The sequence below is a fragment of the Crassostrea angulata genome, chromosome 7, assembly GCF_025612915.1.
Source record: "Crassostrea angulata isolate pt1a10 chromosome 7, ASM2561291v2, whole genome shotgun sequence".
Taxonomy (NCBI): domain Eukaryota; kingdom Metazoa; phylum Mollusca; class Bivalvia; order Ostreida; family Ostreidae; genus Magallana; species Magallana angulata.
The window spans coordinates 123559-188016 of record NC_069117.1 but is presented as its reverse complement, the minus strand read 5'-3'; the positions used below and the strand labels follow the sequence as shown (position 1 = coordinate 188016).

The 64458-nt window shown below is 33.9% G+C and overlaps 3 protein-coding genes across 4 annotated transcripts; 2 read left to right on the top strand and 1 right to left on the bottom strand.

Annotated features, from left to right (window-relative positions):
* The first annotated feature begins 8404 nt into the window (after nt 1-8404).
* On the top strand, nt 8405-9718 carry LOC128155382 (uncharacterized). Its single transcript, XM_052817073.1, has one exon. It carries the CDS (start codon nt 8405-8407, stop codon nt 9716-9718), a length of 1314 nt encoding a protein of 437 aa, XP_052673033.1.
* Nucleotides 9719-12494: 2776 nt separating this feature from the next.
* On the bottom strand, nt 12495-21834 carry LOC128155507 (WD repeat-containing protein 19-like). Of its 2 annotated transcripts, none has more exons than XM_052817249.1 (15): nt 21707-21834; nt 21429-21523; nt 19984-20049; nt 19640-19765; nt 19362-19460; nt 18913-19126; nt 18465-18577; nt 18040-18121; nt 17578-17669; nt 17047-17287; nt 16488-16602; nt 15107-15213; nt 14828-14953; nt 14237-14404; nt 12495-13324 (listed from the first exon to the last, which is right to left on the bottom strand). In XM_052817249.1, exons 1-15 carry the CDS (start codon nt 21710-21712, stop codon nt 13250-13252), a joined length of 1725 nt encoding a protein of 574 aa, XP_052673209.1. In that variant the 5' UTR covers nt 21713-21834; the 3' UTR covers nt 12495-13249. The 2 variants fall into 2 exon arrangements, with proteins under 2 accessions (XP_052673209.1, XP_052673210.1); XM_052817250.1 differs by having other exon boundaries at nt 12497-13324; nt 14339-14404; nt 21707-21833.
* A 39-nt stretch (nt 21835-21873) lies between these two features.
* LOC128155506 (medium-chain acyl-CoA ligase ACSF2, mitochondrial-like) lies at nt 21874-46994 on the top strand. Its single transcript, XM_052817248.1, has 15 exons — nt 21874-22045; nt 23799-23985; nt 24708-24836; nt 31656-31709; nt 32633-32751; nt 36935-36982; nt 38946-39063; nt 39536-39631; nt 41163-41311; nt 41821-41989; nt 42661-42768; nt 42959-43107; nt 43667-43808; nt 43936-44046; nt 44786-46994. The coding sequence occupies exons 1-15, from the start codon at nt 21942-21944 to the stop codon at nt 44921-44923; spliced, it is 1821 nt and encodes a 606-aa protein (XP_052673208.1). The 5' UTR covers nt 21874-21941; the 3' UTR covers nt 44924-46994.
* The last annotated feature ends 17464 nt before the right edge of the window (nt 46995-64458 follow it).

The following is a 64458-nucleotide window of genomic DNA, read 5'->3' as shown; positions in this document are numbered from 1 at the left end:
TTCCATATATTTCTTAACTTGTTAGTTTAGAGCAAATATCATAATTAGCTAATACTGATGCTTTGTTGACCAAAGAAAAAGGAATGGCAGTTCTCATATAAATTAGTGTCTTTTTCACAAAAAATGTTCATATTTCGCGATCTCTCTGTTTTGTATATAAACAGGTGGATATAAAATTGCGAATGTGGAACTTTTATCATTATCTCTTATAGTTCTCAACTCACAGAAAAATAAAAGCGAAATTTTAAAATCATGGAGGAGTGTTTCATGAGATTTTTGTCGATATTAATTCCTAGCGTTTGATTAGGAATCTACAGTTATTGTAAACAAATGCCAAATTACGAAGAAAATGGCTACTGTGATTATTTTGACATGGTAATTTTGAATTTAAGGAAAAGTGAATGGAATTAAAAATTACCTGATTACAATTATATCATACTTAATCAGTTGGAATATGGTTAATAACAATTAACAGACAGAAAAACGGCGATCATTTATTCAATGACATGTGAACATAAACATCATCATGGATTCTTATTTAGTTGATTACTTGAGAAACAGAAAGCATAATCCAGTGTTTATTTCATAGCACCGTGTAGATTATATACAAGGTAAACCCAAACCGGAATAGATGTTGTGACATCAAAATAGTAAATTTCTTTAGCTCACCTGAGCTCAAAGCTTAAGTGAGCTTTTCTGATCACTTTTGTCCATTGTCCGTCCTTAAACATTTTCAACGAGACCGATTTCAACCAAACTTGGCACAAAACACTCTTAGGTAGAGGGGATTTAAGTTAGTTTGTTAAAATTAAGGGCCACGCTCCCTTCAAGGGGAGATAATTGAAAACCAGAAAAGCTGTAAGTTTTGTTGAAGCATCCTCACGTAGCATAGATTCAAGTTTATTCAAATCATGATCCTCGGGGATAGGGTGGGGCCACAATGGGGGGGGGGGGGGTTGTCAAATTTTTGATTATGAAGATATTGAGTAAATTTTTAAAAATCATCTTTTCTGAAACTGATCAGACAGAAAAGCTGTAACTTGTGTAGAAGCATCTTCAGGTAATGTAGATTCAAGTTTGTTCAAATCATGATGCCCGGGGGTAGGGTGAGGCCTAACTCACAATTTTTGGTAAAACTGAAATTGTCAACACATTAGGTGTAAGTAAATTTATATACGTGGCATCAATCTTACCAGTACCAAATGAAAATGTAATTTAAAAATTGTATGGCCATATGTTTAACTTCATATAGAATAATAATTAATAAAGATTGAATTAAACGAAAAACAATAATTGGAAAAACAGAAGAGAGTGGGGCAGGTTTTTGTTGATGTACTTTTAAAATTTCAAGCATTAAAAGCAGTCTGGATTCCACGATTTTCGAGCAATAAAGATAAAAGTATTTTGGGTAAACACCTGGGTCATCTATTCATCGAAGTACTGATAGGCGGTGGCGTTATATGTGAGATTTATATTGCAGACTCAGGAGGGACATTTTCATATTATGACTACTCTCTATCAAAATAAACAATAAAATCAAGCATATTTTTATACATTTTTTTAATCAAAACATAGGTAGGGTATAGACACACGTTACATTAACTTATAAATTTGATTCTTTGCAGCTAAAGGTGAAATGTAATTCCGTGTACCTTTCAATTACGAAGTCTACGCGTACATCTAGATGGCTGACTTCAATTTGAAAAGCCATATGGTTTTATTAAAATGATTATATCGACTACATCAATCGACAATCTCCATAACAGAGTGGTTAAGCTATTGGACTTAATTTGCTTTTTGCTATTAAAGCAAAGACATAACAGTTAAACGAATTTATCCTTCTTTTTGAATAATCAATGTAGCTTTAACCAGAGTTTTATTATCTGAAATTAGTCTTAGACTGGTATGGGACATTTCCCTATTTTGACATACTACCAATCGAAATAAACATGAAATTAAGGAAAATATCACATACTTTGTTCTTGTTTTCATACATCTACGTAATATCAACTGTTATAGCCAATTTAACATTATATACATTTTTCCGGATTGAGTTTGAATTTTAGAATATTCCGGATTTCCGGATTTGGTTTTGTTATTAGGATTTTTCGCGGGGAACGAGCAGTTTGGATTTTTTCCTAGTCCCTGTGCTGAACACCATTTACATTTACCATGTTTACTATGTTTGTTTCTACGAGAGAAAACTTCTAAGTTGGTAAGTTAACATGAAATCTGCTTGTGTATTGTTTTGTGCAGAAAGTTATGTATAAACGATAGATATAAATGTGTAAACAAAAGTGTTCAACTGTGAAGATGTATTTTCAGTAACATGTTAGAATGTTGGCACAAGGGATATATCTAGAATGTTATATAAATTTAAAGCTATAAGTATCATCGTAGCATGTTTCTATTGTATGATATATCGGAATTTAAGGTTTTATTGTTTGGATGCGATGTTTTGTGTACTCTACCATAGGCGTACATATATATTCATTTTGAATTGTGTAATTTGCTAGTAGTACGAGTTTCGTTATATTTGCTAATTTACTAGAGCATATATATAAGTGAAAGTATTGTTTACAAGAACAGGGGCATATATATTTACTAGAGTGATATTTGTCATATGCTGAGTGTGTTTTGTTTGTTTATTCATAGCATCAAAACTTATGTATGTTTTCTTTGTTTTTCCAGTTAATCACATCTAGTCACATCACGTGTCATTACATCAAGTCACGTCATCATGTCGTAAATCATCATTCTAGTTATACAATGACTGAATAAAGATGTACATTAGCAACAAGTTGACTCTTCCTTGATGGTAGTTAGTACAACATTAACAACTTAGAAGATCTTGTCCCTAAAGAAGCTGTACTTCGTCATGGCGGATGGTGCTACGGGAGAGACAAGACCTAGAACTCATACCGAGAAAGGTTTAAAATATCATCTCGATCGTAAGTCTAAGTATCGTCGGGGATGTGAAAATAAACTGGTGTCTTTGAGTGAGGATATCGAAGAATTATTGACAACATCAACAGATGTGAATGAAGTCAAAGAACTGTACAAGAATTGGCTGAAAGTTTACGATGAACTTTTATTTACACATGAAAGTCTTCAGGGCTTATTGAAACTTTCTACCGGAAGTGGAGAAAGTGATGACAAAGAATTTCAGGACAGGAATTCCCGATTTCATAAAGTGAAAGATTCTGTAGAACAGTGGTTCGCGAAACATTCAATGCAACCGACTCCAAAGAAAATACCATCTGATGTGAAATCGAGACTGTCGAGTGCATCGAAAACTTCAAGTCAAATTTCACTCGAGAAATTAAAAGAAAGTCAACGAAAAGCAGAACTGTTGGCCAAAGCATCAGCTTTAGATGAACAACGAAAATTAGAAGCGGCTAAACTGGAGCTGAAAATGAAAGAAGAAGAATTGAAGATTAAAACTGAACTTCAGATAAGTGATGCACGATCCAAATTATTGGAAGAATTAGAGAAAAGTGAACTCCGTGACCAAGAACTAGAAAACTCCCTCATCAATGAAAATATAGACAGAATTGTAACTTTTGATCTTGATCGTGAGAATGAGTTCACATGTGACAATTCTACTCCGCGCATTCCTCATCGATCTGTGCAACGTTTAGTTAGACCAGAATTGTCAACACCCATATATGAACCAAGCAGTGAAATACAGACTGTCGCTCGTGAATTGAACAAACCAAAAGCTGATCTACAGAAGTTTGATGGAAACCCTATGAATTACACAAGATTTCCCAGACAATTCAATGCCAGAATTTGTTCTAATACGGAATCATACGAAGAACGGTTGAACTATCTATTACAGTTTACTGTTGGTGAAACACAAAGAATCGTTTCTGGTTATTCATATCTGGATGCTGAACGTGGCTACAAAGCAGCACTGGAAGAGTTGAAGGATCGTTATGGAGACCCTGACATTATAGCACAAGCATATGTGAAGAAAGCTCTCGATTGGCCTCCAGTAAAACCGGACAGTGCAAAAACTTTAGATCAGTTTGCTATATTTTTGCGTGAGTGTCAATATGCTGTTGAAAACATTGATACTGGTCGTGTACTGGAATATTCAGAAAATTTGAAACTGTTAGTGAAGAAATTACCATTTTACCTTCACGACAAATGGCGAAGCTGTGTATATGAACTGAAAGATAGGAAACAAGTTGTGAAGTTTCACCATCTTGCTGACTTTGTTCGCAAAGAAGCCAAAAAAGCAACAGATCCTATATACGGAAGAGAAATTATGAGCAGTTCAGCCAACAAACGTTTTCAAGACCAGAAGAAATCAGAAGCACATAAAAACTTTGCTGTGAAAACCAACACAAGATCTTTCTATGATAACAGTGCTACACAGATGAAACCAGTTTTCAAACATTGTACATTCTGTAATGGAGCCCATTCATTGGACATGTGTTTGAGCATTACTATTCTACCTCTTAAAGACAGATATGCATTCTTGAAAACGAATGGACTGTGTTTTGCTTGAGATATGGACATGTGAAAACTAATTGTCGACAAAGAATGACATGTGCTCATTGTAAGAAGTATCATCCATCCATTCTTCACGTTGATCCTCGACAGAATGAAGGAACAAATGGAGCTTCAACTTCAAGAGAACATACTGACAGTGAGAACCCTTTGTTCACTATGTCATCTACAGTTCATATGGGGGCTGGAAAACAAGCACTACCTATTGTGCCGGTGTTGTATAGCAGTTTTTCCCCCATAGTAGCTTTTCCCCCCGGAAAACCTACTATATAGTAGCCTTTCCCCCCGGGGGGAAAAGCTACTATATAGTAGCTTTACCCTATAGTAGGGTTTCTCCCGCACGTTTTTGGTTCAGATTTTATAAAAAATATTTATGGAAATCCAGTAAGGATTAAGATCAATGTTTCTACACTCCCATGTTGCATACATGTATATCTGCATTCATCTGTACAGGTTAAGTTTCGTTTTGCCGATTTATTATCTTTATAGACGGTGCTGAAAGTTGAACATGTGTGTAATGGAATTACACATAGAACTTAATTTAGGTAATTTATTGAAAAAAGTTTTACAAGTTAAACACTTATATTCATAATTCTGTGTTCTGAAATTGTATTAAACGAGAATGTTTTAAGAATTTCTTGATAAATCTATCAGACTGTTTGTCTGTTTGTGAAAATTTCATCCAGGCTAATCCTCTGTTTTAGAGAAATTTTGTTTCCGATGTTTCAGAGCCCGATTTTTAAAATCCTATTATAATATTTATAGTGCATATTCTTTAGAGTCCAATGTCTCATAAACTAGAGATGACCATATCACCATATTTTTATAGTGGCAAAGGTTTACCACTTGAAGATGACTCTGAAAATTTCAGCCCTCAGGGTAGGGGCCCTTAATGTTTCAGGGCCCGATGTTTAAAACCCCATTATAATGATCGAATAGTGTTCTATGAGTGGTGACCCGAATCTCAAATTCTAGAGATGACCAATTAACCACATTTTCACAGTGATAGTGGTATACCACTAGTAGATGACACCGAAAATTTAAGCCCCCATGCAGGGTAGGAGCCTTTGTTGTTTTAGAGCCAGATGTTTGAAATCCAATTATAAAAAATATGTATTTTTAGGGCCCCATATCTCAAAAACTATAGATGACCACATGAACATATTTTTACGGTCATTTAAAGGTAAAACCATCATTTAAAAATACACAACCACTCATATATTTCTTTATCAAAATGATTGAAAATTACTTTAATTCTGCTGCTTTTTTTTTTAAATTTACAAACAAAATTTTTTAAAAAGGTACGCGGGTAAAATTCATTATTCTTCAAAACATTTAATCAATTCATAAGATGACTAATGATATAATAGATAATTAGATAAATAAATCAATGAACGTTTATTCATAAAAGGAGAAACCGAAAATCAAAAATAAATAACCAACCTAAGCGCATATACGACTTTTTTACTTATTAGTTGATTAGAAAAACAAGCGTATATTTTAAAAAAAAAGTCAGCTCATCACAATATATGTGTTAGTTGTTTTTTGAGGGTTTTTTTGTTTTGTATTTTTAATTACCCTTGTTTAATTGTTCGAAGAAATAATATGGTACACAAGTAAATCTTTATTGCAAAAATATGAAACAAATAGTATAAATTTAGGTAATGGAATCGTACATCTTGATTTATATGGCATCGTTTTCAAAATTGTATATTTATAAATAACGTTGCAAACTTAAAAGTGGAAAAATTAGCAAATAGTGAGTGACAATATAAACATAAAGTTAGTTCAGGATCCATTTCACATTTTCCAAAGTAACCAGCAAAGATACCGACATTGTTCTGGTTGTGAAGACATTTCATTGTTTTTTTAAATGTTTAAATCATGATATCTCGCGTTTCGTAGAAATGTGCTTAAAAATATGAATATGCGTAACTTTAAAACGAAATGGTAAACATTTACTTCACATATGCTTTTAATACATAATTAAAATACCCCTTACCCATGATTTAGAACCCCATCAATCAAAGTAAAACTAAATCATTTCAGTTTCTCATCATATCATTGCATCCTGTCTCCCGTTTGATATTTAGCAGAAGAAATATATATTTGTTTTTAAGATCGTCAATTCTAACGGTATTAATTTAAAATTGATAACCTTTTGGACGAAGGGAGTAATACATTTCCACTTTTTATTCTCTTCCTCTACAAAATTAAGTCAAGATTGGTCAGTTAGTTCCCTGGGAGAAGCTTATACATTGATGGTAATACATTGGAAAATTAAATTTCCAAACCAGCGTATTTTCACTCAAATGTGTTCTCGCGTGTTCATAACGTCGAAGTCAAAACTGTGGATAAGCATCGATTAGATGAAAAAGATTCGAGGTATTCCGAAATCCGTGTAAAAGGTGTTCCAAAAAGGGGTGAGAACAGGTGAAATAAACGATGATGACACATGCATGTTATGAAGGCGCATGCCTTAGTTCATATTTGGGGTTGAAAAACCATGTATTTTATTCTATGTATTAATAAATGCCATAATTATCCTTTTTTGTGAGAAATTAATATCATATCAGTTATTGCAAATTATTGTCACGAGTGGTCCGCAATAAACATGGCCGGAAAGTAAAAATGGGGGAAAATCCACTATATAGTAGGTTTTCCGTGGGGGTAATCTGGCTATAAAAAGGGGGAAAGCCCACTATATAGTCAGCTTTCCGTGGGGGGAAAACTGCTATATAGCCATTTTTCCGGGGGGAAGAACTGCTATATAGCCATTTTTCCGGGGGGAAAGATGGCTAAGGGGAAAAGGCACTATATAACACCGGTCAGAGTCAAGTCAAAGTTCAGTGACAAATACCTGGAAACATATGCTTTCCTTGACTCAGGAAGCAATGCAACATTCTGTTTGGAGGACATTGCAAGATTGTTAAAACTGGAGGGAAGGAAGATGAACCTCAACCTTACGACAATGGGCCAACAGCATACTCAGACTTCTCATGTGATTTCCGGGTTAGAAATATCCGACATCAATGGTGTGAATGTGTTGGAACTTCCTCCGGTCTACACACAACCTACTTTACCTGCATCGAGGACAGATGTGATTTCTCCAGAGGATATTGAGAACTATCCATATCTCAGTGATATTGAACTTCCCAGGATTGACAGTGATGTTGGAATTCTGATTGGAGTCGATGTGCCTAGGGCAATGGAGCCTTGGGATGTTATACCCAGTGTTGATAATGGACCATTCGCTGTAAAAACTTTGCTAGGCTGGGTGATAAATGGACCACTCGAAATTCATGCGACTTCGAATGATACATATGTGTCCGTTAATCGTGTAGATGCAAAACTAATGAACAACTTGGAGGAACAGATTCGCAATCAGTTTAATCATGACTTTAATGAAAGAACTATTGATGACAAGTGTGAACCCTCAAAGGAAGACAGAAGATTCATAGAATGTGTGTCAAATTCTATTCATTTTGAAGACGGACATTACGTTATAAGCCTTCCGTTTAAGTCAGAAAACGTGTGTTTACCTAACAACAGGAAACAAGTTGAACAAAGACTGTCTTCACTTCAGAAACGATTCAGTCGCGATGAAAACTTCCACAAAGAATACTGTGTATTCATGAACAAGATTCTTGAAGAAGGATATGCTGTCAAAGTTCCAGATGAGAAAGTTATTCAAGATGACGGACAAGTGTGGTACCTACCTCATCATGGAGTAAACCATCCTAAGAAAAGGAAGGTGAGAGTTGTGTTCGATTGTGCAGCTCGATATCAGGGAACTTCATTGAACGAACAACTGTTACAAGGACCGAATCTCACAAATACTCTGATTGGTACACTCTTAAGATTCAGACAAGATTAGATAGTGATCATGGGAGACATCGATAGCATGTTTTATCAAGCGAAAGTACCACAGGAGGATGCAAGTTTCCTTAGATTCCTATGGTGGGAGGATGGAAATCCTAGAAAACGCATAATTGAGTACCAAATGGTAGTACATTTATTTGGTGCAACATCATCGCCAAGTTGTGCAAATTATGCTTTGAGGAAAACAGCGCAAGATTACAAAGGACTTTACAACACAGAAGTCATCAACACTGTTCTGAAAAACTTTTATGTGGATGACTGTTTGAAATCAGTGAAAACCGTAACTGAAGCATCTTCTCTGTTGTGTGATTTGCAAGATCTTCTTATGAGAGGAGGATTTCATATTACTAAATGGATTAGTAATAGCCGGGAAGTTATGACCTATATTCCAGTCTCAAGGAGAGCAAAGGAAGTCAAAGACTTGGATTTGGAAAATGATATCCTTCCCATCGATAGAGCCCTGGGGGTTCAGTGGTGTGTTGAAATTGATGTTTTTTGTTTCAAGATGGACATTAAAGATCAACCCTTAACGAGAAGAGGTATCTTATCCATGGTGAGCAGTGTGTTTGACCCACTGGGATTTTTGGCCCCGTTCACTTTAAAAGCAAAGTGTTTACTACAAGAACTTTGTAAACTTCAGCTAGGATGGGATGAGAAGATACCAGGACATCTCGCACAACAGTGGAATGAATGGCTACAAGATCTAGAGAGACTTTCTGACATTAAAGTGTCAAGATGTTATAAACCTGTTGGATTCGGAGAAATAAAGTCCGCACAGCTACATCACTTCGCAGATGCCAGTGAACGTGGATATGGAACTGTATCCTATTTAAGACAGGAGAACTTTGATGGTGCAGTTCATTGCTCATTCGTTATAGGCAAGTCACGTGTCGCTTCATTAAAACAGACGACAATTCCTCGACTAGAATTGACAGCGGCTACAGTAGCAGTTCGCACAGATAAGATGTTGAAGTCCGAGTTAGATGTACTTATAGATGAAACTGTGTTTTGGACAGACAGCATGGCAGTTATTCGGTATATAAGAAATACCTCATCTAGATTTCACACTTTCGTCGCAAATAGACTTGCAGTGATTCACGAAGGTTCCTTACCTGATGAATGGCGATACATCAATACCAAACAAAACCCTGCTGATCTTGCATCAAGAGGCATGTCCGCTAATGACATTCTTCAAGGAAAACATTGGATAACAGCACCTGAAGTCTTGTTAGCAAAAAATGATAGTTGGACTGAAAAACCAATGGAACTTTCTGATGAGATACCTGTTGACGATCCAGAGGTAAAAAAGTCACAGTGAGGGCAGTTATTCATACACGTGAATCCTGTGATAATCATGTTGATAGTGTTGAAAGACTCTTGAACTATCATTACTCATGGTACAAGTTAAAGAAAAGTGTGGCATGGATTCTCAAAATAAAGAAAAAACTGTTTCTCAGAACTCGACGCAATACACAATTAGAAAATCAAGCAGCTGAGACATGTTTATCAGCTGAGGACTTGCAGGAAGCTGAAGTTGCTATTTTGAAATTCATTCAAAGAAAATCATTTGCATCAGAAATCGAGAGCTGAAGAAAGGACATCCTGTGAAACTTAGTAGCAATGTCAGAAAATTAGACCCTATTCTTGATGATGGACTCATTCGTGTTGGTGGTCGATTGCACAGAGCAAGTATGCCGTTAGAAACCAAGCATCCAATCATCTTACCTAAGGATCACCACGTGTCAAATCTGATATTGAGACAGATCCATTGTGAACTGAAACATAGTGGTAGAAATCATATGCTTTCTATATTAAGACAAAAATACTGGTTAATACATGCGCCTTCTTCTATCAGGAAGTTGATTTCAAAGTGTATAGTATGTCGCCGCCAAAAAGCTAGAGTTGGAGAACAGAAAATGGCTCAATTACCAGAGGATCGTTTAATACCTGATGAACCACCATTCACTAGAGTTGGCGTGGACTATTTTGGTCCTTTTGATGTGAAATTGAAGAGAAGTCACGTCAAACGTTATGGTGTTATCTTTACTTGTCTTGCCAGTCGTGCTGTGCATTTAGAAGTTGCGTCTTCTTTGACTACAGATTCCTACATCAACGCTTTACGTCGTTTCATTGCACGCAGAGGTCAGGTGAAGAAAATTCGCTCGGACAATGGGACAAACTTTGTTGGGGCTGATCGTGAACTTAGAAACTCGATAAACGACTGGAATGTGTCACAGATTCATTAAACAATGCTACAGAAAAACATAGATTGGCAGTTCAACCCCCCAGCAGGATCCCATCATGGAGGTGTCTGGGAGAGAATCATCAGGACCATAAGAAAAGTGATGAACAGTGTTCTTCGAGAACAGATCCTAGATGATGAAGGACTCAATACACTTATGTGTGAAATAGAGGCCATTCTCAATGACAGACCAATAACCAAGAATTCCGATCATCACAACGACCTAGAGGCTTTGACACCAAATCATCTCTTGTTAATGAGACAACAGCCAAATTTACCGTCAGGTGTGTTTACGAAATCCGACAACTACTGCAGACGTCGTTGGAGGCAGGTTCAATATATGGCCAACCTCCTCTGGAACCGATGGGTGAAAGAATACCTACCATTACTGCAAGAGCGTCAAAAGTGGCACGAAGTGAAGATGAACCTGAAAATCGGTGATGTGGTTTTAGTGGTGGATTCGAACTCTCCTCGTAATTCCTGGCCCATGGGTGTGGTTTTAGAGACTGTTCCCAATCGTTTTAGACTGGTGCGACAAGTTAAAGTAAAGACAGCAACGAACACTTTGATGCGTCCAATAGATAAACTGTGTCTTATTTTGGAAATGGACGAACCTTCTGTGTGATGTGTTATCAAACTTTCATTGTGCTTTTTCATATTTATTGCTTATCTAAGGCAACCTATGACATTTTATTGACACGGGTACTTTTTCAATGTGTATAATTTGATTATATATCAAGTATTATGATTTGTATACTTGTGTCACATAATGTTCCACAATTAGGGGGCTGGATTGTTATAGCCAATTTAACATTATATACATTTTTCCGGATTGAGTTTGAATTTTAGAATATTCCGGATTTCCGGATTTGGTTTTGTTATTAGGATTTTTCGCGGGGAACGAGCAGTTTGGATTTTTTCCTAGTCCCTGTGCTGAACACCATTTACATTTACCATGTTTACTATGTTTGTTTCTACGAGAGAAAACTTCTAAGTTGGTAAGTTAACATGAAATCTGCTTGTGTATTGTTTTGTGCAGAAAGTTATGTATAAACGATAGATATAAATGTGTAAACAAAAGTGTTCAACTGTGAAGATGTATTTTTAGTAACATGTTAGAATGTTGGCACAAGGGATATATCTAGAATGTTATATAAATTTAAAGCTATAAGTATCATCGTAGCATGTTTCTATTGTATGATATATCGGAATTTAAGGTTTCATTGTTTGGATGCGATGTTTTGTGCACTCTACCATAGGCGTACATATATATTCATTTTGAATTGTGTAATTTGCTAGTAGTACGAGTTTCGTAATATTTGCTAATTTACTAGAGCATATATATAAGTGAAAGTATTGTTTACAAGAACAGGGGCATATATATTTACTAGAGTGATATTTGTCATATGCTGAGTGTGTTTTGTTTGTTTATTCATAGCATCAAAACTTATGTATGTTTTCTTTGTTTTTCCAGTTAATCACATCTAGTCACATCACGTGTCATTACATCAAGTCACGTCATCATGTCGTAAATCATCATTCTAGTTATACAATGACTGAATAAAGATGTACATTAGCAACAAGTTGACTCTTCCTTGATGGTAGTCAGTACATCAACATTCATCAGTGAAATGTTCACCGATTTTAAGGATTTCTTAATAATGAGGCGTAAATAACATAATTATTTTCAATGATACACACAAAGTCAGAATGGCACAAAAAGTTTGTTAAAAATAAAACAATTTCAGCAAAATATAATAAATTATGACATCATGATTGTTTTTGCTTTGAAAATGATGCAGCACAATTTATTGGTTTACCAATAATTAAATAAATATTAGAATGTTGGTGAACTTAAAAATATCAACAGGAAAAGGTACTAAGTATTTAATATTAAACAAAATCTTTCGTTTAACATTAGTAATTGCAAAAATGCTAAAATATTTAAGGTGAAAACATTTATTCACAAAAGTAAATACTGAACACTAATCAGCATAGCAAAGTACAAAAAATATTACTTAATCTATCAAAACAAACTACATGTACATGTATGAACAAAAAAATGATAGTAAAATATGTTATACAAGAAACGTGAACAATAAAAAAAACATGCAAACCAACTTATAATTTATTTTCATTCTCATTCTTCAATGCTTTGTGGATTTAAAAGATTTTGATATGCATGCTAAATAAATCAAACACCAATTCTTAATATATGCACACAGGTCAATCACATAATCATAATTTAATAGATATTATTTATAAAACCTTATTTCACTTTTCCTTCAAACTCCAAGATCGCCGACTTTCGGTATATGCGCAATCTGTTGACATTCGCATTGCTATCTTTTGTCAAATAAAACAAAGAATAATATTCTATTCATATACAATTTCCTAATTCTCCCACATCCACATCGTTTAAGCAGTTCTGCGTACTTAACTGCGTACGCTGTAAGCTTTATTCACATATATTTTTTTAATATTTATAATGATTTAACTATCTGAGAAGATGTAAATTATTTCAGTCTCAAATTGAAATCCACACACTGGTAAAACATTGCCTGTAACACAATCTAATAGAGGAATACCTAACAGAGTTACCGTTCCTTATCCGCTAGGGTCCCCGTGAGACTCTTCCGGCCAGGACCGTAGCAATGGACTGTGGCTATTTAGAGCCACCGTCTAAAAAGTAATAACATAGATTTTGAATATATGTTGAAAATGAACTGTGCTAAGTTTCCTAAATTTGAAATGTTTAAAAACTTACCTTTGTTTTATAAAGATATGTTTATGTATTTCAATCAATGTAAAAATTTTTTTACCGACATATCAAGTATGAATATAAACGATATTTTACAATAGCCTAGTATATTGAATAAAAGGCGTTTTGTATTTGATGGAAAACCTATGTTCTTTAAAAATTGGAATAAAAGTAACATTTCGTATGTTAAAGAACTATTCACTGATAATGGGTTTAGGTCACGTGATGAAATTGGTAAAGTGTACAAAAAGGCAAATCTATTTGTAAATATAAGATAATAAGTTCTGCCTTTACGAATATCAGAAATATTGTAGACGGAGTTCAAGCAAAATTTATTAATATAAAAAAGGAGAATATTTTCATTTTTGAAAACAAGAAATAAATTTTTTCTTTAATATCTATACTACTATATTATAATTATAGACTCGAATTTTTGGGCTTTAATACCGATAAATCGGAAGAGTACTGTCTTTTGTTTTATATATTTTAAAAATCATTCACGATGCCGGACCACGTGATACGCGTATGATCAATTCCACGAAAAAATGGCGATTTGGAGTTGCACCTGGGGGAAATTTTGAACGGTAAGTAACACTTTCCTGTACGTTATTGATCATTTTACCTTCACGAAAGTGTAAAAATATCAGCAATGGATACTTTGTTATTCTCAGAATATCGTAGTTTTGCTCGTACTGCTAGAACATTCGTGCACAATCTCCGGCTCGATCAACATTACACGGGATTGTATCCACGATCATAACTTGATTGACAATTTATTTCCAATTCAATCAAATTCAAGGTGTTTAATAACGTGAAAAGTACACATATCTTACCCTCTTTGGAGTGGAGATGCTCAATATATTTAGAATTTGAATGCATGATTTGAAAAACACGTTCAAAGTTAGTTTTTCTAATATGATCAGTAACCACGATACCACAACATGACGGAACTCATTCACAAAATTCCAGTCTTCCACATAGAAGTATGTAATTCCACCGTTCTGGAAGTAAAACATGACCATTAATAGATGATTCCATTATTAACAACATTAAGAGCTACTAGCATGCACTGTAAACCAATTTTTATTTGCGGCGACTTTATTTCGCGATTAACTGCCGATAAACTGGTTCATGATGACTACTGTTTGCGACCAAGCCTTATATAGACCTGTATTGTTAAAAAAGCTATAGACAAAGGATTGGTTTGCAGTGAGAAAGATTCACGACGACAAGGCTCTTGCTAACCTCACGAAAATTTCTCGCATGCGAATAAAAGTTAGTTTACAGTATTCATTTAGAGCTTCAAGAATATAGTAGAGTTTGGTACAAATTCAAAACAATTCATTAAAAGCTTGTATACATGCTTAGAACTTAAACAACATAGTTTTAAATCTTTAAGTACAAGTGTCTCATTTTTTTTTTACATCAGATCCATAGATAAGGAAGTCATTGGTGAGATCATGACAGGTTATTCGGAAGTCGTCTTGACTGGAGTCAGGAAACAAACGAGTCTCACGCTCATCCGTCGTTCCCGCCGTCTCTCCCTCAATCTATCAATCAAACCAAAGTACTTAGTCATAACAAGGAAAATGTAAAAGAACAGGCAGAAATCATGTTCTTTACACATATATTTACCTGTATAATAGAAACAAAAGAAGACTTATTCAATTTTCTGATTCTCCTGATATACATGTAGATCTCACCATATGAAGCTGAACTTTTCCCTCAAAGCCCACAGCGGCGTAGTCGGCATTCAGACAAATGTGGTTAACCGTCCCTAGGTATTCCCTGTCCTTTAACCTCTCTATCCCTGTCATCATATAAAAAAACAAATTGATATAGTCGCTCTATTCATGTCACCATTTCGAAACATATCAACACTACAGGCTTAAATGGCTGACAATAAATAAAGACCATGCATAATTTTGTTCATTCAAAATAAACAAATTGTGGTATCTAACCCAATCATTTTTAAAAGGTTTGGTTTTTGTCAGAAACAATTTGATTACTGTGTTCTAAGTGCAACTGACATTAACAAAGGCATAGGGAATACAGTGTCATAGAACCATTTTTACAAGAGCTTGGACTTTGGATAGTTGTGTTAGCAGCAATGTGTCGTAGATCTGTCTATTTCATCGCTGGCCACTCAGATATGGCCTTTTGAAATCAACAAGATTTGTCTGGCTTTTGAGCTACGACTTCGCAATCTGTGTAAATTTTGCTTGAACCAGCGTCATTTTTATCTCGTTTTGACGCAAGAAATAGATAATTACGTCCTACTGAAAGTCCAAGGTCATGTTAAAATGGTTCTAGTATTATTTACAGCAACATCAGTGTCGCAATGTTTTAAGTGTGACAGTGTTATTTACAGCAACATCTCTGTGACAGTAACTGTTATATCTACAGCAACATCTGTGTGACAGTTTTATTTAAAGCAACATTAAGGTTACAGGTTTAATTAGAGCAACACCATATGACAGAGTTTAATAGAGCAACATCAGTGAGACTCAGTGTTTTTTTAATTTTCAAAGCAATATTAGTGTGATAAGTGTTACATTGTTATTTACAGCAAAATCACTAACAGTGTTTATAGAGCAACATTAGTGTGACAGTGTTATTTACAGCAACATTAGGGTTAGAGTGTTACTTAAAGCAACATAAAGGTTACAGGGTTAGGGTTACAGTGATATTTACAGCAACATCAGTGTGACTGCTATTTAGAGCAGCATTAGGGTTAGAGTTTTATTTACAGGAACATCAGCATGACAATGTTATTTTAAGCAATATTGGTCTTAGTGATATTTAGAGAAATATCATAGTTACTGTGTTATTTGTGGCAGCATCAGTGTGACAGTGTTATTTAAAGCAAAATTACGGTTACACATTCATTTAAAGCAACACTATGTGACAGAGTTATTTACAGCAAAATCAGTGACAGTGTTTATAGAGCAACATCAGTGTGGTAAGTCTTACTAAGTGTGACAGTGTTATTTACAGCAACATCAGTGTGACAGTGTTATTTACAGCATCATCAGTGTAAAAATGTTATTTATAGCAACATCAGTGTGATAGTGTTATTTTCACCTGCATCTCCCAGCAGATAGAACCAGGCCCTGTTGTTCATTCTACAGGCCAGGTGGAACGGTCCGATTCCTATAAATGTGGGCTCCACATCAATGGGAATGGTCAATGGCTGGTCCTGAAAAAATGATATAGTTACCTCTTACATTGTCTGAAGTATAGATCTAAAGCACATTTTGATTTCTACACCAAACAAGAGGGCACATTTTGATTTCTACACCAAACAAGAAGCAGTCTAATGGCATATAATGTGGATATTCTGACATCTCTTTCTTCCAACACATTCTACAAGTGCTTCCTTTAGCTATAAATGTTAGCAAACATATAGATAGGTCTATACAGGTAGCCTACATATTCTTTCTTTCTTATTCTCATCATGTTTTCCTCTTAGTTTTTTTTATCACAGTATATCGCTCTTATCAATGACCTCTGGTTCTATTAAAATGTTACTACAAAATATTGCTCTTGTCAACAACCTCTGGTTCTATAAATATATGACAACAGTGTATAGCAGCGTCATTGGTGATCCCTGGTTCTTTGTGACAGCTATCATAAGCAGTACCTGCTGAACATTGTCCTCTATGGTGACCTCCAGAAGAGAGGTCAGGTGGGCTATGCGGGTCTGGTGGGCCGAGGCCAGCATGGGGAGGCGCGTCAGGTACACATGGAGGTTCCCCTTCTGTGTGGACACTGCCAGTAGCTGTCCGTCATCAGACCAGTTCAAAACGTCAAGGCCACGCTCATCCTCCATGTTGATAATGGCAAACATCTCTTTCAGGTCAGAAAGGTCATGGATCTTGATGCTGTCATAGAAACACACAATTAAATTCCTTGTAAATCTTAAAATAAACATTTGTAATTCATAAACAGAAAATATATTCATTTTGAAACTTTGTTTTCTAACACATCCCATCTAAATAATCTTCATTATCTCAATGATTGATTTTCAACTCATACTATTGAAAACACTTTTTCCACATGCCTTATTCATAGAACTTTAAATTTAACATGCATAAGTACTGAATACCACATATAACAGTTTAGAGAATTAATAAGCATGGAGCTAACTGTGGATTGTGTGTATCAGTATTACCAGTTGTCTCCACAGGATGCGGCCTTGTTGAGAGACGTAGAGATGGCGATACAGGTCAGATTGTCTTTATGGTTCCGGGCTTGGAACAGTTCCTACAAAGTGTAATTAAAGATTTCTATTCATATCAAAAGAAAGAAACCTGAATCCAAATTATAGTCAGCAGATATGTGCATGAACCTCAGACTACTGCAATAATTTTCATGTCCTCTTTCAATGATTTTCATAAATATTGATCTTTATAAAAAAAATCTGAAATCTCATTCTTTTATTTTAAACACAACTACATATATTATATAAGTAAGTGAACATTCATTTTTTAATTACCATTTTGACATTCACTAACATCTGGCAGTTAAAATTATGCAGGATAAAAATGAAACACTTTTGAAATTAAAATACATTACACCAATAGTACAGTATATACATTAACAACAGGTTACAGCAATAGTTTATATAAGTTACCTGTCCTATTTCTTTCATATGTGTGGATATAACGACAAAGTAACCATGGGAAAATCCGATCATGATGTATCCATCCCCATACCTACAGAAGTAATCAAAGGTTAAGTTAACTCGTTGTTAATCTAACAGAAATGTTGGAAGGTAAAGATAACTCTCATGAACATCTAACAAAATTTTCTAATTTATTTAATAGGAGATCAGAATGATACTAGAAATGTTTAATCTATATCTACCTTCTTTTCAACATTTTAATGAACAAAAGAATAAAATTGTAGCTTAAAAAAAGTAATGTGTTAAAAACTGGCAAACCAAATTCACTTTTTAATGCCCATGATACGGGCTTCAATTCTGAAATTTTCTATGCCAGGATTTTTGAACTACAATATATTTAGATTGAAATTCAGGAAAAATAAAGAGAAGAATACCATTTGTAGGAGATGATGTTGCCGTATCTCTGCTGGAACGCCAGTTCAATGGGATTCTCTGGATCATTCAAGTTGTACAGAAACAGAGTCTTTTTCCCAATGACAACACTAACCTGTCAATCAAGGATCCATCATATTAACCAGTAAGTTTTCAGCTAATGAAAGACCCCTTATATTAACCAATCAACTAGTGAAAGACCCCTTATATCAACCAATCAACTAGTGAATTGGTCAGTTTAATTATCATATTAAAAGAAGATTTAACTTTGACTACATGCAGTAGAATTGTACATATTATGAACATAGGCAGTACTCCACTCGTATATGTATTTCAGAATAGTGGATTTGTATTCTTTTGTGTTTTGAGAAATAAAATGTATACTGTATTCTCTTCTCTTGTATTTCTTGGCACTGGGTTTGTTAATGCTTTATTACGAGAAGTGTTTACCGTATTCTCTCCCATCTGACTGCGCTCGTCGCCCTTCATCTCGGAGAACTGGACATTCTGTGGGTTGGCCCTGACGGAGATCTGTCGAATTGTGTCGCCCTCTACATTACTGATGGAGATGGTGTTGTCATCACTGGCCAGGGCCAGCAGATTCTCATTACTCCACGACCCACTGGTGATCCGCCGCGTGTGCTTCCCCAGGATCGGCACCTTCCTGTCACACACCAAAATAAAACACATCTAAACACCGTGTTTGCAGTATCAATCCGGACAAGTTATACTGTTATATAATCTGACGCAATATAAATCAAAATAGAAATTAAACCTCTAGTTTATTGTAAAACCATTAAGCATAATCAGTAATGAAAATAATGATACACTTATAAAAATACTTATTAAAGTAAAGAGAGGTTCAGGTTTAAATCTACAGATTCTTAGCACATTTTCACCTTGATGTTTGATGATTATAGATCATAAGGTTTCCTTTGAAGGTTCCAATTGCTAGATAAGGACCAGCCTTGGCCCACAAGAGAAAGGTCATCTGATCTCTACAAGAAAACAACACAGAATTAAAAGGCCATGTTTCTCATCTATAAATTATTTCACACTCATCATGCTCATAATGTTAACAAAAATTGGCAACTCAAATTACTACATTAATGAAATGTCTGATTACTACCACAACATCACTGAACATGTTAAAAACCCATTAATTCAGCTTGTGTACCTTAGCCCACTATCCAGTTGGCTGGTTCTCATGGTGTTAGCATCCCAAAGGGTGACAACTCCATTCTTGTCATTGATGACTGCCAGTGTATCTCCATCTCTGTCCCAGCCCATACCAGTGCACATTCTGTAAAGGTCATTATAAGTAAAAGTTTCAAAGTCTAAGACTAAAAAGACAATAATTTCAATGTACAATGATGATATTATGATGAATACTACCGGCACTTCCTGCTGTGGCATTCCAAACTTTTGCAGGAATAAAATATTCTTACAGTTTGTTTCAATAGTTTATCTAAATCGATACAACTGAGCATTATAATGATAATATAACAGAACACAGTTTACCCTGGTAAGCTAATTTCCTCCTTCATCTCCCCATGTCTGTCATAAATTCTGACAATGTGGTCAGCTCTGTAAATGAGAGAAAATCAATATATACTCTTCTCCACTGTTCTTGGTTATATATGCTTATTAACTAACAGGGTGTCTGCCAGTGAACAAATCATTCTGCATTCAATACTTCTTGCATTAGAAATAGAGTTAAACCACGTACTTTACAAATTGCATAAGCATGTGCTTTCTTTAAAGGTAGGGCTTTTTTTTCTACAAGGCAGCAGCCTTGAATGCATGTTTATATTAGCTCATTTTCTCTGGCAGAGTTTCATCAGCCACAATTTGATTAATTTATCAAAAAGTTGTTTGGACATGACCTCTAAATGGGTTACTTAAGATGTTAAAGGGCTGTAGTGTATCAAAACAGCTGATATTAATCAGAGTCAGATTGTGTCAATTATCAAATCATAAAGCGATCAGAGCTATTCACACTTATCATGATGTCACTTTTTTCACTCTCATTTGAAAAGTATCAAACTCATGGTTGATTTCCAAAGTTCAACGTATTAAAAGCAGCCCTTGACATATGTTTAGGGATATCCTAATAATCAATTTCAATTACATGACATAAACATTGAACTAAACCATTTTTCAAATAAAATATTCTGTTAAATGATTGAAAAAATTAATCATATTTTAAACCATGATTTTCATGTACATAAAATTGTAATGGGATTGGAGAAATAATGATGGACCAGACCAGAATTAGAGCCTAGGTCCCCTAGATCCCTTGTAAAGTGCTCTACCTACTGAGCTATCTGGTGCCGGCATTTGAACCAGTCTGACCCAGGCCCTTTCCTCTGGCAGGAGTTAACCTAGCTGCAAGTTCAAGGGGTTGCCACATAGGCACAAGGTGTTACAGGATGGGAGAAATAATGACAGACCAGATGATTTGAACACTGGCGCCAGATAGCTAATTTGGTAGAGCACCTGACAAGAGATTCACTGGAGCTGAGTTTGAATCATAGTTTGGTCATTCATTTTTTCACCAATCCCATTACATTTAGTTCCAAGACAACCCTTGACGTGACAGATTAACTCCTTCAAGAGGAAAGACCCTGGGGTAATCTTCAAGGGGAAGATCATTTAAGAGGGGAGGAATCTGACAATCAAACCAACTAAAATACCAGTACCAGATAGCTCAGTTGGAAGAGCACCTAACAAGAATTTCAGGGGGGCCTGGGTTCGAATCCTGGTCTGGTTCATCATTATTTCTCCAATTTCATTACAATTCTATGTAAACAAGAAAACATTAAATACTTGAACATGTTTAAAAAGGTTTGACACAAAATTATTGTCATACAAGATTCACCTGATTGGTAGTTTATACATACTTGATTCAGAAAAAATTATCATGAACAAACATAATCACACTGTCATAAAACAGAAAAAATTACCCTGTAGTTGCCAAGTAGTTCCCCAAGGCTTTTTGCCAACTGTATGTGATTGTTCCTTGGCTACCAAAGGTCTTGTTACTCAAACTGAATACTCTCTGAAAGACAATTATATTTAAGATTATAAGAAAGGATAATCACTGTATAATTATAAGCCATACTCCTACAGATGACTTGAAAAAAATCTGAGGAAATTCTGAAAGATGTTTTCTTCTCTGAATATATCGACAGGTGTATTTTAATCAATGCATTTAAGAGATCTGCAAAAAGCAAATAAATACTTTCATCCTGGTTCTGTCTGGGTTTTTTCCCGATTGGAGTGTTCTGTAGATTAAATAAACATCAACATTTCTACCAAGATGCCGCAAGAATCGACACTTGGAAACAAGTAAGCTTTGGAATTTCACGCAGGCGCACTTGTTACACTGAAGAGCTAACAAAGGGAGAGTACTCTAGGTCAAAATATAGTCCATACTCCATAGTCCTTATCTGTTTGCTGATTGACAAGTTTGAATCATGAAAAGCTTTCGTTTACTTCGTAAGTGCAAATCTATAACCAGCTGTAAACCACATAAGAGCGCTATAGGAGATGACAGAGCCATTGTCAATGGATTTAGAAGGTAAACACTGGAGAACCTAGTTTTTGACATCAGCTGATTTTAAATCGCAATGACCAGATAACGACAATATTAACTTTTTTAATATGATATATGAGGCCCAACAACGTAAAACTAATTTAAAGCGTTCATATTATTTCCCTTCTGGTATATAATTGATTGAATTTTGACTGCAAGGAATTTCTATTAAGCTTTTTAATTTTAATGATGATTAAAAAAAAATTGAATTTTGTAATTTCAGAACGTTGCATGACCTATCACATAATTGCATTTAATTATTACGACTTTTTCAATTTCCATCATTTAATTGTTTAAACATTCACACTTTGATTCATTTATATTAACACGAGTGGTCATGTGGTTACAATAAAAAGAGGAGGGGGGGGGGGTGGCGACTGAAAGGTTAAGCTTGACTGGTTTTTCTAGTTTCTGTTATTGAGTACACATGTTTTTTTACACACTGTAACTTTTAGCATAAAATTCATTATTTGATTTAATTAATTGCATGATGCCAACTGTGATATAGAACTTCTTAGCATGTCAGCTTGACCAGAGACATAAATAACATGTTATATATATGTCTCTAGATAGAATATTCTATCGTTAAAATGACAGATGTCCTACGGACCCGGTTTTACCTGGTCACGGTAAAATTATTCTTTCTAATATGTCTCTGGCTTGACTGATTATTTGTTAATAAATCTATGCATAACGTTATCTCTGTTATTTTATTTATTCTATATTTTGGTTATTTTACTAATCTTGATTTTATGCAATTTAAATACTTCATAATTAAAATTAGATTTAATGAATGAAGGAATGGAATGTCAGAGTTTTAATGTTAAATCATAGATCAGCATTTGAAACAAATATTTTATTTAAACTTTATGTTGCAAAAATAATATTTATTATAACCATTGTGACATCTGTTTATATTTTTAAAAAGTGGTTATTGAATTTCATATAATTGTGTTCATGAGAATACTTTTAACCAATTTTTAAAATAGTGTCATATAAAAATCAAATCTCTATAAATCATTATACAAAGGATGCCTATCACTTTAATCTTGATTTTAGTCATCTTTACTCATTCACTGTTTATTTATGACGTCATCCGTTCCAGCAATTTTGCAAAAAAAATGCAAAAATTGTCATTTTTTCTATATATTTTGCATTCGAAAGTATAGAGCGCAGGTCTGCTCAAGTACGTTTTTAACATATGCTTTTTTCTATAATTATACACATTACACTAAAAATTGGTACTTGAGCAAGCCTGCGCTTGATGTTTCTTAGTCAGAAAACTATCGAAAAACACCCATTTTTTGCTAAAAAGCATCAATGTACAATGTATCAAAGTTAGACAATTACATGACGTCATTTCTACATTATGATGTCTCTGTGGTGATAACCTTTTACACACAGTCACTTATTTTCAATATGATTTCTACTATCTGCCACTTTAAGCTCTTTAAAATACTTAAATTTTGGGGGCTAAAAATGCATAATACTGCACATAGTTCTTTGCTTTTGATTATTTGGTTGCTGAGACAAGGAAAACAGTTGCTTTCTGTTTATCACTTCTATACAGTATCTGTCTCTCTAGAAACAACTCCATGCAATTTAATAATCCCTGGACCTAATTCAATATGGTTTTCTCTCTGCCAAACTATTACATATAAAACATGTAAAATATCTGATATGAAACTGAATACAGAACCAGAGTGTGCTAGCGTGGCTGACTTATCTATTGATTTAGATACAGCAGTGCCTCCCTTTCCGGTAAGCTACAATGGAGCTATGCACAGGGTCCCGGGAAAACCCCCCTCCTGGGGACCACCATCGGTCATCTTCTACAGCAACAAGCAGAAACTCAACCGGACAAAACTGCAGTAGTGTTCACAGCCTCAGGGGACCGCCTGTCCTTCTCAGAACTCCTGGATAAGGTGAGGACGTCAGTTTAGTTTATGTTCTCCACTGTATCAATACATAGCAGTCCTGCTAAATAAGCAGTGGTTTTATCCACATTTTATCAGTATCATATTTAAAAAATTAAATTTAGAGCAATATGATTTAGAATTTTATTTTGCTGCCAAAACCTGCTAGTATGATAAGTCTGCATATAACCTAAACTTTTATGATAAATAAGATTTGAAAAAATCATTAATTTTTGTCAAAGGAAATATTCCTCTACTAAGGAATATATAATTAATTTTTGTATAGGACGACAATAATTTAATATTGCTCCAAAGAAGGCTTCTTAACGGCCTTTTCCACAAAAATATGGCTAACAGAAATTTTAAAACCTTGATATTTTTATCATTTTAGTCGAAAAGAACATTTTAGTAATAAAAAAAATTCAACATGAAAAATGCAGCTCATATTGCTTTATCATGAAATTGATCATGATTTATTCTTTTTTTTTCAAATCACATTTTGTAGAATTACCAATAGGAATTCTTGTAAAAGTTTTTATTTCTTGTTGATTAGCACTTGAATATCATCTTAATGATTTTGTTCTACATAATTCATTATTATGTTTGTTTTAAAATTATATAACATAGCATACATGTTCTATGGGCATCATAAACATGCATGATTTATTAGGTCTTTGTGTCTAATTTATGTATATATACATAAAACAAGTAAGATCTGCATTAATTCTTAGGCTGATCAGTTGGCTGCCGGATTATTATCACTGGGAGTAAAAAAAGGAGACAGAGTGGGAGTTTGGGGACCCAACACTATAGAATGGGTCATCGCACAGTATGCTACAGCCAGAGCTGGGATCATTCAGGTAGGGACCCAACACTATAGTATGGAACGCCATAGCTGCCTTATGTGCCTATTTCATGTGAAGATGGTGCTTTATTATATTATGCTGTGGTTATATCATGTGAAGATGGTGCTTTATTATATGAAGATGGTGCTTTTTTTTATGAAGGTGGTGCTTTATTATATGAAGATGGTGCTTTATTATATGAAGATGGTGCTTTATTATATGAAGATGGTGCCTTATTATATGAAGATGGTGCTTTATTATATGAAGATGGTGCTTTATTATATGAAGGTGGTGCTTTATTATATGAAGGTGGTGCTTTATTATATGAAGGTGGTGCTTTTTTATATGAAGATGGTGCTTAATTATATGAAGGTGGAGCTTTATTATATGAAGATGGTGCTTTTTTATGTGATGATGCTTTTTTATGTGAAGGTGCTTTTTTATGTGAAGATGGTGCTTTATTATATGATGGTGCTTTTTTATATGATGGTGCTTTTTAATGTGAAGGTGGTCACTCGGAACTCCTCTTATTTTTGAATACTGAGTTAACCATTTATGTATTATCTCGAAATATTGAAAGTAAAACAAAAAATTGATGCGATCAAAATCCATTTGATACACTATTGCTAGTTCCTCTTTTTTCTAGCACAATTAGTATATAAGCTATCGAGGAGATCTAGCTGTGAACGACTTTACCCCAACCGAACCTACATCTATTAAGTGACAACTATATAATGACGGAATATTACAAGAATTAAAGCCTAGTAACGTTATCCTGAAAAGCAGAAAATTGAATTTACTAATTATTTGTGTTTAAGCGAAGGTTATGCCCTAGCAATCTGATTAAAATAAGACCTTTGATCCGCTCTTAATTTGGAGTTGATTTTAATGTACTCTCCTATGCAGTTACTCAGACAAACCGAAAGTGAAACAGTGTTTGGACCTCAGCACAAATCATCGCTGCTGACAAGACTTAGTTCTTGAACATAATTGATAAATTCGATGTAATGTATGCTACAGCATTGTTTTTCAAGGAAACTTATTTATAAATACCTTGAAAATAGTCAGATTTTAAATGGTATGAACAATTTAGATATTTTTTGTAGTCGTATGTATTCCTACGCCAGAGTTCAATATAGTATCGTTCAACTCGACGCTCGGCTGTCTCCGTAAATCTCCGACAAGCAGAGAGTCTCCCTTGCTTGTCGGAGATTTACGGTGTCAGCCGAGCGTTTGGTTGAACGAGACTATGGAGTTCAATATTGCTTGGATCCATACAATTTTCGAGAAATATTTTTATTACTGATACATAGTTTGATTGAATTAATTTTATCTTTAAATATTATTTAAGATGATTCATATGGGGGTTTCTCGAAATTCTTGTCAAAAAGTCCAAAAATTCATATTATAAAAATGTGCGTAATATAAATACAAATTAGAAACTACATGTACTTGTCATGCAAAATAACATATCATTGATTTTAAAATAAATAAACATCGACAAAACCAACTCCCGTCAGTTTTTTCAGTACTTTGATTTTGTTATTGTCATTGCCCAGTCGGTCTTCGTCATTGATGACCGTTCCTCTTTAACCTAAGTGGTGAGTTGGAGGAAGAGCTCACATTCTGAGTGTTTCAAAACAAAACATCATAAAAAAAAAACAAATAAAGGAACGGATTGAGGATCTGATTTTAAACAGACTGATGGCCTAGCTATAGGTGATAGGATTTGACTTGAAGAGAAAGTAAGGGAAAGTCACAGGGAAAGGTCTACTATACTATAATATAGCTCAAAGAAAGCCCTTTTTATAAGTGGTAAAGGCAAAAGTAAAATGTCAAGAAATACTGACAAAATATTGTATTATTCAATTAATCATATTTGTCAATTCAGTTGAGATTAAGTCGTACAGTTCATCTCGTAACATAAATACTTATTATGCTAAAAAGAGAAACTAGCAATTGCGTATTAAATGGATTTTAACTGTATCAATTTTCACAGGGCGAAAAACCATCTTTAAGCAAGTCCTTAAAGGTGGCTTAAAGGTGACTTAAAGGAGCTTAAAGGCTATACAACCTTTAAGCCGCCTTTAAGTCACCTTTAAGCAAGTGCTTATAGGTCCTTAATGTCCAAACTTCTTTAAGCCACCTTTAAGCCACCTTTAAGCCATCTTTAAGCATCTTAAAGTGGCATTTACGCTCTCTTTACACTGCCTTTACACTGTCTTTAAGTGGCCTTTAAGTCAATATTGATCAAGCTGAACAATAAAAACATATATTAAATGCAAAAGCTCTTTTATAGAGATGGGAGGGGGTCATCCGAGTGATAATATAATTTCCAAGGAAGGGGGGGTGTGTTCCAGGCGGTTTTAATCGTCGCTCCATTAAACACAGATCGCTATCATCAGCACCGCTCCGATGGACACAGATTGCCGTTATAAAATTCTTTATAATTTTTGGGGGGTTTCAAAATTATTGTAGGGATGAGCGCAGTCTCTGTATCTTAATATGTGCATAAAACTAATTAAAGTATGTTTGTTTCCTATTATAAATTAATCGGTGAAAAAAATCTCTCTCTCTCTCTCTCTCTCTCTCTCTCTCTCTCTCTCTCTCTCTCTCTCTCTCTCTCTCTCTCTCTCTGTTCCTCCGGTTATTAAACAAAATAAAGATAATGAACCAAAAATGCATGATTTAATTTGATAATCGGTTTAAGGTTTGTATTTTTTTTTTCAATTTTCATTATTTCTAACTCTAGATCTGCTAGATACATGTTAAAGATGAAAAGACTCTCAACTGCCTTTGTTATATCGGGCAGTATATTACTGCTTTGTTTGTCTAGACATAGTTTTCTTCGTTTGTGTATATCTAATTAGAGTTTATTGTTTGTCCAACTTAAGAAAACCCCTGGAACTAACACAGAATATACAAGATATACACAACAGTTGTGTCGTGTGCCCAGGTGCATGTTTGTGTATATCTAATTAAAGTCTATTGTTTGTCCAACTTAAGAAAACCCCTGGAACTAACACAGAATATACAAGATATACACAACAGGTGTGTCGTGTGCCCAGGTGCACGTCAGGGTTTCTAAAGGCGTTGAATCTTAGTATGTACGAGTATACGATAAGTCTAGTGAATAAAAGTTAATTTACATTTGTAATTCATTTTCAAAGTATTATTTCCTAGCTCTGGGTTTCAAAGATGTTAAGTCTACAAATTAACGATACATGTATGTAAGAGTAAAATCTTGAGGCTAATTAATTAATGTACCGGTGATCATAAATAGGGGTTGATTATTTAAATATATGTATAAGGGTAAATATGTCAAATATACCCGGCCTGGCACATCATACAATTGTATATACAAGTCATTTGTAATTGTCACATGCAGTAAATACGTCACCGGTAATTGGTAATTTTGTTTGTTATAGAATTGATAGTTTAAAAATCATGTACATACAATTACATGTAAATATTTAAACATATTGGAACGGCGCCGCGATCATGAAAACCGGGAAATTGCGGGAAATTGAACAAATACCCTAATAGTATCAATGCATTTCATAAAAGAAATGATTTCATTTTCTTTCTTACATTTTTATAGCTATAAATTAGATGAACGTATATCTACTCGGTTTAAATTTATTAACTAAGAAAGCCTACTATAGTGAACCTAACGGTTTCCATTTAGGTATATATATTTTTGTTCACTGAAGACCAAGTTCCGTATTTCATTCTAAATACACGCATGCATGTAATTTATAAATTAGATATAATTGATTGTTACAAACTGAATGGTTTGTCAAAATCTTTTCAAGTAAACACATTCAATACAGTGATTCAATATCCACTGATATATAGGATATAAAAACGCTCATATATATATAAGTTGCCGTGGCGCCGAGGAAGTGTGATGATGCTAGTAAACCAAGGGTCTCGGGTTCAATTCTCGCCGTGGCCGGTTTTTTTTTGTGTTTTTTTAATATTTTTCTTTCTAGAACAAAAACCGTTTTAATACCTTTTCGTTCATAAAGTTAATACATTTTGTTGGAAATTAAGCACAATATTGAAATAAATTTTTTTTAATGGCTTAAAGGTGGCTTAAAGGCAGCTTAAAGGTGGCTTAAAGGTGGCTTAAAGAAGTTTTGACATTAAGGACCTATAAGTTGTCCTTAAAGGTGGCTTAAAGGTGGCTTAAAGATAGTCTTTAAGCTGCCTTTAAGCCATCTTTACGCTTTCTTTAAGCCATCTTTAAGCAACACGTATAGCTTAAAGGTATCTTAAAGGTGGCTTAAAGATCGTCTTTAAGCTACCTTTAAGCATCTTTAAGCTATCTTTAAGGAGAACTTAAAGATGGTCATTCATCCTGTGTTTGTTCTAGTTTCAAAATTTCGAGATAATAAATGTTTAACTCAGTCTTCAAAAATAAAGTTCCGAGTGACCATCTTCACATTAAAAAGCACCATCACATATAATAAGGCACCATCTTCATATAATAAAGCACCATCTTCATATAATAAAGCACCATCTTCATATAATAAAGCACCACCTTCATATAATAAGGCACCATCTTCATATAATAAAGCACCATCTTCATATAATAAAGCACCATCTTCACATGAAATAACCACAGCATAATATAATAAAGCACCATCTACATATAAAATAGCCGCATAAGGCAGCTATGGCGTTCCATACTATAGAGTGGGTCATTGCACAGTATGCTACAGCCAGGGCTGGAATCATTCAGGTAGGGACCCAACACTATAGAGTGGGTCATTGCACAGTCTGCTACAGCCAGGGCTGGAATCATTCAGGTAGGGACCCAACACTATAGAGTGGGTCATTGCACAGTATGCTACAGCCAGGGCTGGAATCATTTAGGTAGGGACCCAACACTATAGAGTGGGTCATCGCACAGTACACTACAGCCAGGGCTGAAATCATTAGGTAGAGACCCAACACTATAGAGTGGGTCATTGAACAGTACACTACTGCCAGGGCTGGAATCATTCATGTAGGGACGAAACACTATAGAGTGGGTCATTGCACAGTACACTACTGCCAGGGCTGGAATCATTCATGTAGGGACCCAACACGATAGAGTGGGTCATCGCACAGTATGCTACAGCCAGAGCTGGAATCATTTAGGTAGGGACCAAACACTATAGAGTGGGTCATTGCACAGTATGCTACAGCCAGGGCTGGAATCATTAGGTAGAGACCCAACACTATAGAGTGGGCCATTGAACAGTACACTACTGCCAGGGCTGGAATCATTCATGTAGGGACGAAACACTATAGAGTGGGTCATTGCACAGTATGCTAGAGCCAGGGCTGGAATTATTCAGGTAGGGACCAAACACTATAGAGTGGGTCATTGCACAGTATGCTACAGCCAGGGCTGGAATCATTCAGGTAGGGACCCAACACTATAGAGTGGGCCATTGCACAGTATGCTACAGCCAGGGCTGGAATCATTCAGGTAGGGACCCAACACTATAGAGTGGGTCATTGCACAGTATGCTACAGCCAGGGCTGGAATCATTCAGGTAGGGACCCAACACTATAGAGTGGGTCATCGCACAGTATGATACAGCAAGGGCAGGAATCATTCAGGTAGGGACCTAACACTAGAGAGTGGGCCATTGCACAGTAAACTACTGCCAGGGCTGGAATTATTCAGGTACGGACCCAACACTATTATATAGACAAACCAATATGTAGGACTAGACAAACACAATATGTAGGACTAGACAAACACAATATGTAGGACTACACAAACACAATATGTAGGACTAGACAAATGCAATATGTAGGACTAGACAAATGCAATATGTAGGACTAGCCAAATGCAATATATGGGACTAGACAAACCAATATGTAGGACTAGACAAACCAATATGTAGGACTAGACAAACACAATATGTAGGACTAGACAAACACAATATGTAGGACTAGACAAACACAATATGTAGGACTAGACAAATGCAATATGAAGGACTAGACAAATGCAATATGTAGGACTAGACAAATGCAATATGTAGGACTAGACAAACCAATATGTAGGACTAGACAAACACAATATGTAGGACTAGACAAACACAATATGTAGGACTAGACAAACACAATATGTAGGATATAGGACTAGACAAACACAGTATGTAGGCTTAGACCTAGACAAACACCATAGATATGTCTAGGTAAACACTGTAGGTAGGCATAGATAAGGTAGAAAGGTAGACCTTTCCGAACACCATAATGTAGGTTTTGATACCATGGGCAGGCCTAGATAAACACCACAGGTGGGTCTCAATTTATACCATAGCTAGGTCTAGATAAACACCATGGGCAGGCCTAGATAAACACCACATGTAAGTCTAGATGTATACCATAGCTAGGCTTAGATAAACACCAGGTAGGTCTAGATAAACGTGCATAGGCTTAGACAAACAGAACAGAGAGTGGTCATCGGACAGTATACTACAGCCAGGATAGGACCCATTCTATTTAGTTCTTACCCTCATAGCTGGTGATTAATATGTATTTAGCTTGTATATTTAGTCTGAATGTAAGCCTTGTAAGTGGTAATTGCAATACTTCCTGAAACTGACAACAAGAAATTACATTCCCATGAAGAAGCAAAAAAAAAGAAACCACATTCTACGAAAATTGGCCCCCACAAATTTAAATAGAGAGAGAGAGAGAGAGAGAGAGAGAGAGAGAGAGAGAGAGAGAGAGAGAGAGAGAGAGAGAATCGCACTCTGACTTTGATGCCTTAAACTGCTACTATCTTGTCATATATGCGCTACATATTTGATCTTTTTTCCAACACAGGCTAACATTAATCCACAGTACAGACCAGAAGAAGTGGAGTTCACACTGAATAAAGTAAGACATTGTTAGCAGTATATATAGACACCAATGCCCTGGAAAAAGTAAGACAGTGTTGGGATTATACATTCAAGGCATTACACTGAATAAAGTAAAAAAAAGTTAGGATTTTATTAGAAGCTCTGAACTTAACACTGAATAAAGTGAGACAAAGTTATGGTAAGATAACATGTTACTTGATGTTGTTTAAACTATGAAATGTGGGTTCAAAATTAGACAGAATATTTATATATATACATATATATATATATAATAATATCTTTATGTATGAATTATTTTCTTTTGCATTATTTTATAAATCAAGGAATCTCAAATCAGCTATTAAGGTGGAATAACAATAATGCATCATCACAAAATGGCTGACCTCTGATCGAAACGACATTTTGTTTTAGAAATAGGATTTTATCGACAATAACATGTCACTTACTCCATAGCTGAGTGGATAAAGTGTCAGACTTGTGATCCGTACATCCCGAGTTTGAATTCCGAAGGGGATTTTGTTGTTACTTACTGAATTGATTTTTTTAGATATTCATTTTTTTATCCCCAAACAGGAAATTTTTGCTTATTTGACGTATGTACAGTTTATTTATGATTAAATGTTTCATAATCAAATAATTTAATTTTAATTTGATTGACTTTTTCCAGGTGGGTTATTCTACCTCAACGAGAAATCATTGTTTATTCATCCCATAGCCATAATGATAGAAGCTAAAAAGGGATATGGTGATATATTGATTTACAATGGTAAAAGCTCACCAAGAGAATGGCCTGCAATTGATTTCTTTGAAAAGCCCTTCAGGCCTAACAGGATTTGATCTCATGACCAACCAAGTTCATATCCCTGTGATTCATTTCTTTTTTATTTTTAATATGCATGGATTTTTACTAAATTGAATAAATGTTTTGTTTGTATATAGGTTGGCTGTAAGGTCTTAATAGCAGCTGAAGAGTTCAAAGGTCAAAACTACTATGAAATGCTGTTCCACTTAGTGCCAGAATTAGCTAACACCAAATCAGCACACATCCAAAGTCATCTGTAAGTTAACAACCTCGTCAAATTAAGTCAGCACAAATCAAAATCACATAAAAGTTAACAACCTTGTAAAATTAATTCAGCACACATCTAAAGTCACCTGCAAGTTAACAACCTTGTAAAATTAAGTCAGCAAATGCAGTAAACTCAGGTGACCTATTGCTATCCGTTTTTGTCCGTCGTGGTGCATCGTGCGTCGTGCGTTAACAATTTACATTTTTAACTTCTTAAAAACTACAAGGCTGATTGTTACCATTTTGGTGTGAGGCATCTTTATGGTAAGAGGAATCTAAATTATAAAATTCATGGCTCTACCACCCCCAGGGCGCCACATGTGGGGCCTAATATGCAAAAAAAAAGCCAAATTTTCAAAAATCTTCTTTGCTACTCCCACACATGTGAGGAAAAAACTGGTTGCATAGTTATGATGTCCATCAAGCCCTCTACCAAAATTATGAAATTCATGGCCCCTGGGTCAGGGGTTCTGGCTCTAGGGTGGGGCCAATAGGCCATATAATAAAAATGTATTAAATCTTAGAAAATCTTCTTTTCTACTACCATATATATTTGTTAAAAACTAAATGCATGATTATGATGACCATGAAGCAGTCTACCAAAATTGTGAAATTCATGACCCCTGGGTCAGGGGATCAGGCTCTAGGTTGGGGCCAATATGACAATATAATAAAAATGTATTTAATCTTAGAAAATCTTCTCTACTCCCAGATATATTTGTTCAAAACTAAATGCATGATTATGATGTCCATGAGGCCCTCTACCAAAATTGTGAAATTCATGACCCCTGGGTCAGGGGTTCAGGTTCTAGGGTGGGCCAATGTGGCCATATAATAAAAATGTATTAAATCTTAGAAGATCTTCTCTACTCCCAGATATATTTGTTCAAAACTAAATGCCTTGTTATGATGTCCATGAGGCCCTCTACCAAAATTGTGAAATTCATGACCCCTGGGTCAGGGGTTCAGGCTCGAGGGGGGGGGGGGGGCAATATAGCCATATAGTTAAAATGTATTAAATCTTAGAAAATCTTCTTCTCTTCTCCCATTTATATTTGTTAAAAACTAAATGCCTGATTAATATAATGTCCATTAAGCACTCAACCAAAATGGTGAAATTCATGACCCATTTGTTAAGGGTTAAGGCTCTAAGGTGGGGCCAATATGGCCGTATCGTAAAAATGTTTTAAATTTTAAGAATCTTCTTCTCTACTCCCACACATGTTGGCAAAAAACTGAATACATGGTTATGATGTCCACTAACTCGTCTACCTAAATTGTGAAATTCATGGCCCCTGGGTCAGGGGTTCATGACATGGGGGGGGGGGGGGGAGGGGGCAATATGGCAATATAGTGTTAATGCATATAATGTTTAAAAATTTTATTCTCTATTCTCACACATCTGTATTAAAAACTGACTTATAATTATGTTTACCAGGAAGTCCTCTACTGAAATTTTAATTTCCTGTCCTCTGGAGTATGGGTTTTGACTCTAGGCCAGGGCCAAAATAGATATATAGGTGTTTCTGCATATAATGTTAAAAAAATTATCTTCTTTACTCCCACACACCTGAAAGGAAAACTGAATTCATGATTTTGTAGACCAGATCTTTAAGTGTTTCGCCAAAATTATAGGTTTCAAAGTTCTTTTTGAAAGATTCCAGGCAGGGAGGTGGTCGTCATTACAAATTTATAATTTTTCTACTCCAGAATGAAACCTAATAATTAAATGCATATATGAGACTCCTCGACAAGTTTGTGTATAGGTTAATATATGCTACTCAGGTGACTGTTAAGGCCAATTGGCCTCTTGTTCTAATACAACTTACAAATGTTTAATGATTCATTGATTATTACTACAATTTGGCACAAACAGGAAGTTGACCATTTATAAGCAATAAAAATGTTTATTCCTTCTTGTTATTCTATCCATTTTATATTGATGTTAAATTTTCCATGCTGTACAGACCTGAAAGGAATTCCATGGTAATAATGTCAAAACTACACAACTTTAACTTTTATGATAGATTTATATATTTTCTAAATCTGCATTAAAGTTTGCATTTTACTCTATTATAAGTATTCATTCTGGATTCCATTATCAATGTGCATGACAACGTTTGTATTTTAATGACATTTTCTTATCATTGTAATTTTTTTTCATAATTTAGCATGCTTTAGACCCTGAGTAATATTTTTTCCTTGTGACAATTGGGGCAAGCACAGCAGAAATTACACATGTTGCATAATTTTAAAAAAATTGAAACAGTATCAAATAACCACTTCATTATTATGGGTGGTGACTTCAATATAGTTATGGATAAAAACTTAGATACTATGATTTATAAAAACTTGAATAATCCCAAAGCCCGGTCTGAATTAATTAATCAAATGGAATCCCTAAATTTGAGTGATATATTTAGATGTACAAATCCACAATTAAAACGATGTACTTAGAGGAAAATAAAATGCAATTTAACAAGCAAGACTAGATTTTTTTCTTATATCATGTGAATTATCTCCCTTTATAAAAACTAAGAGCTACCGTTCAGAACACAGCCAGGTTGTGTTACATATATCGGGTTTTTTTCTGTAATTTTTTTCTGCAATGATCGCTACCTTCATAACTCGCATGAATCATCAAAGAAATGATTTTATTGTTTATACTAATGTCTTTCATTTAGCTAATTGATAATTTGATTATGAAAGTAAAATTCACTAAATTACTGTTAATGTACGTAAGAAGGTTAGCTTAAAGAAACAGCCAAATTCCTGTGAGACTTTGAGTCAGACATCATCATGATTTTTTCGTGCAGTTTGTGATTTTCCTGAGGTCACTGTAGGTTTCAACCAATTGATAAACAGGGCATGTCAATTTCGAATTCAGTCCTGTCAGTTTCTTGTCAGCTTTAGCCGCTGTAAATTTGGACCAATCGATAAACGGGGCGTGTAGATTTCAGTCTGACTGTTTCTTTAGAACTATGAATTAACTGTAAGTTTCCGTAAGAAATAGAGGGAATAATACTTGGTAGATGTAAATATTTAATAAACCATTGCCATTTGGTGTGAATTAAAATGTATAAAATATACTGCATATAAGCTGAGCTGCTGAAACCATAAGATCCTGCTCAATACTTAGTTGTTGCTAAATACAAAAAATTCTGTTCATCGTTTTTATTAGATAATGTCATGCTATTTGCTTTCATATGTTTCACTACTTCTAAACACTTACTACGCGTCAGTACGCGAATGTAAAGGATCTTGATTCGTGGATTTGTGGATTATAATTCCAGTAGATCAGTAATCAGCTAGCCAAGCAACACTGTCTAAATATGCAGCCATAAAAATAAATCATAATTAATATACATGTAAAGAGTGATATAAAAGGGTCTAAACAACTTTGTTAAGATAAGGGTATGTAAAGGGGTCTAAACAACTATGGTATTAGGTACTTAGTTGGTTGAAATTGGCCAAGTCTTCTGGAGAAGGTCTTTTAAAACATTCAACCATAAATTCACTATTAATTTTCTTGATTATCTCCCCTTTGAAGAGGACCAAGCCCTTTATTTGAACAAACTTGAACGCTCTTCCCCACAGGGGCAGGTATGCTAGTATGGTATGTGATGTGTGATTAAAATAACTTCCAGTTAAGATATAAATTAAAAACTGTTAAAATATGTCAAGAGGTCTTAATACATTCTGCCTGTGTCTGATTTGTGAGGCTTTATTGAAGTTGTCTAAATTCTAGCTTTGCTTTATTTAAGGATTAAATTTGTTGTTGTTGAAAAATCAAAATAATTTTGTGATGCTAGTTACTTTAGGAATCATGTTTTATTGCTCTGTCAAACATGTGAAGGCTTCTTCTTTTGCATATCAGTACAATCACATGTATCTATTTATTTTATAAGGTTTTTCTTCTATTGTTATTTATCAATTCTATTTGTTTCATGAGTTATTAAATGTGTTATTATTAATTTTTTTTTTCAAATGTTTATTTTTTATCTGTGCGTTTATTTGTTGAAAAGTAGAGTGGATTTCATACAATCCTTCAAAACAGGAGTGAATTAAACATCTCAAGATTGTTTCTTTGTTCAACTTTTAAAAATGTTTGTACCTGAATGATTTTAGTTTTTAATATCAATTCATTCATGTGATTCTTTTTTCTATTTCAGCCTTCCTGAACTGAAACACATAATCATGATGGGAAATAAATCACATATGTAAGTTATAGTCTCCTTGATGTGAAATAAATCATATCGAGACTGTGTGAACTAAAGAACCTGAAGAAAATCCAGATAACCAATCAAGTGTATTAAATAATCCTTATTAATCTCAAGATAAAAACATTACATCTCATACATCTTTAAAACATTGATAAATCAATCAAACTTTACATTTATTGGATGATAATTAGGTAATGCAAAATTGTCTTATAGTAAAGTTATTAGAACACCTTATTAAAATCTTCCAATAAACAGTCAAAATTATTCAGTATTCACCTTTGGGCAATAGTTGTTACACTGGGAGTTAGAATAGTGAAATCATTAATTAGACATAATACTTGAGGTCTGTTATATCTAGTAAATGTAATGCTAAGAAGATGATATTAATTGATTTCCCCTCAACCAGACACCAATTTATCAAAAATTCATTCCTAGCATAAGACAAGGAATACTACTTCAAATGTTTATTTTGAGCACCCTATAGTGGTTAGTCTGTCTGTCCATCCATCTGACATCCTTCCATCTATCCTTTCATAAATCCATCCTACCATCTGTCTGTCTGTCTCATGTCTGGAGCATCTTCTCTCCCCTTGGCCCAATCTGGCTCATATTTCACCCCCAGAGTGCCTTGGTTAAAGGGTGTGCATTGTCATTGAACCATGTTTCTAGATGAAAGCTGAGGGTCAAAGCAGAATTATATGAAAAATCCATGTCCGGAGCATTTCTTCTCTCCCCTTGATCCAGTCTGGCTAAAACTTCACTCACAGAGTGCCTATAATCAAAGGGTGACATTGAATGATGTTTGAAGGTCAAGTGTTAAGGTCATATTGGATCACACTAAATTCTTTTTTACAGAGCATATACTGTGGAATCATTTAAATTTGTGGGGACCAATTTTCACCTATTCGTGGGGATGTTAATTCATGAATGCGTTGGTTTTCAGTTTCAATAAGAAAACTAACCTTTTAAAAATTGTTTTCGTCGAGGATGTCAATTTGTGGGGGAGAGCTACCCCAATATAATTAAAATTAGAGTTGTAATTCCGCTCCCTCTATACGGAGCAGAATTACAAGTCTAATTTAATTAGATTGAGAGCTACCCACGAATACCACGAAAACTTAGCCACCACATGTTCTAATGATTCCACAGTAAATAAATTAGTCTCCACTTGGCCCTATTTTGCTCCTACTTCACATTAATAGAGCTTTTGGGTTAATGGTGTGCAGTGACTATAATTTGAACCAAGATCTCTTTATAATCTGTTTAAGACCATAGATTATTTCCCATTTGCTTTATCTTGCTCAGGTTGAACAGAAATGCCTGTATGGGATAATTGAAATTGAATTAAAAGTTTTATGCAAGGTGGAAAATTTCTAAGTTATAGTTCAAGGTCAAAGCAAAATTCTTTTCATCCTATTGTCCATTATTTAAGCAGGTCTCTTTGAGATGCTAACCATCTCAATGTTGTCTAGTTACAATTAGGTTAACTACATTTTGCATTCTTTTTAACATTGAAGTTATGAAAGTTTCATGTTTGCATTTGACTTTATTACATTTGGCATTGTAACATTCAACATTGATTTCAATGTGTGTTCAAATATTGCAAAGTTTAATAGTTGGAATTAATCTTTATTACGTACATTTCACATTTATATATTTCGCAATGATACCAACACAAGATATGATTAATAAGCATAAATGTAATGTTGGTGGTCTATTACATTTTGCATTGTTATTACAGACCACACAAACAGAATTATGTTCTTAATTTGATTTGAGCATATCAGTAAGCATAGCTGGATTAGACAGAATGCATTGCTTAATAGTAAATAAGCCTTCTCCATATAATAAATACTTACAGTACAATTTGTGGTAAAATTAACTTCTGGATTCTTTTCATACGTTGTGCTATTTGTTCTTAAATATAAAAAATGATAAATATTACTTGTAAAACTTACAGGGGAACAATAAATTTTAATGACATCATGAAGGCAGGAACTACAAAAGATCGAACAGAAATTCAAAATCTTCAGAATAGGCTTCAGTTTGATGAACCAATTAACATCCAGTTCACATCAGTAAGTTTGCCTGTATCTCAAATAACCAATCAATATCCATTTTACATGATTAGGAGGACTCAATAGTCATGGCCATTTTTAGACTTTTATATTGATCTCCTATAGGTGAAGAGCTCTATATAAAAATATAGGAAAGTACTAAAATTTAAAAGGTATTATATATGGAAATATTTTTCTTACAAAATAAAAAGTTTATAGTTTTAAAATCATTTTTGAAAATTTAAGGCAGATATGATGATTATTTGTTGGCTACCCAGGCACCTTAAGTAACCACATATCGATACCAAACAATTGGGCACATTCGTCGTTGATAATGTCACTTATTAAAAGTTATTTACAACAATATCAAGAGACTGAATATATTGGTACATGTACACATTCCACTTATATCATTGATATTATATATATATATATATACAGTACATTCAAATAAAGGTAATGCATGAAGACTTTAATTTATTTTTATTGACAGGGAACAACAGGAAACCCTAAAGGAGTCACTCTCTCTCATCACAACATTGTCAACAACAGTTATTTTGTAGCACAGCGTCTGAATTACCATACCAACGTATGTATCTACATACACATCTACATATACATGCTGCAGTGTTATTTATTTTTACCTAAGTATTTGTTATATTTTTTGATAGGTGCTATTTTTACCTTCGTATCTGATAGATATTTCTTGATATGATCTATATTAAACCTCTGAGTCAGTAATTGATATATTTATTGATAAAAAATCTATTTTACCCCAGTAACTGATAGATATTTGGTGATAGCTGCCATGTTTGACCTCAGTATTTGAAAGATATTTATCGATAAGTGTTCTGTTTTACCCCAGTGTCTATGTCCCTGTATTGAATATTTGTAAAATGATAGTGTGTTTTAAAATTGTAACAGTTTCAAAAGACCATGACCAGTGTCTGTATCCCTGTCTGATATATTTGTTGATTGGTGCTGTGTTTTTCTGTATCCCTGTCTGATATATTTGTTGATTGGTGCTGTGTTTCTGGAGACCAGAATTGGTATCCCTGTCTGATATATTTGTTGGTTGGTGCTGTGTTTCTGGAGACCAGTATTGGTATTCCTGTCTGATGTATTTGTTGGTTGGTGCTGTGTTTCTGGAGACCAGTATTGGTATCCCTGTCTGATGTATTTGTTGGTTGGTGCTGTGTTTCTGGAGACCAGTATTGGTATCCCTGTCTGATGTATTTGTTGATTGTTGCTGTGTTTCTGGAGACCAGTATTGGTATCCCTGTCTGATGTATTTGTTGGTTGGTGCTGTGTTTTTCTGTGCCCCTGTCTGATGTATTTGTTGTGTGGTGCTGTGTTTCTGAAGACCAGTATTGGTATCCCTGTCTGATATATTTGTTGATTTGTGCTGTGTTTCTGGAAACCAGTATTGGTAACCCTGTCTGATGTATTTGTTGGTTGGTGCTGTGTTTCTGGAGACCAGTATTGGTATCCCTGTCTGATGTATTTGTTGATTGGTGCTGTGTTTTTCTGTATCCCTGTCTTATATATTTGTTAGTTGGTGCTGTGTTTCTGTAGACCAGTATTGGTATCCCTTTCTGATGTATTTGTTGGTTGGTGCTGTGTTTTTCTGTATCCCTGTCTGATGTATTTGTTGGTTGATGCTGTGTTTCAGAAGACTACTATCTGTATCCCTGTCTGATATATTTGTTGGTTGGTGCTGTGTTTCTGGAGACCACTATTTGTATCCTTGTCTGATATATTTGTTGATTGGTGCTGTTTCTCTTGAAACCAGTATTGGTATCCCTGTCTGATGTATTTGTTTGTTGATGCTGTGTTTCTGAAGACCAGTATTGGTATCCCTGTCTGATATATTTGTTGATTGGTGCTGTGTTTCTGGAGACCAGTATTGGTAACCCTGTCTGATATATTTGTTGATTAGTGCTATGTTTCTGGAGACCAGTATTGGTAACCCTGTCTGATATATTTGTTGATTGGTGCTGTGTTTCTGGAGACCAGTATTGGTTACCCTGTCTGATGTATTTGTTTGTTGATGCTGTGTTTCAGAAGACCAGTGTCTGTACCCTTGTCTGATATATTTGTTGTTTGGTGTTGTGTTTCAGAAGACCCCTATCTGTATCCCTGTTCCCCTGTACCACTGTTTTGGGATGGTATTAGGCAGTCTTTGTACTGTGACAGCTGGCGCAACCTGTGTGTATCCATCTTCTACCTTTGATGCCGGAAAAACCCTAAAAGCTGCAGCACAAGAAAGGTCAGTTTTGCATGGTTTCTTTTCTTTTTGGATGACATTGTTTTTCATTTTTTTCAGAAACCATTGCTTAATTAAAGACAAACATTAAGGTGGTATGGGACACTTGTCAATATTAATGTGGATGAAAGTACATTATAATAATTATCAAAATAATTTCATTTGTTAAGAGTTTGAATTTTACAATATTAGACCTCCAAAAATGAGACTTAAAGATTTTGAAAAGAAAAAATTAAAAAAAGGCCCAGCGAGATTTGAACTCCATGACTTACAGATTTGTAGTTATCACTCTTTAACCTATTACACCGCTGTAGAGTAACAATTTTGGGAAAGATAAAATTTTACTTGATTTTACTGTTTATTTTGATAGGAAGTATGTCACAACATGGAGGTCTCCCATACCACCTCAATGGTACACAACGATACATTGTACAATTGATATTATACAGAATTGATAATTGAGTTGATAGCTGAAGTTAAGACTGAATTTTAAAGTTGGTTTTGACACACAGATGTACCTCAATGTATGGAGTTCCCACGATGTTTATTGACATGCTCAATCACCATGATTTTGACTCCTTTGACCTTTCCTCTCTGTACACTGGGGTCATGGCCGGGTCACCTTGTCCCATCGAAACACTGAAGCAGGTCATCAGTCGGATGAACATGGACCGAGTCACGGTATGTTCAAGTTAAATTGAACAGACTGAATACAAATGCTAATTTTTCAAAAGAAATCATTTAAAGGTATCTAAATGCACAAACAATGATATGCTGTTCTAAGATTTATTAATTATTGCTAATTTTTTTCCAAAACTTTAGATTAATTATATGGGTTATTTGTTTATTGTATTCAATTTCAAGAACTGAATCAAAATAATTTTTTAGGAAATAATTTATGAAATACATTGTATTTTACAATGCTGTTTAAAGGCTTGCATAATTAAAAACTAAAGATAGCAGCTTTAGTGAATCAAAGTTGACTCTTAAAAGCCACAAATAGAGTTTGAAGTGTCAGGAAGGTTATTCAAAACGCTCTTGGGCCTCACCCTCTACTTAACAAGCAATTACTAGAGCCATGTTTACTAGAGTATCATGGCAGTTTGAAATGAAAAATTAATTTTTTATATTGGCAAATTTATGTTATTTGAATTCATACATGTATTGCAATACAAATCATACTAGAGGATCTTAGTGTTTTAAAGTAGACATGCTGAAATCCAAAGCATTGAGAATATGTTTTCTCATTTGAATGATTTAAAAAAATAATTAGGGGTTTTTGAAACCAAGATTTAGCTCTTACATTACATTAACGCTTCATTTGAGAGAAATATGTCCTCTATTTGGTTTAGGTATGCTATGGGATGACAGAGGCAAGTCCAGTTACACATCAGAGCTTCCCAACAGATCCTGCAGAAAAACGGGTTGCCACTGTTGGTAAACCTCACAGTCATGTTGAGGTGAGCATTTTGCTTTTTATTGATATAGATAATACTGTTATTCATTCTGAGAGCCTCAAAATATTTATTGTTTACAAAACTTCTGTTCCAATGTATTCAGCATTACTACAACTTAATTAGATTAGAATATTTTTTTTTGAGAAAAGTTTTGAGAGAGAATGACATGTTTTGTTGTGTGATTTGTTGTCAGTGTAAAGTGATAGCAGAGAATGGGGAGATCTGTCCTATAGGTACTCCTGGTGAGCTGTGTACTCGGGGATACAACACAATGCTTTATTACTGGGATGAACCAACCAAAACAAAAGAAGCAATCAGCTTAGATAGATGGTACCATACAGGGTAGGTCAAGGGGTCTTTAGACTTAGTCTTGTCGATCAATACAGAGTATTTGACCTGTAAATAGGTGGTTCTTACATGGTATTTATAAGACATATTAACAGATGGTTCATACAGGGTATGCCTGATGACTTATTCACAGATCATTCATACAATAAGATTATGCAAACAATTTGAATAATTCTGTACTGTGTCTTCAATGCAAAGAAAATATTTTATTGCTTAAATCTTCCTTGAACATACAGACTCAAAAATAGATGGCTCCCTTAATTAATCATCTAGTTGTCCACAGATTTTTGCGTTTTTCCCGATTACAAATGAGAGCACGGGTGTGACCAGTCAGCAAAGGATGCTCATTCCACCATGGCACCTGATCCTACCTCAAATATTTTTAGAGGTCCATGTTTGCTCAGCTCATGTTTTGTATTTTTTCCTTTGAACTTTTGATTTTGAACAGTGAACACTGTTTTTATGTCAGGAATGAGTCAGCATTGTAACAAACCATAGCTACTGATAACAGTGAAGTATTCTCTGTGCAGTGTTTATTGTCTTATTTTTTTAGAGATATTGCACAGATGGACGAAGATGGTTTCTGTAAAATTGTTGGTAGGATTAAAGATATGATCATCAGAGGTGGGGAAAATGTTTATCCAACTGAAATAGAACAGTTGATTTACAAGCATCCAAAGGTCAAAGATGTACAGGTATAGTTTATTCTTGTCTCTTTAAGTACTGCTTTCTACTGCATTTTTTCAAATTTCAAGAATTGTTTCAGATAAATACTGGTGCTGTTAATAGTGATGAATGGATAGACTGTTATTTCTCTATCAGGTGGTTGGGGTACCAGATGAAAGACTCGGGGAAGAGATATGTGCCTGGATACAAGTTAAGGAGAACCAATCAATTTCTGAAGAGGAAATCAAGTCCTACTGTAAAGAAAAGGTATGAAAGTGGTGGTGTTTGTGTTGGGGGGGGGGGGGGGTATTTCATTATTGATTATAAAATATTGTACAGATAAATCATGTCATTGCTGTGCAGCTAGTTCTATGGGATCCGATTTTTTTGAAAATGTCTTCTCTAAATAATTTAATCAAATAGCTGAATATGTGTTAAAGCATCATGAGGTAGTGTAGATTGAAGTTTGTTTAAATCATGATATCTTGGATAGGCTGGTCACAATGAAAGGTTGAATTCACAAAAAAAAATTCTTTTACCAGTATATCTTCCTCTCAAAAACTAAAGCAACAAAATAGGGACAAATTTGAAAATGTGTTGGGAAATATTTGAAAATCTCTTCTTGAAAGCCTAATGTACTAAATTATATAACATTTTGTATTTGATACCATAAACTGCTGATTAGGTTAGAAATTATGGCTATTGTTACTCAGGTGAGTGATGTGGCTACTGGGGTGTTAAATTGTGATCATCATGTTGCAAAATATATAACAATATGGATGTAGAAGCTCTATCTCTACTTTTTTTTTTACAAAACACTTTAATTTTGTTGATTTGTAATTCAGTGTTGGGGGTATAGACACACTCACATGTCGTTGTATAATTAAGCTCCTTGGGTTAAAGTTGGACATTGTTGCTCAGTTGATCGATATAACATATACATTGGTTGTTGTTCTTAGGAGGAGAATTTCTACAAACTAACATGTTTGTGTATTTGTACTTACAGCTAGCCAGATATAAGGTTCCCAAATATATATCTATTGTGACAGAATTTCCACTGACTGTGACAGGCAAGGTTCAGAAATATAAAATCCAGGAGATTGCTACAGAGGCTTTAGGACTTAAACATGTCACTCCAAAGTAGACCAACAGATAGCTAATACACCCGACAATCAGTGTTAACGGAAGATGTGAAGGAATGCATGGTTCACTGTACTGAATCTTTCCTAATTCAGCTCACAACAATCATATTATCAGTCTTATTTCTATTGAAAACTAAATATTGAAGTATTATGACAAAAAAATCTAGTGATATATTGTAACAATATGTATGATTTTTATGTCTTGTATGCAAGTTGTTGTACAGTAATCGTTATAGTTATATTCATTTTAATTTTCTATTTATTGATGATTAATTTTATGTATCTATAAACGTCATTTAATTTTATGTATCTATAAACGTCATGATGGATGATGATTTTATTAGTAGCAATTTATCTAGGAAGAAACATGCGTCTTAGTGTTTTAAATATTAATATTCATATTATGTAATACACTGTATATATTTCAAAATACAAGTGTTTTAGGTGGTATGATGAGACACCCTTGAAATTGATTTTATGAAATATTTTCTCAAATTCTCAAAATAATGGCTTAATATAATGTTAAAGTAAATTTCAATCAATTATCTATATTATCTTCAGAAAAAAAAAATATCATACCACTACCTATCAATTAATTTGTCGAGGCAGAAAAACATAGCTACGACATATTTTGATGATTTTAAAACCTACATTTAAATGGTGCTAATTTACATTTTGTGCAATTTAGCCTTCTAACATTTAAAACTTGTGCTCCTTGCATAATGGTGTATTCTTACTAAAAATTAATTAAAGCTGTATAACAAAATATTATATTATCACATCCACTCATTCAGTGCACGAGTGAACCACAGGCACCTGATGTTGTTAGCTCACCTAAGCTGAAGGCTGATGTGAGCTTTTCTAATCAAACTGTTTTGATTGTCTGTTGTCGTAAACTTTTCACATTTTTATCATCTTCTCCAGAACTACAGGAGATTAAAACCAAATTGGCACTTGGTACTGAGGCAACACACATTGAAAAAATTATGCACTTTGAATTTGGGACCAATCAACCCACTTTGAAATTTTTTTCGAAGTAGGTAAAATTTTGGGCCAATTTATTGCTCTTTGAAATTATTTTCAAAGTACGTTATGAGGGTACATCAAGTACTCTCGTAAAATAAGAATCTACCGTACTACAAATATGCAGATATATGCTAATTCAAATGTATTCGTCAAGTCGACAAACATTATTTTAGTCATTGGTTTGTGATTTAGCAAAAAATCAAAGGCAAAATATCAAGTCAATATTGTTCCAAACAAAAAGTTTTCCTAAGAAATCATATCAAAATCACTTAAAAATCATATAAAACTCTCAAATTCATGGTTTTGCTTCATGATTTAGACATGATCCATTTAATGAAACATACCCAAATCATAGGTGACAAATGAGGAAGTATGATCCTATTGTGGTTTGTTTCTTGGTTTTGAATCTGTTATGATTTTCTTGTGATTCTGGTATGTGCTATCATCTTAGAAGGCAACAGAGGATGCGTTTGAAATGATTCGTTAACTGCCAGATAAACTGACCACTAAGAATTAAGATTTCTGCATAACAGGAAGTTGAGTTGGAAATTTTGAATGTTCATCTTGGAGCCTAAATGTGATGTACTTGTCAGGAAAATGTGTTATTGTTGGGCATCTAGCTCTATCTTGGCATATTTATAAAGTGAATTTATGGAAGTATTTTCGGGGAATATATTCTTATTCACTTGAGGTAAATTATAATTTATTAGGACTAATTTACAATACACTATTAAGTGATTTATTAATTGAAGCAAACAACTAATGCATGAATGTAAATGTATCATTAGTTCAGACCGGGAGCTACAGATCTGCAGTTAGGTTTTGAAATGCATATGTAATATTTTAATTTGAACAATTCATGTAATAATTGCTAGAGGAGTTTGAAATAACAGTATAATTATCATCTAAATTATGGAGGGCTTTGTTCCTGTGTTCTAATTCAGATTATATTGGCTTAACGATACAGTTCATGTGATTTATATGTATACTATTTTTCATATTTGGTAATTGACAATGTATTTCAAATATTAAAAGAATAAAATAATCTGTTGCAAATTATAAATCAAGTGTTCATTTTTTTCTGTAAGAAATTATTGTATAATAATTATTGTCCTTTAACAGGTCATATAGGTATCATGGTTTTGATACGAGTTGTTAGTTACAACAGATCATACCAAGACCATGGTTTTGATACGAGTTGTTAGTTACAACAGATCATACCAGGACCATGGTTTTGATACAAGTTGTTAGTTACAATAGATCATACTAGGACCATGGTTTTGATACGGGTTGTTAGTTACAACAGATCATACCAGGACCATGGTTATGATACAAGTTGTTAGTTACAACAGATCATACCAGTACCATGGTTTTGATACAAGTTGTTAGTTACAACAGATCATACCAGAATCATAGTTTTGATATGAGTTGTTAGTTACAACAGATCATACCAGGATCATGGTTTTGATACGAGTTGTTAGTTACAACAGATTATACCAGGACCATGGTTTTGATACGAGTTGTTAGTTACAACAGATCATACCAGTACCATGGTTTTGATACAAGTTGTTAGTTACAATAGATCATACCAGGACCATGGTTTTGATACAAGTTGTTAGTTACAATAGATCAAACCAGGACCATGGTTTTGATACGAGTTGTTAGTTACAATAGATCATACCAGGACCATGGTTTTGATACAAGTTGTTAGTTACAACAGATCATACCAGTACCATGGTTTTGATACAAGTTGTTAGTTACAACAGATCATACCAGAATCATAGTTTTGATATGAGTTGTTTGTTACAACAGATCATACCAGGGCCATGGTTTTCTTGCGATTTTTTTAGTTTAACAGATCATCCGAGAATCATGATCCATTATCTCATTTGCATGTGAAATTTTCCTATACCAAAATCATCTCAAAACCATGATTTACGCACAAGTCATTGATATGATCCCGTAGGCTATTTTTTCTGTTTGGTGTTCCATATTTTTCTTAACTTGTTAGTTTAGAGCAAATATCATAATTAGCTAATACTGATGCTTTGTTGACCAAAGAAAAAGGAATGGCAGTTCTCATAATTAGTGTCTTGTTCGCAAAAAAATGTTGATATTTCGCGATCTCTCTGTTTTGTATATAAACAGGTGGATATAAAATTGCGAATGTGGAACTTTTATCATTATCTCTTATAGTTCTCAACTCACAGAAAAATAAAAGCGAAATTTTAAATTCATGGAGCAGTGTTTCATGAGATTTTTGTCGATATTAATTCCCCGCGTTTGATTAGGAATCTACAGTAATTGTAAACAAATGCCAAATTACGAAGAAAATGGCTGCTGTGATTATTTTGACATGGACATTTTTAATTTAGGGAAAAGTGAATGGAATTAAAAATTACCTGAATACAATTATATCATACTTAATCAGTTGGACTATTGTTAATAAAAATTAACAGACAGAAAAACGGCGATCATTTATTCAATGACATCTGAACATAAACATCATCATGGATTCTTATTTAGTTGATTACTTGAGAAACAGAAAGCACAATCCAGCGTTTATTTCATAGCACCGTGTAGATTATATACAAGGTAAACCCAAACCGGAATAGATGTTGTGACATCAAAATAGTAAATTTCTTTAGCTCACCTGAGCTCAAAGCTTAAGTGAGCTTTTCTGATCACTTTTTGTCCATTGTCCGTCCTTAAACATTTTCAACGAGACCGATTTCAACCAAACTTGGCACAAAACACTCTTAGGTATAACCAGAAAAGCTGTAAGTTTTGTTGAAGCATCCTCACGTTGCATAGATTCAAGTTTATTCAAATCATGATCCTCGGGAATAGGGTGGGGCCACAATTGATTATGAAGATATTGAGTAAATTTTTAAAAATCATCTTTTCTGAAACTGATCAGCCAGAAAAGCTGTAACTTGTGTAGAAGCATCTTCAGGAAGTGTAGATTCAAGTTTGTTCAAATCATGATGCCCGGGGGTAGGGTGAAGCCTAACTCACAATTTTTGGTAAAACTGAAATTGTCAACATATTAGTTGTAAGTAAATTTATATACGTGGCAACAATCTTACCAGTACCAAATGAAAATGTAATTTAAAAATTGTATTGCCATATGTTTAACTTCTTATAGAATAATAATTAATAAAGATAGAATTAAACGAAAAACAATAATTAGAAAAACAGAAGAGAGTGGGACAGGTTTTGTTGATGTACTTTTAAAATTTCAAGCATTAAAAGCAGTCTGGATTCCACGATTTTCGAGAAATAAAGATAGAAGTATTTTGGGTAAACACCTGGGTCATCTATTAATCGAAGTACTGATAGGCGTTGGCGTGATATGTGAGATTTATATTGCAGATTCAGGAGGGACATTTTCATATTATGACTACTCTCTATCAAAATAAACAATAAAATCAAGCATATTTTTATACATTTTTTAATCAAAACATAGGTAGGGTATAGACACACATTACATTAACTTATAAATTTGATTCTTTGCAGCTAAAGGGGAAATGTAATTCCGTGTACCTTTCAATTGCGAAGTCTACGCATACATCTAGATGGCTGACTTCAATTTGAAAAGCCATATGGTTTTATTAAAATGATTATATCGACTACATCAATCGACAATCTCCATAACAGAGTGGTTAAGGTATTGGACTTAATTTGCTTTTTGCTATGAAAGCAAAGACATAACAAGTTAAACGAATTTAACCTTCTTTTTGAATAATCAATGTAGCTTTAACCAGAGTTATATTATCTGAAATTAGTCTTAGACTGGTATGGGACATTTTCCTATTTTGACATACTTCCAATCGAAATAAACATGAAATTAAGGAAAATATCACATACTTTGTTCTTGTTTTCATACATCTACGTAATATCAACATTCATCAGTGAAATGTTCACCGATTTTAAGGATTTCTTAATAATGAGGCATAAATAACATAATTATTTTCAATGATTCACACAAAGTCAGAATGGCACAAAAAGTTTGTTAAAAATGAAACAATTTCAGCAAAATATAATAAACTAGAGCCGAGCTCGTTGCAAAGCAACGAGTAGGTCTTCCGTCGCAACTTCCTGTCGCGAAAGGATTGTCCATCAGTCTGATTAAAACCACCTCCTTCTCACACTTGTCAGAGCCTGACAGACCCTGTATTGATAAAAGGTCATCTTTACATGACCATTTTTTCAAACCAATTAGAGCTTTAGAAAAGTGAATGGAACTCTTCAAATGGAGACAAACAAATTAATTATAATAATGCCTTTTTTTTATGTAACCTTTAGACTGAGTATTGAAAAGTTGCGCCACTCATTAATGATTAAAGGCATATCTTCGGTTATTAGAAGTATATTTAGATTATATGCAAATGTGGAGGTCAAGTGGAACTGATCTGTTATTGTTACAGGTCTATCAGACCCTGACGAGTGTAAGGAGAAGGGAAATGGTTTAAATGAGACTGGATTATCAATATGATAATAATAAGTTCAAAAAATCCAAAACGAGACTCAATTTCAAAGTATTTTTTTTATACCAGCAAGTTCTCGGTTAATTTACTTCACGTTTAGAATAACTTTAAAAAGAACATCATATATGTATATGTATATAATTAATTTAATTATAATAAAATATGTGTGTGGCGGTGGGGGGAGGGGGATGCCCCAAAAATCAATTTTCTAAACGTTAACTTAAGGGTAATTTTGGTTGCGAGAAAGGGGGCGGGGGCAGTGCTCCCACTGGACCATCTTAAAGGTACTGTTAGCAAGCTCACAAATGATACCCCCGCTAAGAAAAAAATCATAACTCAGGTATTTTTCTATTAGAGAATAATGGATGCATCTTTTTCTTATAGTGAGTCAGACAAGACAGGGTATATTTACAGGTCACAAGCAATTTTTATGTCAAACTTTAGCTTTTAATCATTTCCATTAATACAAGATATGACACAGACAGGAATAAAGCATTTTATAATATGACTTTGAACTTGCGCAACTGACCCTGGATCAAGTTCATGACACATCATCGGTCATAAGGAATCTTTTCTTTATATGAAATAGAAACTCCCGATGTTTCTCCTTAAATGACTCAGGGACAAATCATTATATACTCTCAGGTGGTCATAAGCAATCTTTGTGTGAAGTAAGAAATTCAAAAGTAGACCGGAAACAAATTTTTCACTTTTACTGCCAGTGACCTTGTCCTTGTCCTAATGACCTTGGGTTAATGTCATGACGGTAATAAGGAAATAAGTAATATTTTTTATGAAGTATTAACTTCCAATGTTTCTCTATCAGAAAGATATAGACCGGACACGAACGGACACAGACGGACGGACAAGGTGATTTTTATTTTACCCCGCCCCAAATTAATTTTCGTGGGGTATAAAAATCATTTTCGCCCGTTTTGTGCGGCACAAAAACGACCTATATATTTCACCCCGCCCCAAATTAATTTTCGTGGTGTATAAAAATCCTTTTCGCCCGTTTTGTGTGGCACAAAAACGACCTATATATTTCAATTTTTTCTATCATATCACATATAGATATTCATGTAAATGTATGATTTGTATGCACATTTGAGTTCTTCTCATCGTCGTCGGAAAGGATAGGAAACCCTTGGGTTCCAATGATGTCTTTTCATTGGCATTTGTCAGTTTGCATCACTAAATGATTCCCAAGTGGTAAGGTATCAAAGCTTTTAAGAAGTTAGATATTGAATTTCTATAGATCTATATTTTAGGTTAAGAAAAACAACACTTATATATAGTGAATCAAAATCTTAAATAGCTTTATGTACTCGTACACATAAATAAGAAGATGTTGCGAAAGCCATAAAGACTTTATTTCTTCTGTTCTAGACTTTTTCAGAGTTAACAAGCTACAAGTTAACAATCTCCCATTTCAACAAGCCATATTTATAATAAAATATTCAGCTGAGTTTTATGTCAATTAATTTGAATTACAACCTCATACTACACAACTTTAATGATTTGTTATCAATTTGCATAAAACAGTTAGTATTATCCCCAAGAACACATATCTATCGCAATTAAGTGCATACATTTTTGGGAGGCAAAAAGTCTGCAAGTCAATTGAACTATGGTCTTTCAAAAAAATAACAAACTGTCGACACTTGCAGTACTCTGATGATTTTTAGACGACCAACTTCATTGCATAATGTAGTCGTATATCATTACTTCTAATCCTGAGAACAAATTTTATTTAAAACTTTTAACTTATAATATCAGAGACATGAATAACTTATTAAAAGTTATTTATGTCTCTGATAATAATATTGATATATTTTTTCTGTTCATAACTATAGAAGTTTAGCGTGTTCAACAGCCACATTCTCAGATTACGATATCACACCTTTAATGCGACGATGATTGACATCCAGTATTTAGATACTTATTGTTTAACAATTGACCACTGCAGTGAAAGCACCTTTCCATATGTTACTCAATTATATAACAATTGCTGATCTGCAGCCCGGGGCAATATTCTGAGCTCATGTGCGCTGAAGCGACACGAGATTTTCGGTCGCACGTGGACCGGATTGAATAAGCGTAGACTGTCCGAATAAACACACGGATGGGAAAGTGACACACATTGCGGAGTACACATGTTAGGTAGTCGCCAAAAATTGATTTTCGCCACATTTTGAAAAAAAATTAAGCCCTTGCACTGTGATCATGTAACCGATAAAATCTAAACAAAAGTTATTTAAAAACTCATGTGAACATTCTTAAAATAATCACTGAATCCCTCAATCCGGACAATGCTTTTATCGTGGCAGCCTCTATCGCATGTGTTAATTCGATATTTGATTTGATAAACGCTTGGAGGGTGTTTTATTTTCTAAATTCTGCTTCCAATGTTGATCTCTCTCTCTCTCTCTCTCTCTCTCTCTCTCTCTCTCTCTCTCTCTCTCTCTCATTTTGTGCAACCCTTTGAAAACGTCAAATTATAATCTACTTTCTACGATGTCTGTAAAACCTCTCAGCAGTATTAAGCGGAAATATTCGTGGGTAAATAAAAAAAATCTAAGTTGAAACACAAGTCAGTCTTACATGTACCGGTCAAAATCTCGAATAAACAAAATAGTTTAGATCGTACAAAAGTTTAGATCGTACAAAATATCAATAAACATGCACGTGTGATAACGTACATGTAGAAGAACACGAAGCTACCGCAGATCACTTGTCAGCTCGCGCAGGATCTCCTTGGCTATGTGCGAGGGGCGATCATCATTTTAAGGTTTAATCTTTGTGGTTTTTCGTTGTTTATCTAAAACATTATTAGTATAATTTGTAAAACATTTTAGACTTAAAAATTCACCATTGATTTACGTCTGACGATGTTTCTGATTTGGAATAATATCGCTTTTATCAATTTTTAGAACGACTCCTAAATTTATTTTTTTCTATATGTCTAATTAAATAAATTGAAGATGAACAAACTTTTAGATCATAAAATAAAAACAGCTTTTGTATATAAACTCAAACAAGTCTTGTTATTATATAACTGCTGACCTCTAGGTAATGCGGCCGCGACCGATCTCCTCGGCCTCGGACGAGGGATTGGATAGCTTACGTAAAGGTAAAACACACATAGAGAGCTCAGAACCCAGAAAAGTTTAAAACAATTGCAGTATGACGACTAAACTCTAATAAATAAAGTTTTTTCCCTTAAATCCCGCAGTTGATCTACCTGTCTGAGAGTCGCATTGCTTTTATAAATTAACAGAGCGATTTCTTAATTGACACTCTATCGTTAAATTCAAATTAAGAAGTGTAAGCTTTAATGTGTAGTCAATATTAAAACGATTCTTGTGTTTGCGGCTAAATAAAATCACATATGACAGACGCGACTCTTGTGTATTAGATACCCGCTGACCGCTAGGTAGTCCAGCCGCGACCATGGCGACCGATTTTCTCGGCCGCGGGCGAGGGATGAGTTACGTAATGACGCACACAACTAAGAATTGAGGTCGATTTAAAATGCTTGCAGCAAAATGACCCAAATCTATTCATGGAAGTTATTTTTTTAAAATCCATTTTACGTATCTTACTAGATAAGAAAAGGAACGTTTATGTTTACTCGTTTTTGTTTTTCTTAACGGTTGTCCACTATAAGAAGTAAACAGAGGTGACTCCAAACAAAAGTCTGTAAGAAAAACATGTACACATATACTTTTAAGACACTTTTTCTAATGAATGAAAGTATCCCGTATATCCTGGTGCACTTCCAGCTGTTAATTTATGTCCGTTATACGCACGAAGACTATTCACTTACTTGCCAAATAAAAACAGATACATGTTAACAAGACAAGCTTTTTACACTCATATTATGCATTACCGGTACAAACTAATTTTATAACGACATTGAAAACACCATAATAAACAACTTTTCTATCGACAGCTATAACAAAATATCAACCATTTTTGAGTTATAAAGCGAAGACTTTTAAGGGCTCTAGACCCCTAATTTAAAGGGCAAGCCCTTTTTCAATGGTGTCAAGTGAAAGCCCTCGATATTTTGCACATATTTTGTTCTGTATGTGTTCAGAGAAAATTTTAAACTAAAGAGCTACGAGACAAAAACACAACCAAAAATCATCATTTTTGAAGCACAAAATTCAAATTAATTTTTTGAAACTTTAAAGGGGGAAAATTGTAAATATAAAATTCGGAGGACAACGTTCAAAGTATCTATTTGCAGGATTTGTGACTTTGTAACACATGCTATGGGCGGTTTCAGAGCCTATGCGTGCACAGGAATGCCTATATTTTCTTGAAAAAGGGGAATAACTCGGTACCGGAAGTGTTGATTTCAACGATTTTTTCTAGATATTGAGAAGTAGTAACTACCAATAAGCCCTGAAAATTTGAACTTTATGGAACAACAAACAAGCAAGATATTCGAGTTTTAAAAAACGTCTAGAAGAAAAAAAAGAATAAAAAGAATTATCAACAGAATCAGTACAAGGTCTTCCGTTGAAAACGGAAGACCTTAATTATGACATCATGATTGTTTTTGCTTTGAAAATGATGCAGCACAATTTATTGTTTTACCAATAATGAAATAAATATTAGAATATTGGTGAACTTAAAAATATCAACAGGAAAAGGTACTAAGTATTTAATATTAAAAAAAATCTTTAGTTTAACATTAGTAATTGCAAAAATGCTAAAATATTTAAGGTGAAAACATTTATTCACAAAAGTAAATACTGAACACTAATCAGCATAGCAAAGTACAAAAAATATTACTTAATCTATCAAAACAAACTACATGTACATGTATGAACAAAAAATGATAGTAAAATATGTATAAAAGAAACGTGAACAATAAAAAAAACCCTGCAAACCAACTTATAACCAGAAATGTTTTTTGATTTATAACATTTTCATTCTCATTCTTCAATGCTTTGTGGATTTAAAAGATTTTGATATGCATGCTAAATAAATCAAACACCCATTCTTGATATATGCACACAGGTCAATCACATAATTTAATAGAAATTATTTTTAAAACCTTATTTCACTTTTCCTTCAAACTCCAAGATCGCCGACTTTCGATATATGCGCAATCTGTTGACATTCGCATTGCTATCTTTTGTCAAATAAAACAAAGAATAATATTCTATTCATATACAATTTTTTAATTCTCCCACAACCACATCGTTTAAGCAGTTCTGCTTACTTAACTGCGTACGCTGTAAGCTTTATTCACATTTATTTTTTTATATTAATAATGATTTAACTATCTGAGAAGATGTAAATTAGTTCAGTCTCAAATTGAAATCGACACACTGGTAAAACATTGCCTGTAACACAATCTAATAGAGGAATATCTAACAAAGTTACCGTTCCTTATCCGCTAGGGTCCCCGTGAGACTCTTCCGGCCAGGACCGTAGCAATAGACTGTGGCTATTTATAGCCACCGTCTAAAAAGTAATAACATAGATTTTGAATATATGTTGAAAATGAACTGTGCTAAGTTTTCTAAATTTGAAATGTTTAAAAACTTACCTTTGTTTTATAAAGAAATGTTTATGTTTTCAATCAATGAAAAAAAAATTACCGACATATCAAGTATGAATATAAACGATATTTTACAAGAGCCTATTATATTGAATAAAAGGCGTTTTGTATTTGATGGAAAACCTATGTTCTTTAAAAATTGGATTAAAAGAAACATTTTGTATGTTAAAGAACTGTTCACTGATAATGGGTTTAGGTCACGTGATGAAATTGGTAAAGTGTACAAAAAGGCAAATCTATTTGTGAATATAAGATAATAAGTTCTGCCTTTACGAATATCAGAAATATTGTAGACGGAGTTCAAGCAAAATTAATTAATATAAAAAAGGAGAATATTTTTGTTTTTGAAAACAAGAAATAAATTTTTTCTTTGATATCTATACTACTATATTATAATAATAGACTCGAATTGTTGGGCTTTAATACCGATAAATCGGAAGAGTACTGTCTTTTGTTTTATATATTTTAAAAATCATTCACGGTGGCGGACCACGTGATACGCGTATGATCAATTCCACAAAAAAAATGGCGATTTGGAGTTGCACCTTGGGGAAATTTTGAACGGTAAGTAACACTTTCCTGTACGTTATTGATCATTTTACCTTCACGAAAGTGTAAAAATATCAGCAATGGATACTTTGTTATTCTCAGAATATTGTAGTTTTGCTCCTACTGCTAGAACATTCGTGCACAATCTCCGGCTCGATCAACATTACACGGGATTGTATCCACATAAGCCCGAAGGGCTTAATGATAGATTTGATCACGCCCCGACCGAAATTATCACCTCATATATTCAAAGAATGATTCCTTATAACTTATATTTACAAATTTTAAGCCATCGTACGATTAAACATTTAAAAATATAAATAAGCAAACCCCGCTGGCGCCTCAATTTTGCGTCATTTGTATTTTTGGTTATATAGTACAAAATCGATACGTAAATTATCACAAGGAAAGACATTGGAAAATGTAAATATATGAAAATAACATGAAGTTTGATGACCCCCCCCCCCATAAAATTGTATTATAACGAACACATCAAACAACCATATTTCACAGTATTAAAACATTGTTAGATTTTTCTCTCATTCATTTATCATCTCTACAATCTCATATACTCAATGTTTCTAATAGATTTATACTGAAAAAGACATCAAGTGCCTCAATCAAACTCAAATTAAATCAAACTCATTGATATCAGGATTAGTTATCACTTTGTGCATCAACTACCATCGTTGTTCACTACTCATTCTGTCAGAGTGAGACATCGTGCCCGATGAAAATAAAAAGTTTAATCGATAATTTAATTTACAGACAAAATCTGTTGCGCGAGCACGCGGACGAACTAAATACTCTGTTTGCCTATGCCACAGGCCCAGCGGTTGACACCCCCCCCCCCCCAGAAATATATCCAAAACAGACCTCACGGAAAGAATACGTCAGGTCGGCCACGAGATTCAGATTGCAGTCGGGTGTAACGAAATTGAAGGATTCATATATTATATCAATACATCAAGCAATCAGTTAATATATATATATATATATATATATATATATATATATATACAGTACAGCTCACGAGTATCCCGACAAAAACACCGACCACCGTGTTTGAAAGTCCACGCTGAGCGTGGAAGTGTCGGTACCTTTGATCTATTGTTCTCTGTTACGGCCACGGAACGAGAAAAAACACGGTGCGACACGGTGCAACGCGGACTATAACACGGTGCAACACGCAGTATTTACCTGTGAAAAAAGGAAGATTTAGGAATAAAACTTATAAAGAATAAAATATTTATTGATGTACGTAAGAGAATGAAAGAAAAAGACAAAGAAATAGAAATAAATAAAAAATTTTAGGCACGCAATTTTCAGACGTATGCGATTGTTACGGTTGATTTTTGTTGATATTAAAAATCGATATCGCCCACATAAAGGTTTGATCAATTTTAAAAACACTAACACTTTTTTTCCTTTTTAAAATTCAAATAAACGGTTCCATAAGTTTTTGTTTCAGTAAAACGTAGTACTAATCGTAGTTACTGTAGTTTGGCAGTTTCAATAGTGCATAGAACCATAACTGTGATTTTTTCTCACTGATACTCTATTCGACGATGACAAATCTAACGGGTTGTTGAAAACAAATGTACATTCTCTAAATAATATAATTATACAGCTTTATATCTAATATATTTTCAAATATTCTTTCTTTGATACATATGTGTGATGTACTTGTCCATGTAGTACAGCACGGTACATATTCATAGCGCTAAGAATCCGTGGATCGGTACTTGATATTTTTTTATTTCATCTTTATAGCAACTTGAGTTTAGAAATTATTTGTGTTCCAAGAAACTACTCAGTATTGCAATAATTACTGTTTGATTGTTTAATGATCGTCATATGAGAGAGAGAGAGAGAGAGAGAGAGAGAGAGAGAGAGAGAGAGAGAGAGAGAGAGAATACCAGTATGAGTTTAATTTAAGTACATTTTACTTGTAATTCAGTGTAATAGGTTAGATTTATAGTTCCCATTATATTGAACCCTTTTCCCTAAAATTGCGATAGAATATATGCAGTCAGGGTCCACGTGCTATCCCTGTCAATCAAAACAGCCCGCGAGATAGACCACGTGCTCCTTCCATGATATGGAAAAAATGTCGTTCTATTGTTTTTTCTAAGTCCGCAAAATAGAAAAATGTTTAACAATGAAGTATTTACTGTTTGAAATGTTTAGTTTCTTCATTCTTATACTGCATGCATGAGGGTTGGAATATTACGTTGTAAAATCAATCTCTCTCTCTCTCTCTCTCTGTCTCTCTCTCTCTCTCTCTCTCTCTCTCTCTCTCTACTTTTGTGCAATCATTTTAGAATTATAAGAGTTCTATTTGTATGAATTTAATTCATTTATTTTAGATTCATGGTTTTAATAACGATTTCAACACAATGACTAAAAGTTTGTAAAGTTCACGATGTAATAAGATTTTTCGTTAAAATGTCGACGCTATTTCACATCAATAAAGTTGTGTTTGTTCTAAATGCTTGCAAAAAGTTACCGGTATTATCTCATTCATCTTTTTAATCAATCAGGTTTTTTTTCGTACATACATGTATGTGTACCCGGTAAATAATTTCTTTTCGCAAGTTAATACTTTGTGAAATTCCCGCATTTATAGAGTTGCTGAATTGTTCCCCGGATCCACGCGCCGATAGTCTTACGTGTAGTTGTTTGTGTACATATCTACAGCCAATTTTTTTGTTTGTTAGAGAATAGGAAAAATCATTGAACTAACAAAGTAGAAGTAAGATATATTCAGACCATACACACGACGGGTTGTGATGAGTTACCAAACAGGTGTTCGCGGAAAGGTGTGAATAACGGCATCTCGAGTACACCTGTTCAGACGTCCAAATATACACACAGTTAGTTGTAAATTCCAATGACACCTAACAAGACAGACAATAACACCTGTTGTGTATAGAACCCAAGATGAAAGACAATGCTGTGTATCTGATCAGCTTCCGTTTTTTGTTTATTTATTGCTACATTAATAGCTGAAGTCCATTTATTCGAGTCACCGGTAATATGGGGTTGTTATTTACTACAGCACATCAACAGCACATGTTTTTAGAAAAACATGATCTGAAATGTTTTCATTTCTCATTTTTAATTGGTTTAAAGTAAGGTTGTAAATTAATTAATAAATCAGAAAGTGCTTACAGATAACAGAAATAAGACGTTTAAGCTCCCGACATTTTAATAGGATCGTCAGTTACAACATCACGTGTGTTTAGAAAAAAAAACACGATGAATTAAATTTATTTGAATTTTGATAATATATTAATTAATTATTAAATATTTTTGGTAATTATTTTCAATTTATTTAAGAACAAATGAATTAAAAGGTACCCATTTACGTCGAGTTTTCAGATCACAAAAAATTAACTTCACGTTGACAGCCTCGACAATTTTCTGGGTCCGTGCAACTAAGTCGACATTTTTTTTTTTAAATATGAAAAGGATAAATATGTTTCAACCCTTGCCTAGCCATAATTTCTTTATTTCTAAACATACGCTATTTCTATCAACGTCTCAGGTAACGATATCCACGGAGTAACACAGTGGCCACGGAGTTACACAGGGGGCCACGGTGCGACACGGTGCTTTTTCTTGAATTTTCCAATACACATACACGGTGTCACACCGTGTGCACGGTGCGACACAGACCGTTTTCCACCGTGTTTTTTACACGGTGGGTGTCGGGATACTCGTGAGCTGTACTGTATATATATATATATATATATATATATATATATATATATATATATATATATAATATAAATAAAACAATAAATATTACTTTATAACGATAAGTTTTAATTATTTTAAAATTTGTTCAAAAGTGAAAAAAGTGGAAATTTTATTAAATTCTTTCATAAATGCCCTAATGCTAACCCAGGCAACAAAGACATATGCCTTATAGATCACACCACTCCTCCCCTAAAAACCCAGTGCGTTCGACCCCAGAATGAGACATAAAACAAGTCTAGTAACAGGGGTAGGAGGGCTCCCGTTGTACGTTCACGAAACTTCGGATGCCCAATCAAGGAGTGTCCTTTTGTAGGCTGAAAGTTGAAATTTCAAGTTCAGAGTTAACACTTGACACGCATTGTCTGGGATAACCCTCAGCCACGCATCGAGAAAGACAATGTTGGAGAATGGACAGAAAGGAGGTCCCAACTCATGTTGATCTTATCCAAACCATCAGTTGGGTCAGAGAGGGTAAAAGACCTCGTTTGTTGGGCTAAGGTATTCTTTTCTCCGTTTATACCAGTACAGTCGCAAATTTTGGACCAATCCCAACAGATATCTAATGGATGAAATGGGTTGACCCGGGCCATTCTCAGTTACAGTTACCGCTCTCTGAGCGTACTGATTCACTGGATACCAAGTATTTATGGCAGAACATCTTAAACCTGCCCAACGCTTGGAATACCTTAACTTCGGACATGCATTTATGTCCAGTTTTTATAACATGCAACGGTCAGCATTCCAGTACGCTCTGTTGCATTGGAGCATTTGCCAGGACCCTGTCTATGAGGAGTGATGAAAACCCAATCCCTCATCCTTCATAATAGATGAAAGAAATGAAGTGTTTTTGTTACTATTTTCGATGGAGGTACAAATAGGGAATTGTACTTAGTTTTATATTACATTTTTGTGATCGGCTTTGGCGTTTGCCTTGAAAGTAATACAGTTACATGCACACGGATTTAAACAACTTTTCCTTCACGTATGCGTAATAATATTAATCGGAAGTATATACTTCGCCTACTAAAGGTAAAGCTCATCCATGCATTGAACAAATCGGTTCTGTATACATATCTTATCTATCACATTAACAGAGCTGACCAATGATATTACATGCCGATCATACCTTCAAAAGGAATAAATGTTTTCGTTTGTTTAGTTGCCCGCACTGCACGAAAAATCGCCTTTTGTTTATCCAAAAGATAACCAAATGGCCAACTTTTGTTTACCTTTTTACACCTTTTAAATATCTTTTATATTTTGTGGAAAGGTATAAAAGTTAATATTTTGTTCAACTTTTGAGCATAAAAAAGATATCCAAAAGGCCCACTTTTATAAATCTTTTAAAAATAGAAATGCTATCTTTTATTACCTTTTAACTCAAGAAAAACAATCTTTCAACACCTTTTCAACTAATGCAGTTTGGACTTTTATCATCTTTCTTATTTTGAAAGATTTACTTCTGTCAACTTTTAAAACCTTTTGTTATCTAATATGCATCGCTTATATACTCCCAATCTGCCTTGTGATATATTACAAAATATCACCTTTAACAATCTTTAATTCATCTTTTATACCTTTTTATGTCTATTGATTACCTTTCTATTAAAAAAAAGGTCGTCTTTTGTTACCTTTTTTTTTATCTTTTATCCTTTTATATAATCTTATGTTTGACAGCAGTTTGTCATCGTGAATCTTGTACTTGGAGTATTTTCTACCCTTTTCTGCCTTTCGACCAGTGAAAATATTACCTTCAGTCAGTTTTGGTTCACAATTTACATTACGTTTTAAATTCCTTTCTCATAATGACAAACTATATTAGTCAATTAATATAATGCTAAATACAATTTTAAAATGAATATATTAATAAAAAATATCAATTGATTAAACAACAAATTTATTCTTTAAAAAAAAAACCCAATTATATCATAATAACATTTATAATGACTTGAGATTAGATTGCATGTTTACATCTAGGTTTCAAATGGCAAGAATACACAACATGAATAATTTTAATACAAATATGGTTATCAATGTAAGCATATTGATGAAACTTGTTAACAGAAATCATTGAAGAGGTGATCAACATTACAGGTGGTCTTTATAACAATCTTGAAACTTACAAAATCTATATATACCAGTACATGTTCTTCTCTAATCACAGTACATACTAGTTGAATTTTTCTATGATTGCTTACAGCTAAAACCAAACAAATTAATTTAACAAATTAGGTTAAATAAATGATTCAGAAATTTGTTAAGAGGCAAAAAAAGAAGCTAAAATGACCCCCTAGTTTCATAAATCGAATATTCAATTTTGACAAAAATATACTATCGATACCATTTGGTAGAAACTGTTTGCTAATATTAATAATACAGCAACTTGAGTGAATAAAAAAACCTTCAACACTACATACAGTTATATATAATACAGATACATGTACTAGAGTCAATAAAAATCCTTCGAATTCATCACTACATATATATATATATAGTTATATACATATGTATATGTAAACTTATACAATTAATTTTTCTTTCAATGAACATGCATATTGTCTTCTTACAACTTTTGGAAAATTGTCATTGAAAAAAAAATGAAAATGTTTTTATGCATGCATGTACAATGTATTTTATAAAAAAATTAGCAAATAAAATAAATCTATATACATTCATGTATCTGTACATACCAGATACATGTAAATAGAACAGTTAAAGATAATGTGTGATCTTAAATTGAGTTTTTCATTTCATACAATTTAATGCACATGTATATTTCCACATACATGTATAATTTTAAAAAAATATTTAATTGCATGATTTTCAAGTTGGTATCAAATTATTGAGTGCATAAATCTCATTAAGTCTTAACATCAATGGCATGCAATTCTTTAAAGGTATATACGGTCAAACTTCAGTCATCTCGAACTAGATGGGACTGTTTAAAAACTTCGAGATATCTGAGTATTCGAAATCCTAATTTATCAGCTCTTGATTCAATTATACATTAAAGAAATTACACAAACATGTAAACTATGTGCATGAAAGTGACAGTAAAACTTACAGTGGATGACCCTCTCTTCAACATCAGAGCTCCAGCCCTTAACAAACATCAAAATATGGTTGGTCATTTCGATGTTTTCATCATCTTGCTGTCTGAAATTGTTACTTTATAATAAATAAAAAAACAATCATTTGACTTTTTAAAAGTTTTAAAACTTATTATGTGATATATCAAAAGTTAGTTATTTATAATTGCTGTGAATTTCTAATGTCTCACTTTAATTTCTTCATAATTTTAACCTATAAAAGCAGCCATTTAACAAATATTTATGGATGTGTTTCTATATAGTTTCTATTCTTACTTCTTTTTGTCAAACATCCAAGTATATCCCCGTTTGAGTCCATCGCTGTAGCCATCCCTAATTGTATTCTGCAACAACAAATGTGATAAATATTATATTATTGCCAGCGATTCGTCCTAGATTTCTAAATACACCATGTGTGTGGGTGTGTGTGTATATATATAAATAGAATAATCGAATAGAAAAATTAAAAAAATAAAATAAAATTAAAATTAAATCATTGCTTTATCGTTTAAAAATTTGCACATGTACTTACTCGTATACTAGGTGGTACGTATACTTTTTCTTCCCGTGTTTCTTCCTTCTCCTGTTCTTTTTTCTCTAATGCCTTGATTCGTTTTAATATTTCATCTTGTTGGAGAAGGATTTTCTCTAACAAACTTGTTGTAGCTATATATAATTAAATAATGATTGAGATTAGATCAAAACTCACAAACATGTTACACAACTGATTATTTTGCACTTCTCATGCTGTTTTTTCTATTATTTAACTGACCAATAGGGGGACATTCAAGGGGCAACAAGATGTAAAACTATGTCAATAAACGTTCAGCACAATCTTTGATTTGTTTTAAAATTTAAAGAGACTGAAAGGTACGATGGTCTGAGTGTTTCTAAAAAAATGCCAATACAATTACACAATTAATAATCATCATGTAAAAATGTAACGTTACATTTACAACTTACATTAATTAATCGATTATAAAAAATACATCAAGTGTCCAACTGATAAACGTCGGTTATTGTGTTACTTACATTTA

Coding starts and splice junctions, on each gene's coding strand:
- LOC128155507 (XM_052817249.1), bottom strand. Junction 18,578..18,912: donor GTCAGATGGGAGAGAATACG/GTAAACACTTCT, acceptor CTTGATTGACAG/GTTAGTGTTGTCATTGGGAA. Junction 16,603..17,046: donor TAGAGGACAATGTTCAGCAG/GTACTGCTTATG, acceptor TCATTTTTTCAG/GACCAGCCATTGACCATTCC.
- LOC128155382 (XM_052817073.1), top strand. CDS start 8,405: ATGGGAGACATCGATAGCATGTTTTATCAAGCGAAAGTACCACAGGAG.
- LOC128155506 (XM_052817248.1), top strand. CDS start 21,942: ATGAAAAGCTTTCGTTTACTTCGTAAGTGCAAATCTATAACCAGCTGT. Junction 31,710..32,632: donor TGGAGTTCACACTGAATAAA/GTAAGACATTGT, acceptor GTTTGTATATAG/GTTGGCTGTAAGGTCTTAAT. Junction 36,983..38,945: donor ATGGGAAATAAATCACATAT/GTAAGTTATAGT, acceptor TAAAACTTACAG/GGGAACAATAAATTTTAATG.